The following is a 72,089-nucleotide window of genomic DNA, read 5'->3' as shown; positions in this document are numbered from 1 at the left end:
GATATGGGCATACCATGAATTTATATAGAGGCAATGATATTTTCTGTCTTATTATCTATCCCTTTCTTAATGATTCCCAAGATTCTGTTAAAAGAAGAACAGGAGTACTTGTGGCACCTTAGAGACTAACAAATTTATTAGAGCATAAGCTTTCGTGGACTACAGCCCACTTCTTTGGATGCAAGATTCTGTTGGATTTTTTGATTGCTGCTGCACATTGAATGGATGTTTTCAGAGAACTATCCACAATGACTCCAAGATCTCTTTCTTGAGTGGTAAGAGCTAATTTAGAACCCATCATTTTATATGTATAGTTGGAATTACGTTTTCCAATGTGCATTGCTTTGCATTTATCAACAATGAATTTCATCTGCCATTTTGTTGCCCAGTCACCCAGTTTTGAGAGATCCTTTTGTTGCTCTTCATAGTCTGCCTGGGACTTAACTAACTTCAGTAGTTTTGTATCATCTGCAAATTTTGCCACCTCGCTGTTTCCCCTTTTTCCAGATCATTTATGAATATGTTGAATAAGACTGGATCCAGCACAGACCCCTGGGGGACTCCACTACTTACCTCTCTTCATTCTGAAAACTGACCATTTATTCCTACCTTTTGTTTCCTATCTTTTAACCAGTTACCAATCCATGAGAGGACCTTCCCTCTTATCCCATGTCTGCTTACTTTGCTTAATAGCCTTTGGTGAGGGACCTTGTCAAATGGTTTCTGAACATCTAAATACACTATATCCACTGTTTAGTTTATCAATTTGTTCCAAAACCTCCTCTAATGACACCACAATCTGGGACAGTTCCTCAGATTTGTCACATAAAAAGAATGGCTCAGGTTTGGGAATTTCCCAACTTTCAAAAGATGAGCCTGGGAGCTTAAATTCATTGTTCTGCTAGATATGACCAGAGATACAGGATTTATGGCTTATTACAACAAGCTGTAATTCACTGACCCGCTCTTTTTGTCCTATGACTGCAGAGGTGTTAACGGGCCACTCTACCTTGAATTGTCCCTTACAATATGTACTAACTACTTGTGCTAAATAGTCTGTCTTGCATTTTGCTGTGAGGCTGGGAGTTCCTTTCCCAGACCTGAAGAAGACCTCTGTGTGGCTCAAAAGCTTGTCTCTCTTACCAACAGAAGTTAATCAAATAAATGATACCACAGCCCTAAAAGTACATGTTTTAAAATATGGTATCTAAGAAATTTTCTTTAAATTTCAAACATAGGTTGGTTACATATCTAGAGCATGGAGTAGACAATTGAGTTATGCAATACATTTTGACTTGAATTACAGACAAATTTCAGATTACCCATTTTTCACAGTAGCTTGCATTTGTGAACCAGCACGAGTAAATTAGAATCTTTATATGAACACAAAACCTTCTTCTTCAAATTATCCCTGCTACCTCAGTGGTTTAAGCATTGGCCTGCTAAATACAGGGTTGTGAGTTCAATCCTTGAGGGGGGCCACTTAGGGATCTGGGGCAAAATGAGTACTTGGTCCTGCTAGTGAAGGCAGGGGGCTGGACTTGATGACCTTCTGGGGTTCCTTCTAGTTCTATGAGCTAGGTATATCTCCATATTTAAAAAAAAATATTTTGAGTTTGAACAATGTTACTTGGGATAGATCATGTGGGACAAGTCATGGTATTTCACCAATGCCCCATTGGTTGACCCTATATCATGTGATCAGCTGCACAGATGCCCTCTTCATTTGATCTGTGATTTGTAGAGGCAGCATTTAAATTGAGTTCTCTGATTCAGCTGGAAAAGTCAGAAAAAAAAATAAACCATTTTCCTTCTAGCCACTGTACCTGACTGATAAACTGTGGTCTAATTATGTTATCACTTGCTGTAATTCCCTTTGTTAGTCTGAAATGCCTTATTTTACATTTTGGACCAAATAAATAGATGCCAATTTTACAAAGGGAAAATGTCCTGTGCTGAGATGAAGAGTTCTATTTTCACATCAGAGCAGATGTCTAATCTATGTATTCTTGCCAGGAGCTTGCACTGATACCTCCTGGAATTCCCCTCTGTGATAGACCACTGTGTCATTATTTTATATGTAGCCCCACATTAGATCCTAGGTTTAAAAGTGACATGATTTCTGCTTGAAACTTCCTTTCGTTCCCTATTTAATTTTGTTGTGGACAGTACAGCTAGAAATGTTGCCACTCTCTGGAATATCAAGAGGTGATGGGAGGAGGATGGTGAAGGCAGGTTCTATGTCGCTATCTCTGCCCTGACAGGGGTGTGGTAATGTAGAGCAGTAAGAGGATCAAATCACTGTTTCAGGGATCTCTTGCTCTCATTCTATTTCAGCTCTTCTCCCTTCCAGTATCCCACTGTGAGCTTGCACAAGCCTGCGTGCACCAGAATCTTGCTGATAGGTTTTAGCAAGACTCAGAACACAGGAAAACCGGGTAGGGTAGGAATCTGAACCCCTTCAAATTTCAAGGCTAGGAAAATGTGCTCTCTCCCCAGCTATTAGAAAGAGAACTCATGGCAAGTGTTTGCAGCTGGAAGAGCGGGAATTGCAGCAAGCACTTGCCAGCTATAATACAGCCTCATTAGGGCAGCAGTTGGCTTTGCTATATTTAAAGGGCCAGTCCCAAAAAGTCATAATGGTAAGAAGGATATGTCTACACTAAAATTAGATACCTGCGGCTGGCCCGTGCCAGCTGACTCAGGCTTGCAGGTATTAGACTAAGGGACTGTTTAATAGGGGTGTAGATACTTGGGCTTGGGCTGCAGTTTGAGCTCTGGGACCCTCCCACCTCCGAACATCAACACTGCAATAAAACAGCTCCTTAGCTGGAGAACTGTGAGCCCGAGTCAGCTGGCGTGGGTTTTTAATTTCAGTGTAGACTGACATACCCTAACAGGGCAACTGTGCATGGAGGGCAGGGCCGGCTCCAGGCACCAGCTGAGCAAGCTGGTGCTTGGAGCGGCAGATTGTTCGAGGCGGCATTTTGCCCAATCTTAGGGTGGCACGGCCGCTTTTTTTTGTTGTTGTTGTTCCACTCCGGCCGCCCTGTAGGGGGCGGCGGCGCGGAGAACCAGAGCGCTCTGCAGGGCAGTCCTCTTCCTTCCCTCCCTGCTGACCGGAGCGGAGCCCTTGCGGCAGGAGGCGGCGCAGCGGGAGAGGCCGCGTGGCAGCACCCCTGCTGTAGCCCTGTCCGCCCCCTTCTCTCTCTCTCCCACCCGTTCCCTCCTCCTCCCCCGCCCAGCCAGTCCCTCTGCACCCGCGCTCCCGCCGCAGGTTTTTTTTTTTGCTTTGGGCGGCCAAAAAGCCAGAGCCGGCCCTGATGGAGGGGAAGAGTTATTAGTGACTGAGCAGTCAGCTCGTCGGCAGTGCTGCTTTTGTGTGTTGCATATCGGAGAGGCCTTGAGGATCTGTACTGATCAGTTTTGTGCGATTAAAACGTAATTACAGAAGGGCCTTAACAGAGTTTAAATCTGGATCCAAACTTCCCAAAAATTGGAAGTGAATCAGATCTGATGTTCTCAATGAGGCCCATATTTAATTTTGCTATGGGGAAAAAGTGCTAACTCATTGCAACAAACCCAGCTTTGGGTCACCTACTGCTGGAGGCCTAGAAACATAAAGGAGAATCTCTGAGTGGGGGTGGGTTTGTTCATTGCCCCCTTCCTTTAAAGTAGTAATAAATTAAGCCCCTTTGGTATTCTAAAGCCAGCCCCATACAGAGTATGGCGTATGTGATCACGCTACACAAGAGATGGTTACAGTTACAGAAGGCTGAGAAATTGCTCGTGGGCCAACCCCTCAACTGCCAAGGTCAATTCTGCAAAAGAAATATATCTGAAATAGAAGATACCCTCCTGATAAGGCCTGATAATTTCCTCTGTTGAACCAGGGAAATGTTTACTAGAAACACCCCCTAAAATACCATCCCCCCCGGACATATTGCTGGCTGATGGGTGCTCGGTCTTACTCTAAATTTTTAAAATCAGCTTTCTAGTTCAAGGAAAATTAATATAGTCTTTCAACTACTTCATATAACCAATGCCAAATATGACAGCTGGTATTAATATAATAAATTACATAATTATATTAAAGATAAATTGTATAGCTTTATAAAAATAAATATTAGAAACTGTTTAGAACTCAAATCAGCTATCCTGTGTGAGTAGACTTAACAATCACAAATGAATACAATTTTAAAAGTAAAACTATTTACTTACTTATCATGACCCAGTTTGTATAAACTCAGTACCAAAGTTGAGGCCAACCTGTCAATCTGCACTCCCTGCACCACAGCATTGTAGGGAGCCATTGTGGGTGTCCTCAGCATCTGTAGGGAGACTGGAACTCAAGACATAGGGTACAGTTAGGGCTGGCTGGTAAACAAGAATTCTATTTCACAAAAAATGCTGAGGTGTCAACATTTGTTTGCATGCTGCATTGGCATGAAAATGAGATCTTTTGACATTTGTTGTGAAAATTTAAAAGTAAGAACCCAGAATAGCTGGGTCGTTACAGCCCCCACATGAGATGTGGGAGACTTTGGCTATGGCTACATTAGAGAGTTTACAGCGGTACCCCCATGAGCGGCAGTAACTATGTTGGCAGGAGAAGCTCTTCCGCCAACATAGTGCTGTCCACACCGGCACTTAAATCGATGTAATTTACATTGCTCGGGGGGTGGGAGGGTGGGCTAATTTACACTCCTGAGTGACATAACTTACGTTAAATTAAGCTGTAGTGTAGCCATATCCTTGGATTCAAATCTCCACTCCACCTGATCTGGAGTAGGAACTTGAACCTGACTCTCCCACATCCCACTTAAGTGCTTTAACCACTAGCCTTTTTTGGGGGGTAAATCTCTCTCTCTTCCTGCCCCCCTTCTGAAATTCCATCCTGCGCCTCAGAAACCAATACATGTCATCAGAAAAATTTCAGTCAGTAGCAGTTACAATCCAGCAATCCCAATTTACTGGAGTAGTTGCATTGAAGTCAATAGGATTACTTCCACCAAAAAAAGTTACAAGAGCTGTCTTTGGCAGGTGCTATAAATGAAAAATGATTTTCAGATTATTTGGTTTAGAACAGAACGGTTTAATTATGGCTCCAAAGAGGTTGAGCCACATGGATCAGGATCATCAGCATCAGCTGGCTGCCAGTGCCAGGAGTCATTATAAAGCACAATTGAAAGATGCTAGAGGAAGCACTCTGGACAGTGAGGCCTTGACACAAAGGTGCCCTTAGCAACTCCCACAGCAAAATTCTGAAGGGTGCAAAGGAGTGGAGCTAAATTAGGGCTCATGCCTGCATGGAATGAGGTTGGAAAGACTTCCTAAACACTTCCCTTTCTAGTGCTCTCCTGCATGACCACACATAATCTGGCTTTGTCTGTACTAGTGAGTGTTAGATAAGCACCTGAATCTATTACAGATTTGGGGTCTTAAACAAGTAAAACAAAATGTACGAGGGCTTCTCAGCTCATATGTATGGAACCAGTTTAAAGGAAAACAAGCAGTTTTAATCACTCCTCAATGGCAAGTGAGGTTCTGTATGCTTTCAAATCCATCAGAAGGCCAAATTCTGTTGTAAATTACCCCCACACACTCAATTTGCAATACAAGTTTACTTTTTTGTTTGTTTGTTTTATGCAGAGCAGTGATAACTTAGACCTCAGTGGCTCAGGAGTCAAATTATCAATCAACATTACCCAAAAGAGCCACAATGGTGTGAATTCATTGTTTCTACAATGGTTAATAACATAGTAAAAGCATCCTGACAATAATGACTTAGACTGGTTAACAGTTAAATCACACAGTATTTTTATATCATGTGCTGCAAAGAGCTGCAGGAGACACATTAAAGAGCCACTTGCAGCTGATGATCCTTAGTCTGAGTATCACTGATATAGAGTATACGCCACTTAATTGAGAGGCCTAGTGATATGCCAGCTCCTATAAAGATTTCACACACATGATCACTCATTAAAACCAATACAATTACTCACATGAGTAAGGACTGCTGTCATTGGATCCATTGTGGAATGTAGCCTTTAAAGAAATGATTTAGCTGAATAATAGTGAATACTGATACCTGTTATTTATTAGGAGAGTGTTTGCAAAAATGCCACTTATGCATTCAGCCTGTGGCCAAAATCAAAACATTTTGAGGATGCACTTGGCCAATGCTAAGGATTAAGTGGTGCTTAAGCAAGTGTTCAATAGACTTAAAAGTTAACTTCTGATATCTTCATACAGACTTCATAAAGGCTACGGACCTGATCCTGTACAGATATGAGGATGCTCATCACCTCGCAGAAGATGCTCAATACCATACAGGATCAGGCCTCCTGTGAAGAAGAAATAAAGATGAGATATAGTGAATACGAGTCTGGTCTTGCACTCATTGACTACAAGGACAAGCTTCCATTCACGTCAATGAGACCCTGACTGGGTCTTATATTTACTGTTGTTACTCAGTAACAGCAGTCCACCATTTTAAATAGTTTCTAACTGTTTTAGAAAATGGCCTATTCTTAGAGGCAAATCATGAAAGGGTGCACAGTGGGGAGGATTCCATCCACTACCTAGGCCATAAAGCAGCTGCCTGACTGCTCTACAGACTCCATTGCAGGTCAACAACTGGAATAGTCTCCATCAGCTCATTAGAACACGCTCCAGTACAAGGTCATGTAGCAGTGGAGCTTGAGGCCATCCTAGACCCAACCTCACTTGCTCCTGTATGTTTCTGCCCAGGGAATTTGCACAGGGCTGTTCAAGGAATACATGTGCATTTCTATTCCCCTATCACCCCACCACCACCCCATCCCACACACTTTTCATGTGCAGTGGGTTTTGAACGTGTTATTTAACCATGTGTCTAAAAAAACCTAAGGTAAGGTTTAGTTGTATTTAAATCAATATTTTTACCACAGTTACTGTAAAAACGCCTAATGCTGTAAGCAAAATGTCTAATACCATTTTAAATACTTCTAAAAATAATATGCATAAATCTGCCCCTCCTCCCCCTTCCACCAAGGTAGTCTGGGTGTGTCATACAAGCATTTAATAACTAGTCATAGTACAGTGTAATTAAAATGCAATTAAGGAGGGTAGGCTCAGGATATTGGTAAGGGAACACAGAGCATTTCACCCTTAGGTCACTCTTGGAATCCAGCCCAGGTATTGAATGTTTATACCATTCAATGGTGGATGCTGGATTGCTCATTTGAAGTGAGTTGGTGGTCTCAGACCAGTTCCAAGTGAACACGTATCTAAACTAAAGCACATCCTCAAACCTGGCACAGTTCCTGCACATTTAGCAGAGGCGCAAAACGCAGGAGAAATGGGCATGGAGACTAGACTACCCTCCTCCCACTGTTGACGATCCATTCAGTTCAGGGAATTAATCACATTGGTGGGGCACTGTGAGAGCATTGCTCCTTCCCATGCTGTACTATAGGGGACTTCATTTACAAATCCACCTGTCTGACACCTTTAACAAGTGCTAAGGGCCTGATTCAAAGCCCACTAAAGCCCAGACTCCAATATGACTTCAGTGGACTTTGGATCAGGACCTAAAACAATTAACACAAGGCAAAAATCCTACCTTAGGAATTATTAAAAGCAAATGTCAAAATTAGCCATGCTGAACAGAGTTTGTTCTCTTCAGCCCCTTTCTTTCTCACCTCTCTTTGTAACTTAATTTCTGCATCTCAGGGTCTGGAGCTCTTCCCATCTGTGTTCATCACAGGAAACCATACTAGCTCAAGAATCTAAAATCTAATGGTACAGTATAAAAATATACACAAATTGAATTCATCTCAGTAACCGCAATTACACAATTGAATTCTTATATATTTATAGGATCAGACTCCAGAATGTCCAAGCTGAAGCAGCAGTGACAACAGCCAAGATGGCCTTTCTAACTGTGAATTGTCTTTTTTCTATGTCATTTATGAGTCTGCCAACATTGGTTTTACGGTAAGCACAGAGGCCGCTACTTCCATAGGATGCTGAAAAGAGGCATCTACTCTTAAAAGAAATATAGCAATGTATATTTATGGACTACTTTTTATTATTTTACTGCCTGCTATATATGTTACCATGCATGTTAAAAATTCATTAAGAAAATGGTACTATTTGAGGATGTACATTTCACAGAAACAATCTGGGGATTTTGGTTGCGAAACACCAACCACTTCTGCTCTCCTACTTAGTAGCATCAGCAGCACTCCTTGAGGAAAATATAGGTGTCAGTTTCTTTGTTACAAAATTCAAGCTAGATGTTTATAAAATGGGAACTCTTATCCACTAGCCACCTTGAGCCACCCAGGTCCCTGTGAAGGAGAGGTAGATGCAGGGACTGTGCAATAAATTAGTGATGTGTGGCATATATATTTATAAAACAGTAATGTCTGATTTCTGTGTACTGCATCTTTAAATTGTAAGAATACTGCCTGTGTGCAGAAGCAACAGATATTTTGTTCTACAGTTACTGCAACTTGTTATACAAGACATGCATTAAAATGGCGAGTCCAGTGGCACCTTAAAGACTGCAGGGCTACAATTCATTTGCAAACTTAACACCATCAATTTGGGCTTGAATAGGGACCGGGAGTGGCCGGCTCACTACAAAAGCAATTTTCCTGCTCTTGGTATTGACATCTCCTCATCAATGATTGAGAGTGGACCACATCCACCCTGACTGAATTGGCCTTCAACACTGGTTCTCCACTTGTAAGGTCACTCCCTTCTCTTCATGTGCTAATATATATTTATGCCTATAACTGTAATTTTCACTCCATGCATCTGAAGAAGTGGGTTTTTTTCCCCATGAAAGCTTATGACCAAATAAATCTGTTAGTCTTTAATGTGCCACCGGACTCTTTGTTGTTTTTGTGGATACAGACTAACACAGCTACCCCTCTGATTCTTGGAGATATGCATTGTGATCTCTCAAAGACATTATCTGAGTTCTTTTTTGGTATTGTTTTCCTTTCTAGAATCCTGAAAACATATGATTGATCTCTGTATATGGAAAAGTGGATTTAATAGTTTTGCCCACTTTTTCTTCATCTTTTTCTCTGTCTGTTAACAAGCTCTGGAATGAAACATAAATATGACATTGCTGTGTTGTTCCTATTATGGCACTTCTGTTCTTATTATGGTTAGGAGCCCCAGTCATAGGTCAGGACTCCACAGTGCTAGGTGATGTACAAAGACAGAGAGCTTGTATTTAACAACATCTTTATTTTTATTTAAGCATTCTATAACTAACACAACAGCCATCAGAGCCTGCTGCTGAGTGCAGCCTGTATCCCCCTGCAGTCCAAAATACCACCTTACAAGAGGGAGGGTGACCTCTGACTTCTGAAGCCACATCCCAGATACTAAGGGCACGTCTTCACTACCCGCCGGATCGATGGGGGTGCAGCAGCAGTTGACTCGCCGCTGTCCTCACAGCCAGGTAAGTTGACCTAAAATATGCAACTTCAGCTACGCTATTCACATAGCTGAAGTTGTGTATCTTAGGTCGACCCCTCCCAGTAGTGTTGACCTAGCATAAGCAATTGCAACTGCACCACACACTACCCATATATCCAGCCAAACAAGCAGGGGCCTGAACTATGTAAAACCATTTCATACCATATGATTCTAATATCAAGATGTACGAATCATATACACGATATGGGGACTAGCAAGTAGAGACAGATACAGTGTTTCTGACCTTTACATTTCAGTGGCTGAACCAAAAAAAATAAATTATATACTTTAGTTAAAGTTTCAATTGACCCAAAATGGATTTTTTTCCTCTTACTGAAATGGAAAAAAAAAAATTGGGATCAAATCAAATGTTTTATTTGCCCCCAAACAATGTGTTTTTTACCCTTTTTCTTCTTAAACAAATCTAGCTAAATTTCACAATGAAACATCATTTCAAAATAAGAAGTCTAAGCATTTTATTTCAAAGTGTTGAAATGAAATGTGACTTTTCAAAATGTTTACTTTTTTTCCTGTCCAAAACTGTGGTTTTTTGTCAAATAAACCCCTAGTCGAAAAATTTTCTCCCAGCTCTCACGGCAGGCAAATCACTTAAGGATATGCTTAGACTTTAAACATGTTACTAACCCCACTGACTGCAGTGGGAATACTCACACACAAAGTTAAATCATGAACGCTTTGCTAGATCAGCGCCTGTTGTAGTGTTAATATCACTTGGCCTACCTAATTTTACATCGTCTATTTTAAAAGTTAAAAGGCTTGATTCCTCTCTCAGATATAACCACTTATCTTGTAAAATCAGCAGCTGCATCAAATCACAACAAACATAGCTGTCGATTTAAAAGATATGTGGCAACATGAGCCTATAGTGAGTATCTGAGAACAAGATCAAGCTCTGAATATTTTCAGCTGGATTAATGGATACATATTGATCCTCAAATTCCTAAAATCAGGCGTCTTGTTTGACTAACAGGAAGACCCAGAGCTCCTAAAGCATGTCCCAATCTAAGACGACACCTTCCTGCAGAACACCCATGGAGCATGCATTTTGCTAGCAATTAATTTGCCACTAGAGAACAGAATGCTAGAGACTTCAGAACATTTCTTTAGCATACACTCTATTCTCTCTTCACTGCAGTATTTTAGATTGAAGCCAAGAACACCCACCCGGAATTATTTTTAAGTAAAGTGTTAAAAGTCTCTGAACATTGATTGAGCTTTAGGGCCTGATCCTGTCAGATCTTAAGAATATTGCATAAATTGCTGGGCATTCTCAATGGCTCTAGAAGGCAAGAGGGGTTAAGGATTCTCAGCACCTTGCAGGATTAGACCCTAAGTCACTTCACATACTTGTTTAAACTGTACTGTAATTCTTCATCTGCCTAAAAGACAAGAAAATTATTCATTTGCCTAACATTAAACAAAACAATCGTACTTGTTTTTCAAAGAATCACTAAATACATTTAGATTAATTTATGTCAGAGCAATTTTAAAAGACCATTCTGATGTAATTTACTTTAAAAAAACTTAAAAAAACATGAAAAGCTGAATTTTTAGAAGAGCAAATTGCATTGAAGTATAAATAACTATTTACGTTTGCGTTCCTGTGTCTCTGGGAATTTATGTTCTTTGGAGACATAATAAGAATGCACATAACCAATAACCAACTGTGACCCTAAGAGCATCCCAGTGCCAAAGGGCAAGGGACTCACTGCTATTAGATAAGGAGTTTCAGCTGCCGTAACCACTTCAGTATACCTCAACTCACTATAATTGTAATCTGTATCTAAAAGATGTCATGTAATATGTCACTGGAAAACTAACAACTCACTGATCATTAATATTCTTGTGTGATGTACGTACATAGTGTATACTAAGAGTTATAGATACATGCTGGAATGATGAATAAAACATGTTTAAACCAGGCATGTCCTGGGGAGTGAGTCAACAGGTCTGCCTTATTGCTGGTCTACACTGGAGGGGGTGGGATCGATCCAAGATACGCAACTTCAGTTACGCGAATAGTGTAGCTGAAGTCAAAGTACCTTGGATCGAATTACCTGGGGTCCACATGGCGCAGGATTGACGGCCGCGGCTCCCCCTTTGACTGTGCTACCGCCGCTCGCTCTGGTGGAGTTCCAGAGTCGATGGTGAGCGCGTTCGGGGATCGATATATTGCGTCTTAACGAGATGCGATATATCGATCCCGGATAAATCGATCGCAACCCGCCAATACGGCGGGTAGTGAAGACATACCCTTAGATAAAGGAATGTATTTGCTTCTCTGACCAGCTGAGTCCTCCTGCAGAGACAATGAAGGTACATTTATATATCAGGTAAACAAAGCTATTAAGCTAACAAGTGAGGGAGGAGAAAGCATGGCATCTGTACCCCAGCAGGAAAGAGAGAAGCTTCATCTGGGTTTTAATTTTCAAAGAATACAGTGCAAAGGTTTACTGGTCTATAAAGACAGGGACAGAAGCCATCTTTGGCATCCATCACTAGACAGATACAAGGGAACAGAGCTCTTGCAAGCTGAGGAAGATGGGTCCTTCAACTAGGGTGAGAGATGAAGTCTCTGGAAACTGCATATAAGATGAGAAACCTGCTTAGGCAAAGATCTTTCACCTACGAAGACAGGGGAAACCAGCCTCTTGTACTTCTATGGAAGGTCATTACTGAGGGAAAGTCAACCAAGGCTGGTGGAAGTCAGAGTGGGGCTGTAGACAGGCTAGTAGGGTCAGAGATGCTGAACCAGGCATGCAGACCAGCACTTCTGTGACCCACATACTTGTTGCTGATAGTGAGTGTCCCAGACAGAGAGCTACAGTAGCAAAGCATTGTAACGCTGAGTGCCTTACAGAGTAAGGGATAACACAAGCCTGGATTGCACCCCATAACTGTGACACCAATCATGGAATTTCAGTGTGGAATTTCTTGTACTCTTAGGTTCAATAATGCTAATTGCTTTCCTCATTCTTCTCTTGCTCTTACAAAATCTAAATGGAAGGAAGTGAATGATTTGTATTTGCAAAATCAGCTTTGGGGGAAAAACAACAAGTTTTAGCTTTACCCAGTAATATATTACTTTTAAAGGTTCAGTTCTTTTCCATTGTTCATTGTCTGCAAAAAATAGTGACATACAGCAAAGTAGGGCACAGTTCAGAAAATCGTTGGGCTTTAGCCATTGGCATACAGGGAGTTTATTCATTTTGACTTCTTTTTAATTAGATAATGATTTTAATGAGTTTCAGCATTTATATACTGTTCAGGTCTGTCTCACTTTAATCCAACTTTCAGACACTGAGGAGAAATGCATTTATAACAAGAATGTGGTAAATCATGGTTGTCAAACACTAGTGCTGACCTTGACTCCTTGTTTTATAAAAAAAAAGAGCTAATGCTGAAGAAAGATGCTGGATTGAGAGCACTGGAAGTTAAATACCTTCATTAACCTGCCAGAGCAAGTGTAGAGAGCATCGGCATTATTTACAAGAACTACCTAAAAACCCACAGTGGCTTCAACCCTAGACTTCAAACCACCTTTGTGTAGAATTTCCATGTTCCTTCAGTCTGTTGTCTCTCTGCTGGAACCACGGCCGGCTCTAGGTTTTTTGCCGCCACAAGCAAAAAAAATTTTGGCTGCCCCCCCGTCCCAGCCCTGGGCTCCTCGCCGCACCCCCCTGCTGCCCCAGCCCTGGGCTCTCCCCCTCCATCCCCATCCCCACCCCCTGCCGCCCCAGCTCTGGGCTCCCTCATTCCTCCCCACCATTGCCCCACACACACACCTCCTGCCACCCCAGTCCTGGGCTCTCTCCCCTCCCCACCTGCACCTTCCTTCCGCCACAGCCCTGGGTCACTGGTAACTCGCTCCCACGGCAGGTCATTCAGCAGGAATTTTAGATGTGCACAGAACACAGACAGGATTGGTTCCCATATGGTTACAGAACTGCAGTAAAGTGGAACAATTTTCAGCTTGTGTGATTGGAGGATGTCTGGATGCATATTATAAGACTGTCCTACATAAATGAGGAAAAGTTGAGGTGCCTTTATTGTTCCTTTGTTCCACTCTTTCTTTCTATGGGGAATTTGCCAATGCAATATCACTGTCTTCCTTTTACACAAACAAACAAACAAAAAAAGGCAATGGCTGTTGAAAATAGCAATTCCAGTCCTAATAACCACTGGGAAGCATTTCTTGCTCAATTTTACCCTACTTTTTTTACAGCAAGTTACAGTGGAGCTGTATATTTGATTTGGGAGAAATGAAGTAACAGCTGCCCAAACTGAGCGTGAGCACTCCTGAATTTTGAGGTGTTCAAATCTGGAAGACAGGTGCGGGGGGGGGGAGGGGGCTGTGGCTCTGCAGGGGAGCACGCAGCATGTATGCAGCAGTGTGTCTGGCGCTGCGCGGAGCCAGACACGCTGGTCTGAGTGGCACAGTAAGGGGGTTGGGGGGTTGGATGGGGCAGAGATTCAGGGGGGCAGGGAGAAGGGGGGGTTATATGGGTCAGGGGATTGGGGGGGCAGTCAGGGGACAGGCAGCGGTTGGATAGGCATGGGCGTCCCGGGGGTTTGTCGGGGACAGGTAGGGGGTGGGGTCCTAGGGTGGAAGTTGGGGAGGTGTCTCAGGAGGGTGTAGTTGGGGACAAGGACAAGGGAGGCTTAGATGGGGTCCCAAGGGGCAGGGGTCCCGGGAGGGGGTGATCAGGGGACAGGGAGCAGCGGTGCTTAAATAGGGGGTGGAGTCCTGGGGGGGCAGTTAGGGGCAGGGGTGATCAGGGGACGGGGTGGTTGGATGGCTTGGGGTTTCTGTGGGGGGCAGTCAGAGGGAGTGGATGGTGGCAGAGTGGGGCTACCCTACCTCCCTGTGGAGTGTCCTATTTTTTTAATGTTAAAATATGGAATCCCTACTTACAGTGCAGCTCTCCATTCACGGCAGGCTGCAGCATGAGGTCTCAGCTACCTCACTCCCTCCCCCTCTTTCCTGTTGGTATTGGCCAAGGGAATGCTGGGAAATGTAGTTCTTTCCCTGCTCCAGGGCTGGCTCTATAGGCAGGGAGCTAACCAAGGAACTACCACTCCCAGGGCCCCCTGTTGGTTCTCAGTTCCCATGCTGGATCCCTGCTGTGCCTGCAAATGGGCTGCCCCAAGCACGTGCTTGCTTTGCTAGTGCCTAGAGCCGCCCCTGGCTGCTACTCTGAAACCTTTCATTAGTACATGACTAGTCATTCCCCCTGAGGAAAAACAACAGTAGCAGGGGCAAAACCTATGATGTGTCATCTACAATCTTTGAAGGATAGATCTAGGTTTGGCTGACATTTATAAATAGGTTTTAAAAGTCACTGGCTTCACACTGTGGATTTATTCTGGGCTTTGCAGCTGGGCTTAGGCATCCAACTCCCATTGGCTTGTAAGGAAGACATGCACCTAAGTTCCTGAGACCCCTTTAAAATCCTAGTCTTCAAAGGACTGAGGAGCCAGAATTCACTTGTTGGACATTTACCTTAAAAGCAGCCCTGATTCTTCTGGTTTTGAAAATACTTCTTCACTGGTAGAAATGTGTTTGGTGGTGGGGAAATAAAGGGAGATTGGTATTTGATAAAAATATAACACTGAATGTCCTAATTAGTGACAGGTTTAACTACAAGCTGTCAAGAGCCTTACTGGAATATCAGGCTGGTCATCTAGTAGTTCATTTTCTTAGTAAGCATTTTGAGTGGAGGTTATTGATTAATAGTTTGAAGCAAGTGGTGAAGAGCTTCTTCATCAAAAGCCTGTAATTACAGTAACAAGGCTATTGCCCTTGACAGCTTGTTCTGTCAAAGTGCTGCAGCCAGCTGTAGAAACCACAGCCACTCCTGCACATTTTGGCTGCTGAGACTGGGGTGCAGTTTTGGGAAGTGTTCTTGAAGATGCTGAATTTATAGGTACACTCATTCTGAGCGACCTGTAGTGATCCTTCTCAGCACTGCTGACAAGTGGTTATTGGCAATGTGCTAGGGTCGCCAACCCTCCAGGATTGGCCTCGAGTCTCCAGGAATTAAAGATTAATCTTTAAAGATTGTCATGTGATTAAAGAAAATGTCCAGGAATACGTCCAACCAAAATTGGCAACCCTAACAAGGAAAATTTGATGCAGGAAACCTGCAGTGCACAGCCCACTGAGTTTATGACCTTAGTGTTTCTAGTTTATTCAGAAGCAGAATACATCTGGCTTTCAAGGTAGAGGACTGAGTTTACTGATGCTTTGCCACAGGGGTGTGATGGGCCTATTTGTGGACTTGTGATTGGCTTTTCCACTCCTCATCCTTCTGAACAACAACTGTTGCTGCTCAGAGGGAGTGTGTCCTGGAGGACAAACAGGTGAGGATTCTCTAGGGGAATCCTATGGTGAGATTTAATACCATCTGTGTGATTTTTTGTTTTGGTATTTCTTCCTTACAAGGTGTAGGCAATGATCAGAACATTGGACAAATTAAAGCCAGTTGGTTCTGGCTCACTGCCTATTGTTTCCTTTAATACAATTTTCGAGATTCCATGATTTTTTATTTCCTGCTGTTTATCCTGGGATCCCTCCTTACTGCTCCTGAAGCATTGCTAAGTAGCATTGATTCCCAAAACTGAGGGACAGCTTGACAGCCACCTGAACCCAGGTCTCATGCTGCTAAGCTTAACTTTGTCATATGCAAATATTCTTGAGAAACCTTCTGAAGTTTGCTCTTTAGTATATGGTCTGAAGGGAATCAGGTGCTTAAAATACATGATACCATTTGTGGTCAGGACTAGGTATCGTTGCTCTTATTTGAGTGCCTATAGGCACATTCTGCATCTACATGAGATTTACCTAGTTACTCCCCATATCTCCACCACTCTGATCAATGCATGTCTGTGTGAGGGAGAAGGAGAGTTCTATTTGTTCTTTTATCAAGACATGTACCTTTTCTGCTTTGGAGCATTGTGGCACAGCCCACTCACCCTCAGAGTACCCTCTTGCATCAGTGTGATATGTTGCCATACTCTTTGGCTCTAGCACCTCCTGCCCAGCCACCTGCTAACCCTCAGGTGCAGGTCTTCTGTAGCTAGGCCCTTCAGCCAAATCACCTATGCTCAGACCCCTTCTGGGTATCATGAACAAGTCCAAACACATCTGAATAGTTCTCCTATTCTTTTTAACTACTGAAGTCTTTTCCTCTCTACTTACAAACTGTATCTCAGGAATTCTTTTGCACAAGCTTACACTATCCCTGTTGTACACTGTTGCTATTACCTCTGCCTGCATGCCCTAACGCTAGACTTCCCTCAGCCAGTGAGACCTGTCTTCTCAGCTGACTACCTTCAGTCTACTTATTATGGTTTAGCTCCACCTGCTCTGGCCAGGAGCCAATTAGCTACTCACCTCCCAGGTACAAAGCTTGACTAATTGGGTGCCTTCGCTAGCCTTGCTGGTGAGGGGGGCTCAGGCTCATCAAATGCATTTTTTCTTTTCTTGGCCACTACTCTATTTGCCTGAAAACCAGTCAGATATTTTCTCTGTGTATTTAATTAAGTAGCATCATAAAGGTCAATAACATTATGGGCCCAATCCTCTTTTCTCTGCAAGATTAAAACACCCACTGACTGCGTGGGTGCAATAGATCATGTCTTGTATCATAGAAAGAAACACTGGTTAAAATAGCAGGGAGAAAATGTAAGGTCCCAGTACTAGTTCTGTTGGAGACAGTGAGAGATTTGTCATTGACTTCAGTGAGAGCAGGATGGGGTTCTAAATTAGGATTTCTTTTGGTTTTTTTTAAAACAAATTTACATGGTTAATCTAGATCTTTTTTTTTTAGTTAATCTCCATTCACTGCTACACTGGCTGTGTTAAAATGTAACTTTTATATGTACTGTAGGCTGTCCTATCATCTCCCCTTACCAAAGCCATAGGAGTAGTGGGGAAAACAAACATTTTGTAAAACACTGCTTCCAGCGAGTAGTCACAAACACCCAATTAATTTACTAATTATGATTAATTCACTGACTTGTGACAACACAAATGTGAGCTAATAGTGACTCCCTTATTCTAGATGGCACTGAAAAACAAAGCTGTGAAACTAATACAATGAATATGTAGTAATTCAAGAACATTTCCCAAACATGCAGCACTAGTTTGAGTCGGCATAATTTGTACTTGCAGTTGAACTGCAGATGCTAGGTAATTGCTCCTCTAACTATTCGATGCAGATCAGGTAGTTAAAAGGGCAAGTAGTCCAATGTATACCCACTATCCACCATTTCAGGCACAAAAGGCTCAAGACCTGTGGGCACAAACTATACCTGCAACAGTGAGGCTGGACCTCTCCCAGGTCCAGATATTCTACTATATAAAGAAGAAAATGGAGGGGCGGAAAAAAAAAAAAAAGGCTCATGAGGCACAAAGTAATCCCTAATTTAGGGAGCAACGCATAGGCCATCATTTAATGTTCGCTTTCATTATCTAACATGCCCATAGATTTTAAACACCAGGGAAGAATTTCCAGACTTTGCAGATCATTTAAAAGCTTAAGGGATTATCAAACCAGTCATTTAAAATGACATTTTCACTGTGCAAATATTTGTCTATTAAATAGGCTGCATGGCATAGGACCTGATCAGCCTTGGCAGTGTTACAGGTTCTTCATGCACTCCAAACCCCACTGTTTCCTCATAAAGCTGTCAAGTCTCGGTTTAATGAAACATATATAAACTCAATGATGTTAGCCATGTCTCTGCAAGCTAATTCGTTTTGGCTTTTTTCCTGTTGAGTTCCCCTATTAGGACTTTTATCAATTTATCCTTTTAGGAACTCCCCAGTAGGTCTGCTGCTGGCACTGCGATGCGAAATCTAAGAACGTGTTTAATTTTCAAACAACCAAAACATTTACATATACAAAAAAAAAGTCTCTTGTTCAAATGTGATTATGTTAACTCACAGAAGGCAGACTATTTGTTTTTTATTAGAAAAGATCGGGTAAAGTCAACAAACAAACAACAGCCTAGTTCTTTTTATTCTCCTCCGAATTCTTTTCACCTATTGCAACTGTTCACTCTGAGCTATATTTCAGTGACTTCCCCTTATAATTACACAAAATGGAATCTATTATTCATAGCCAGGGCCACATAGAAACATTTTTCCGTGTTAAGTGCATATTTGTTTTCAAAGAGATTCTGCACAGTTTCACCAATTTTGCCATTTCACTAAAAACCTGGGGTTTCATTCTGAGTTTGGGAAAGATGAATAGAGGCTTTTCATTGTGTTTTGCCTTCTGTCAGAATATGCAGCCCTAACAGGCTAGGCAGAACAGTTGGTTAATTCAGTAGCATTTTGCCTCTCGAGAATTGGCTTCAAACCCTATTTAGGTATAAGTTTTGTTTTGTTTTGTTTTTATAGTTAGTTTTATGGTTGTAGAATAGTTCTTAGGGGATGTATGTCCATATCCCAAGACCCCCTCATATTTCCCAGAATAAATACTACCATTGGTAGTCAGTGTTCAAGAGAGGAGACGTACATAAATAGCAAAGGTAATGCAAGGTATGGAGGTATGCAAGATGACTTACATTGTTCATAAAACTCAAAGAACAAACATTTGTAATTACACCAATAACCAATTTCCACAAATGAAAAACAAAACCAACAAAAGGTGTTTTCACTCCCAAAGTACTACATTTCTAACTTGGCACAAACTCACTGTTGTGCCTAGGAGCTGGTGGGTCACCAAAGCCAGTTGTAGATGGCAAAATTTCACCCTGGATCAAATTCACAAATACTCATGGCAGAGTGAATACTCCAGAAACAAGGTATGTAAGTTTAATTTCAACACAAAACTAGTCAAAGTCCAGAGATTGAGTCATATATGCCAATTCAGGTCATTTTCAGTCAACTTATGTGCAACAAGTTACTGGTCTGAAAGTCTATTTTCTAGTGGATAAGTACGGTAAATTGTCAGTCTAAGAACCAACCAACCAAATAAATAAATAAATAAATAAAAACAACAACAACAAAAACCCAAAACAAGAAACAACCAGCCTACCAAATTTGGCACTACTAGTGTCAGTTACAGCAGAAGGGCTAAGGGGGTCTGAACAAATCACATGATCAGAAACAAGACACATTGTTGGAAAGCTGATGCCACTACTACCTAAGCAGCACAGTTCTGAAGACAGACAACTGCAATCTCTATTTTTTCAGACTGCCATATTCAGAAACATTCAATTTACTGATTTTAAAAACTTGGGGAAATCCAACACCCCCAAGCCGCACCCAGCCAACCACCACCACCACCAACAAAGCTAATCTATTCTCAGGAAAAACTTGAACAGCTCTATTGAATATGCTTTTTTCCTCCTCCTCCTTCTTCTTTGTAATTATTTTCTGGGATGTTTACTTTCTAGTTTTGAATCTCCACAGATTATGAGGTGGGGTTACTTTTGAGTAGTTTTGTCAATGAAGAAATTTCTGACTTTTGCTATCCGCTATTGCTTTTCTTAAAAAAGAACAAAACAAAATCCTCTTAGAGTATGTATGATGAGAGCAGAGACAATAACTCAAATAACATGCTGTGAACCTTTACTTAAATTTTTGAATGAACTTATTTTGACTGTGTTTTTGTCCCTGTACATTTGCACTCTACGAATATCCTAGCAAACAATTTATCCGGCACAAATATTTCCTGAAAAGAGCCAATTTTAAGTGAATATTGCAGAATAGTGACAGAAAGTGAATTGTACTGGAAAATTTTCAGTCAAGGAACAGAAATACAGCATCACTTCTATAAATACTAAAACATAAATTGAATTTTTGAATATTGAATACTTGGAATGAGCTAATAAACAAATCACAGTTCAAGGCTGTTTTGCTGAACATTTCTGAACAAATAAATTTGAGGAAAATCAGTCTGTTCCCAGAAAATTTGAAAAAACAAAAGGGGGTGGGGGGAAGGAGGAAACATTGCATCAATAAATTCTTCATGATGAATCATGTGTCCAGCCTTATTTATGATCCTAGTTGAGGTTAATTAAGTCTGCAGAGAATTTTAAAGTAAGGGAAGAAAGTTATGACAGCATGAAAAAACACATGCTTGCAATTAATCTGGCTTTTCTCTGGTGGATCTCACCCACGATCTATCCTATCCTAAGTAAAGCAAAATAAGCACATGTACCTTGGAGTGGCAAACAGCTGTGTGTATATGCACCATACTTCCTAGCAATAGGAAAGAGGGATCAAATATAGATTGAGAGGTTCAGAGAGACAGCCACTATTACTAATCTTCTTCTTCCGCAACAGGCACAGTACTAGAGCCAAAAACAGTGCTACAATAGTAGTAATCCTTCCTTTGCTGTTGTTGGCTCTGGGGAGATGATTTTGATGGCAGTTAGACAGCCACCTGCAGAGGCTCTTTAGTTCTTGCTAGTGTTCTGTGTAAGTCTTCTCACAGCATGTTGACTGACAGGGTAGGTGGGTGGGTGGGTTTAAATGCTTTTCATCACTAGTGCTGCTGATTTTCTCAAGTTCACAAAAAGCAGTTTGTTCGCTTCTGAATGTTGCCAAAGCATTTAGGATCTAAGAAGGGTTCTAGGCTTCTGCCTACCTGCTATTTTATAGCACAGACCTCTAGGCAATGAGTTCCACGTATCAAATGCCAATTTTTGAAAGCTATTATTAGTTGAAACTGCTCTTTCTTCAAGTAACTGTGTTTGCAGTGTTGTAGGTTTAATTGGATTTTTATATTTCATTTGAAAATTATAGAAGAGAGCAATTGTTTGTCCCTTTTGGACTACCCCCCATAGTCAATTGTTATACAACAGCAGCAGAGGCAGCACTCTGGCCCTATAACACAAGTGCAGAGCCTACAGGGCACTAGACTGGGACTCAGGAGACCTAGGTTCTGTTTCTGACTACAGCTGACCTACTGGTATGATCTTGGACAAGTCACTTGTCACTCTGTACCTCTGCCTCCCTTCCTACCCTTTGTGTGTTTATTTAGTCTAAGTTCTTAAGACCAGAAAGTGTCTCTTACTATGTGTATATCCAGTGCACACACTGGGGCTTTGCTCCAGGCTGGGGTCTCTGGGTGCTATTGTAATACAAATAATAATCATTTGCATTTATATAGCACTGTTTAACTAAGGATCTGAAAGCAATGAGCCTATTATCCTCCCAAATTTTATTCAAAGGGAAACTAATGCACGTGGATAGCTTCAGTAATTGGAAACCACGTAATTTGTGAGGTAGTGACAGAGCCATAAATAGAACCCAGGTGTCCGGATTCCTAGTCCCCTTCTCTTACTGCTAGATCTCACTGCCTCCTATGATATTTGTAACGGCAGCAACTCTCAATTCTTTCCTCCCCTTTTTGTTTTATGGATGCCACTGAGCTTTGTTTCCAATTCAAAATCTAAAGTGCTTCTCCTGTATCCTTCCTATCTGGTCACAAATATACTCAGACAAAATGAATCTCTTGAAAACTATCATTACAGAATGCCACTTTGCTTTTTTCCTCTGTGTGAGAGCTGTGCTCCCTTTAGCAGTTTTCAAAATTGTGAAGAAAAAATAAAGCTTGACTCTCTCTCATCTGCTCTTCAAGAAGGGAGGGAGAAAGAAGAGATCCCACTTAGTATAACCTCATCAAGGCTTCTCATTTCTCACTCCTCTTGAGCTGTCTTTGTAGTAGGTAACAAGTTACTCTAAAATGATCTTTTGGAGTTGCCCCAGATCCTTCATGGCTACACAGTAAAGTAGAGCTGGAGCGTATCTGGATCGCTCTGCTCTTCCTGCCCCAATCCCACTACATTGTTGTTACCTATTTTGGAATGTTTCCACGCTATGTATCGTACATATGTAACAGCAACTTCCAGCTGGGAAAGGCTTATCACATCTCCTACCGACACAGCTAGCGGCAGGCTTTCCTGTAGCAAACCTTTATAGAAACCTTGTCTGCAGACCCCCAGGATCTCAGTTAAAGCCTTAGCTACTGATAGTCTGCAGGTTGCACATGCAGTTAGTTCTGGTAATGCTAAGTCTACTCACAGCATCCAGCCACCATGTGTCAGACACAAGCTTTATCATAGTGTGTTATCCTTCAGCAGCTCCACTGGCTCCTATGCTGAGAAGGGTTTGGATCCCTTGGTGACATAGTAGTAGAGTTTGACTTTTGTCCTTAGATGGGATTTAGAAGATAATGTTGTAAACATACCAGAGATCCTAAGCACTTGTTCATCAGAGTTCACAGGTCACAGCTACATCTATCACTCTGCTGCAGCTCTTCTTTCATTTAGAGTCTCTCAGAGCACCTGAATATTAGTCATCTTAAAACTCCAAGGCAGAAACAACTAGAATTGCAGATTTCAGCAATATTCTGAACATAATAATCTAAAAAGCTTTATGTATTTCCTGAAGGATCTTCAGACCAAGGTTTCCATTCTTCCATTACTTGATGTTAAGCCTCATGCTGTGTTTTCTGACAGAGGTAGGGATAAATATGATCAGGAAGATCCATATTGCTAGTCAACCCTTCCACCCTTCAATTTATGGTCTTGAAATAAAGGCATTTTGTGATAAATATATTGTCACCATTTTTTATATTAATACAAAGAAAAAATTACACTAGAGTTCAAGGACCCCCTATGGATCTACACTGATTTCACACACATTTTCCACACATCTCTATTGGCTCTGCTTGAAATCACATATTAAAACCCACCAATCTTCCCAGTACAGACTGATGAAAGCCTCAGCAGAAACAGCTGCACTTCACATGTGGTTTAAGTTAATATCTTATCCTGAATGTTTAACTCTAGTTGGCCATGCTGCTTTTATAATATTCACAAACCTCTTTTGTTTCACATTAAGAGAAGGCTGCTCCTCCACTCAACAGTGTTGGAGAACACAATGAAGCTGGTAGCACTTCATTTCTACAGTGTCCAAAATTACTTTCTTTTATGGCATGTAACGTGAGGAGTGAAACATGTTTGATATCCTGTAAGCACATAAAACAGTTACACAGCTACAGGATAACCAAACACTAATCTGTTTGCATAGCAACATTTCCTTCCACCAAAAATGGAGCATTAGCAACAATAAGTCTCGTAGAACATTTCAGCTGAAAATGTTTTTTAAAAACACTGCAATATGAGAAACACAAATTAATCTATATTTTCTTTCGTTCTCTAGATGGCCCTGAAATAAATCTCAACTATCTACTAGGAGTTGCATATTGCCTTTTAAATAGTGGCCCTGGGGTGGCACACTTGGGAGTGGGAGTAGAAGGCCCTTGCAAATGTGTAAGGAACACCGGATTCTGGCCTTAGGTAAGGGCGTTCAGTCAATTAAATGTATTTTTAATACCCACAACCGCATTTCAATGTCTCTCCTACACATGACTCAAATCAAGTTTCTTTGCAAACTCATTTCAGGCTTCAGGGGACTTTTTGCCAGGTTACTTAACAACAGGTTGTGATATCATCCTGCAGGTAGTAGATGAGGCCAATAATGTGGCCAACGTGTGTGGGAACGTGTTGCAGGTGTTGGCTTGACTGACATGCCAAGCAAATCAACAAGGGCACAGAGCCTTATTGAACATGCTAATTGTGATGGCCACTTCCAGGTTGTGGAGCAGACACCTATGGTGACATCCTGCCCCCACTGACTTCAATAGGGCCAGGATTTTTACTGTAGTTTCTTCCATCTCTATTGCAGTCTTAGTCCCTCTTCTTGTATTTAAACATGGTGAAATCTTCAACTACAGAAAATCTTACTTGCTTTCATTCATTTTCTTTTAAATCTAAAGTGCCATATCTATCTCTTGAGATGAGTTGTTCTCTTCTCAGTGACTAAATAAACCCAGTAAAGTTAACAGGAGATATGCACACATTCAGAGAGTGGCAAAAACATTCTCTCTTGCTTATAACACATAGTACACTATATACATCAAGATAGCAAGCAGATGAGACATATTCTACTGTGCCTTGTATCTGAGGATCTCAAAGCATTCCTCAAAGATTAGTTGATTAAACCTTACAACCCATCTTAAGATGGGGAGGGAACACTGTTGGGGATCATTTCACCCACCTTTTAGAGCAGTAGTGAACTCATTGTGAACTTAGATTAATTTTGTTTTATGAGAGTCTGTTTGATTCTGCAGCACTCTGGAAAGAATGATGCAGGAAAGCCTTAGGACTGGAACTCCTTCTGCCCTGACTATTATTATTTGTATTACAGTAGTCAGACCCATTATGTTAGGTGCTGTATAAAATCATAGGAAAAAGATAATATCTGCCTCAGAGTGCTTACAATTTAAGTAAGTATAATACGAACAGATGGGAGCTCAAGGTCAGGTCTACACTAGAAACTTTTACCAGTATAATAATGTCAGTTAGGGGTGTGATTTTTAAACCACCTCTACACCAGCCAAAGCCCTTCTGCAGATGCAGTTATACCAGCAACAACAACAAAAAAAGTGCTTTTTGTTGGTATCCCTTGTTTCATTCAAGGAACCGATATAAGCTATATCAGCAAAAGCCGTCCTTTGGTCGTATAAGCTACACCTAACACTAGGAGGGTTTGCCAGCATAGCTATACCAGCAAATCTTTTCCAGGGTAGAGCAGGCCCAAGGTAACAATGAGATGATTATGAGCAGTAGAGTAGTAAGCTGTGGATAGCCTACCAGTTTGCCTAGCTATTCTCAAGTTTCTGTCGGCACCAAGGCAGAGGGGAGTTTTAAGGAATGTTTTGAAGGATGCCTTTCAGTGCTTACATGGAACTCATCCCACGCACAAGGGAGAAATTGTAAATGTGTGCTATAGACCGTTTCTTTCCGCATTTTCTCCCTTTCCCTCCTTATTTTGCAGCATCTCTGTTCCTCTCTGCATTCTTCTTCCTTGTTTCCTTTTTGGTCTCTGTCTTTTCTCTCCTCCTTTTGAAATCTGTTCTTTGCAAGGGCAGAAGAGACTTGAAATGTTTGTTGAACTCTTAGTTCTCCCTCCTGAACTTCACTCACACCCCATTCCCAATCTCAACTTCCCCCCAGCATTGGACCCTTCAGAATCTTATCCACACCAGCCCTGCCACCCTCACCAAACTTCTTCCCAGTTCTCCATTCCCACAGAAATGCAGAGAGCAGTGAAAGGAGAATAGTGGAAGGGGAGGCCACAGTAATTGCAACAGCAGGATCTTGCAGCCAGAGGGCAAAACTGCATGGAAAACAGCTCCCTCCCCCCCGGCCCAATGAGAACACAGAGACCAAGATTTCCATTGGCCTCAGTGTTCAGGTGCAAAGTGGGGTAAGTAAAGCTCATTTTACCCTCCTCCCTTTTGCTTCCTGTAAACCTATGCAAGAGCCAGATGCAGTGATTCCCACAGAGCTCAGCAGAGTGAGTGCCATGAGTCCAATTCTGAGCTCTCACAGCCTTGTATAAAGCAAGACTAATTCCATTGAGCTCAGTAGAGTTACAGTAGGATAAAACCTGCATAACTGAGATCAGAATCGCCGTTCCCCCTCCCCCCTCCGTAAAATTCCATCAAAACATTTCTCTGGAAAGTATGAGTAGGAGGAAATCAAAGTTAGCTAAGTTGTCAAAGAAATATTTTATTACTTTTTCAGAGGAAAGAAAAGAGAAAAAGGAACAAGCAATGTGACTAAGCCCTCCCAGTGGAGCTTTACAAGCAAAAGAAGAAAGGCACAAACAGAAGAGAGGTTAAGGAAATACATGTAATTAACATAATCTATGTAGGAGAGGTGTCTGCAAATTAGAATGAAAGAACCCCGTGTCACCCACAATACAGGCCTTGGGCCATGCAGTGCAAGTTCACGGAAGTATGGAGTGCATGTTTATTAGAATAAAGAAAGCGAATTAAATGACAGGGACACAAGCCATGGATGAATGCCTGTGTGCCACAGGATCTAAGACATCATGTAATTGGATTTCAAAAGTTAACAGTCAGGCCGCAGCATTTTGCATAGTTTCATATTGCAAAGACGAATTCCAAGAAAATTCTAAGACTGCCTTTTCTCCCCTTTTCAATCTGAATAAGCCTTTTCCATGGGGATAATACTTACAGGGCTTGAGCCTGCTCCCACTGAACATCAGTGACAAAATTCCCATTCATTTCAATAAGAGCAGGACTGTGACCCATCTGTCCTTCAGCCATTCTGCCAGTAAAGGTTTAGTCTTAGCATTCTGCTTCAGGGCAGTGCTTGGCACCAAGGCAAGCTACTGTTCATGGGTAAATCACTTCCTATGCTTATTTTGTAGGAAGCAATTTTCAATATGAAAAAAATGCAATGCTTGGGATCAGGGAGAACATGGACTTTTTTCCCTTCTCATTCTGACCAATCTACTTAGACATGACAGACCGCTGTGATATATTTTTTGCTGCTCATACCACATCAGAGTCTCCTCTGTAAAACAATTATAAAACTTTACAAATGACTTCTGATGAATCCCTATTTCCAGACTTTATAGTGCATTGTCAAAAGTGTGTTTCCTTTTTCTGTGTCTTAAAAGGATCCCAGAAAAATTATTTATAGAGATCACTCTAGAATTCAGAGCTCATACTATCCTCATCGGTGAAAAGGTTTGCAGAGAAGAAAACGTACATATATTGTTCTTGTGAAATACCATTAGTGTCAGGACAGCTCTCTCCCATTGTTCTCTTGATTAGCAGGGAGAAGAAGCTTTGAAAAGAGGCAAAGGGGAAGACTGAGGTATTAGTGTTGGTAAGGGATTGCTGGGAAAACCTAGCCCAATCTCAAGGATCTCAACCAGACAAATGCAGACAATGTCCCTCTTATTATTATTTATCATATAAATTGTGCTAGACAAAAGACAAATACAAAGCCTCAAAGAGCTTACTATGGCCTTAGCATGTGATAAAAGACAACAGCAGATGCAGCAAAGAAATGAGGAGAGATGATATGACAAGGTAAACTTCGCATACAACAAGCTGCAGACACAGCATGGCAACAGCCTGACTTTATGGATTTCCCATAACAGTAAGAGTTGACTCTGGTGCCATGCTGCAACTGGCTTCCCACCATGGCTACCCACACACTATACCCCCTTCCACAGAGAGTTTAATGATGTTATGGAGGTCTTAAACAGGGGCTGAATGCTGGTTTTTAATCATTTTGCACATAGGATCTGCTCTTTCATACCCCAGTGCTTCTGGCCAGCCATGCCCTCCATTTTCACAACAGCACATGGTCCCCTATTATCCTCCTTCATATAGTGGCCTTCCTCCACAAAGCAAAAGGAGAGGGTGGGAACTTGCTCCATATTCTCTCAGGTAAAGTATCAAATACTCTTAGTAAGATAACATTGTGGGAAATATTTTACATTACAACAGTGGCTTTCCACACCTGGACCCCATTTTACATACTTGGACCTACTGGGAAATCTTCCTTCCAGCTACCTGCAATCTAGCCAGGATTTCCCTTTTATTTAGCAATATGGGAAGGGTAGGGCTGTCACGAGTGACCTCCTGATACCTGTTTGCAAACCCCAAGCAGTTCTCTGCATTACAGTGTAATATGCATCATGTTCTTTTCTCACCTGTGCAAAAAGCTGCTCACCTCACTCACGCACATAGTTCCATTGAAAACATTTAGATTACTCACCTAATAATGAGAGTAGGATTTGTCACATTAGGATATTGATATGGCTAACATTTTTATTGTGCCTTTCATCTAGAAGAATCCAAAATTTCTCCCAACTTGTAGGGGAATTTCTGTTCTCAGATCTGCACTTGCTCATCTTTGAAAAGGTTAAATCTGCAGCCACGTAGATGGTGATTTTACACCTTGCGGAGCAGCTCTTGAAAAAATAATTCCTTGGGTAATGAGGTCTATGATACGGACTGCTCCCTAATTACAGGATATTGTGACACAGAGCCCAGTCCCACAAAGAGATCTACAAGTGTGCACCATGCAGAGTACCATTAAACTCAAAGGGACATCACTCAGGAGTTGGGTCCTGCCCATGTGGATTCACTGATAAAATCAGAGACTTAAATACTTCTTCACAGACTGCAGATAATCCAATATTTTTCACTGCATATCTATATCCCTTCTTTCCGTTTCCCAGAATTGGAGATAGAGAGGACTTGGGAAGATTTAGTGGAAGGATACAAAACATTGCTTAGATATCAAAGCAACAGACACCTAAACAGATGGACACATCTAGATGGTTTATAAATATGCATTTTTACAGTCTAAATTCTAATCATATCTTAGCTCTTATACAGGTAGTTTGCACCCCTAATTCTTACAGCTTTATAACAAAGGAAAGTGTACATATAATTCTCGCTGCTTTATAGATGGGGACTCTGAACCAGAGTGTAGAAATGACTTGCTCAAGGCCTACAACAGGCCAACAGCAGAGCCAGGAAGGAACAGAAATCTGATTACCTGATGCCCAGTCTGGTACCCTGTCCAATGGACCACACAGCTTGTAATGGAATGCCTTACACTGTTATATTCTGTGATTTCACAGCCAAGTTGTAGGTGTTTCCATTTTATTATTTTTTTCAACGTATTTCACAAAAATATATAATTTCCAATGTTTAACATATTTTTGTTTTTATTTTTCATATTTTTTCTATTTCCAATTTGTTTTAAATCTTTTTTTTTAAATCTTTTTATTTTACAAACTTGTCTGTATCGGCTGTTTAATTCACAGTGCTGGTCCAAAGGAAATAAGTATAGCTAACCTTTAAATAGCAAGAAGCAGTTAGGGGCATATTTACATGTCACTGGTTTATTTATTTTATTTTATTGTATTTTAAACTTTTATGGTATCACATTCCTCGGTAAATCCTCTAGGGTGTAGAAGTAATAGGATGTTTTAGACCCCAATCCTGAAAAAGAGTTACACAGACAGTTAATTTTCCACAGTGTGAGTTGTCCAAATTTCCTAACATGGGAGCGTAAGGGTTGGATTTTCAAAAATAAGGCACAAGTCCCAATGAAAGTAATTGACGCTTGTGTCCTAAATCATTTTGATGGAACCCACCATAAACAAAAATATGCATGTATACAAGTTCAGGAGTTGCAGCACTATCAGCTTTGTGCTGGAGTTACTGCACAATTAAATGGATTAAATGTGCACCCCAAATCACCCTAATTAAGTGGTTCCTGGCTGAAAGAATTTTCATGATTTGGTCATTGTGCCAAACATACTTTTTTTGGCCCCAAACATTCCCTTTCCTCTGGTTCCTTACAAAGGCAAAAATCCTGTTAAAGAGTGTGCGTGTGTATGTATGCTAGAATTGCCAACTCTGACAGAAGGTATTCCAGGAGATTTTTTTCCCAACGTGATGTAATGTCATTTTCTTTAAAATATCCTATTAAAATCTCCCAGATTGCTTTCAATAGTCACCGGCAGATTGATGCCGATTCCAGGAGACTCCAGGCCATGTGTATATGCGTACACATGTGAAAGCACTTCACCCACCCACACAAATTTCATCAGCTCTGGAAGAGAAATGCAACAACTGCTCAGAACAACTTTACGCATATAGATAAGCAGTGACAATAGGCCTGATTCTCTACTGCCTGGCACATTGTGCAGTGATTTTTACTTGCGGAAAGTAAATGCAAAGTATGGGTAAAATGCTACCAAATCACAAACCTAGAGTTTTACAGAGAAGCAAATGACAACACAAAGTGTCATGCAGTGGAGAATCAGGCTCACTTTAACCCATTGAAAACAGGGGAGAATTCAAGACAGGAAGAATGCAATTAACCAAATTGGAATAAGATAAGAAATTATATGGGATCTTCATTGACCACAAATGGTCATGACCTCAACTGGATGTCTCAGATGCAAGACTGAATCTCCAAGAAGCACAGAGTTCCCTAATACCAAGGAATAGCTTTGATTTAGTACTCACTTGAATGAAAACAGCCACCATGCTGAGTCACTAAGCACCTGGCTTTTGGTTCAGTGTCTGAGACTAACCTCCCATTCATGTCTTTCCCAATGCTCTATTCTGAAGATTTCTTCTGCCTGATGGAATACAGAATACTAGAAATACAGGAAAAGACTGGCAAAATACTGGTATGTCGAGGCTCATGCCATGGCAGGAGCAGGGTCCTTCACTCAGGGGCAGTAGTGGAAGTGCTCCCTGTCTTCCTCCCTCCCACAATCATTCATGAAGTGTCACTGCTGTGTGCTCACACCTCCTAACTCAGAACTGGAAAAAAAAGGAGAATTGCATTGAGACCTGTAGCTCCTGCCTGGCATGTGCTACCAGTAATCATATATAGATTTTTTCATTTGGAAAAAAAAATCATGATTCAACTCAGCCATGTAGCAAGAGATTCTCAGCCATCAAAAGCTTTATTCTTTCCATTTTGTCATACCTCCTGCTCTGTTAAAAAGCAACAGAAATCAAACCCTGAACAGTCAGCATTAAACAGCTACAACGTTCCTTATTTTCAGATGTGGGTTTAGGATGGTTTGAAAAACAACTTTTTGTTTTCCTCCTACCGTCAGAGGGGCCTGGTAGGAGAGAGTAGGAAGGTTAGAGGAGAGTCAGGCTAATTATTAGCTTGACTTCTAAAACAAAGAAAATGTCTCTCCCGATGCAAAGGTTTTGAAATACAGTAAGTAACTGGAGACCCAGAGTTGCTTCCCCAGTCTATGTAGCAGCTTGTTCACAGCCTACAGATGCCACTTTTCCACTGCACAGCAAAGACAACAAACTGACAGCAAACAACTCCCTCCCACTTTGCATATTCCAATCTACCATTTCAAACAGACTCCTTTGCTTTTTATCCTAAAGTGGTACTTGTTAAAGGAGCTGTGACCACTCAGGCTATTTCCTTTGAGGATGATAACACTGCTGCAGCAGCTTCATTATTATGCTAATCGAGCACAGTCTGAGCAGCTTTCATAACTGCCACATTAAATCATCTACCAAGGGGAGGCCTCAAGAGCCATTTACATTGCACCGTATGCATATTAATGAAGCGGGTAGCTGCAGAGTTGTTTTGGAAGCAATAGTCAGGTTAAAAGAAAAAACCCACATAATTTCAAATTTGAATGTCTGAAAAACTTGAGGTGGTTAAACTTCAATAAGGTTTTGCAAGTTCAGTTCTGAGGAATGATTCTTTAGTCAGTAATTAGGACTAAGGAAAAAATCAAAGAGCAGAAATCTGGTTCTGAAAAGACATACCTCTGATCTTGTCCAATGGCTCAAAAATATCCATGCACCACAGCAACACACATGCTAGCTCCTGGTTTTGACTAGGTGAGTAGAAAGAATCCCCTTCGGTTCCCTGCCACACATTAGTTTCTGATTCACTTAATGAATCTAATGTATCTATAATATTTGGGTACTTGAGCATGCCTGCAGGATGGAAAAAAAATCATATAAGCTGCAAAGAGGAGCATGTTTATCAAATCTAAACCAAAAGGATAAAATCAAACAAGAGCGGCCGAGAACTGTCTAGGGTTGCAGCCCTTGTAAAATGCCAGGCTTGTCCCAAAGAAACAAAAGACAGGGCACGACAGGTGAATGAGACAAGCAGACCAGTCAGGGTGGAGAAACAAAATAGCAAAAGTGTTATTCTTACTCAATTAGGGATACTAATCGCCATTCCTCTCCTGCCTAGCCATTATCATGTTACAGTTTTTCATAGGCATTATGGGAAAGGTGAATTCTGAGGCAGGACTTGAACGAGAATAAGTTGGTCGTTTTACAGATTTTGACTGGGAGCTTTTTCCACTCATAAGGAGAGAGAGGTGTGTGAGAGTGCTCAATAGAGAATAAGATGAACAAGGCTGGCATCCCTAGCAAAACAAAGACAGCAGTTGACCTGCAAAAAGATAAGTAGAGCTGGGCATTAAAGAATAAATTAAATGCTGCATGGGGGAAGAGAATACATGCTGGGAAATGAGAGCATTCCATTCACTTTCAAAACCCAATTTCCAGAAAAATGTTGGGTTCAGGGTTTTCTCTTCCTCTGCTTTCACCACCTTTCACAACAGCTATCCAACTTCCTTCCCCGACTCCTGCTTCCAAGTCTCCTGGACCCAGGCAGCCCTTGATTGAAATCCATCATGTCCCTGGGGACTTCATAATCAGATCTGCCCCAGGTAGCATGGCACATTGGATGGAGAAAAAACAGAGTTACTAGTGCAAGAATTCACCTGGACCTATACAAAGGGGAGACTTGTCTTCTTTAAGAGTACAAAATGTCTATTCACAGTCCCACCTGAAATCCATGGATGTCAACATTATATTTTTGCAGAAATTAGACAATTACTGCAGGCTATTGCTATGGAAACACCACAGTAAGCCTAACGCCATTACAGATGTGCCAAAAAAGAATAAAGAGCAGGGATTCACACGACCTTCCATCTAGCCTTTACTGGAAATGGAGCTGCCTTTGCTTGCCAAAAAAAGGCAGCATTAAAACCAAATAGCAAAAAAGGTTGGAAGTAGAGCTCTTAAATTGTACAAAGAGAAAAGGATGAATTGGAGATGGAATGAGCATGCTGTCAAGATGCCTGTCTCCACATGCATAACCTACATAATAGGGAAAACTCTGGATTACCATTTTGCTGGAATTTATTTGCACAAAAAGAGAAGTTTCCTTGCAATGTGGCATACAGCAACATGGGGGATATTCTCTACCCACTCTATCTGTAATTTACTCTCAAAGATCCACAAAGTGTCCAATATACTTTCACAATCCTATTTCCCATTTGTTTCTAGGATCTATTTCCTGTCTGATTTATTTTTATATTGATGAATCCCATTCAGCAACCAATTCCCTTCTTCCCATAGCCTCCCCCACAACACTGAAGTTCCATCTTTCCCAATTTTGAAACTTTTCCCACCAAACACTACCTTTGCCATATTAGTTTTGTTGGCACCATTGAGAGGTACCGTATCTTCCCCTGCATTGGAAAGATCTAAGCTTAAATTGACCTCTCTTTAACATTTGAATTCTGGTTTTAATTTCAGGTCTGGATAATTTAAACTAAATAGTAGGGTATAAACCTAAATTAGAACAATTTGAGGTTCACCAGCCCCCAATCTGCTACAGATGCTTTTTTTTTAAGTTAATTAGGCATGTAAGCAAACACATATGGGTATTATAACACCCGTCATTCATGAATCACTTAAGGTAGTTTAAAAATATCAAATTCTTATGAGAATCTAGACTATACCACTCCTGGAAATGAAGACTGTATTTTGAAATGTGTCTTAACATTCAGTCTGTAACCAAATTTTCAGATATTGTATATGATAATAGAACAGTGTCATGCCATATTATATAGAGTGATAATATAACATAAGCTGTGAGACATAAAAAAGTCATGCATATGCAATCAGATATTTTTGTACCCAAATCTCATTCCAGTGAAACTTATAAAAATGGTTTGGGTTACTGCCAAAAGTCAAAGGCTTGGTTTAACAAATATAAAATGTGTCTCATTCAAAAGTAGCTAAATGATCTTAAATCATGTTTGCACAGTATATTTTGCTTTTTGCTGTAAAACTTTCCTGCATCTTTGCCTGGTATATCTATTTAGATTTGCAATGCCTCAGGCCAGGGACTGCATCTTCCTACATGTTTGTAGAACACCTACTGGTAGTACAGTGAGCCCACACCTAGCTAGGTCTTTGAGAGCTAATCCAGTGCTGTTACCACTGTTATTAAAAATCATGCATGTATGTTCAATGAAATACAAGGTGCTCTGTTATAGTGTGTGTATATACACACACACTTCAGTGCATTCTGGGGCATAATTCTAAGGCCAATTTCCTTTCATTGCTTACATAGTACAGGTATCCAGTAAAACTGAATTTCCTCACGTGAGTTATTGCTTTTATAAAATTATTGTTATGTTGTAAGCAAACTAATGAATGCTGACCTTTGTAACGTGAACAGATGGCAGAAGAAACAGATGTTGCATTAGCTAATAAGATAAAAGGTATGTTAAACAAGCTAAAAGAAGTTCATATTTAATATACACACAAACACATGTACACAGCCAAATCTTCAATTTGGTTTTGATTTATTCACATGTGCTGCAATTCTTAATGCTGCATTTTAATGAAAACCCAACACATTTGAAAAAAAGGCAAGTTTTGATTGTTTTCCTTTCCTCTGCTAATATTTTGCACTGCACATATGGATATCTCTAGGCTCCATCCGTTCAAGAGAAATATAATCTCAAACTCATAGCAATATATCTCTAGAGCACCTCACACAGATCTATGTTCATTGCTCCCTCAGATAGTCATACACAGTTTGCCTGGCTAATGTCGGTAGCTACCTAATGTAGCTGTGCGCCATTACCTTCCTTCCAGGGTTTTTGTTGCCATTAGGCCCACTCCAGATCTACCAAGACAAAATTGCCAGCCATAATTGCCAGAGAGTAACACCACATTGCCACTGTCATGAACTCATATTAGTAATCAAGGCATAAAGTAATGTGGAATAATGAAAGCTTGATGTTAGTCAATGCTGTCTGGCATCACTGCTGTGTGCAGATATGTAATACTAGGGAAATTTCCATCCATTGAAAACAATGGTCCAGCTTCACTGCTGACAGGAACTTTGTGAGACGTAACATAGATGAACCACTAACTGCCAATGTCATTTTGAGCACCATGTCGCCTTATCACCATTTGATGACTGTGAGTCACTGCCGCCTTCCTGGCTTCCCTCTGATGCCTGGGTGATTGCTATGCATGCTTCAGTAAAAGCCACTCACTTTTCCCTGTTGAGTTGGTGTGCCTCTTTTCTACTATACTTCCTTCCTAGGTGAGTTATTTTTACAGCAATTGAAGTGCAAGAGATCAATCTCTTATTGCAAGGTTGTGGACTACTCAGGATCTGGGTGTGCTAAGTGATATTTTGCATTCTGCCCACCTTTCCTATTGCAGGTATCTCTTGTGAATTCACCTTGTTGGGCGCATCTTTTTTATTTATTTATTTATCTATTTATTTGCTGGCTTGCCTGATTTTCTTGGTCTGTTAGGGGAATGATCCTGTAAAGGCATGAGTTTGTGTCCAAAGCAAACAAACATCTTCAGGTTCCCTTGATTCTATTACTTTCACAATCAAACAGATGCCATGGGTCAGACTATGCAACCCTCAATTACTTTGGTGACTATTTACCATCCAAGTGAGCCAGTGAAGTCAATGGAACTATCTGCACGTGTTCACTAACATGAATAAGGGTTGCCAAATCAGATTCTCTATGCACCGTGCCGGTTTCAAACACATAGCAAATATTAATTCAGCAGGCTCTGATTCAGATTGCTCTACGATAAAACTATTACTGACAGCTGTGTTCACATTACAAATGCAATAGGCCTTCTATCTCTACAGTTCCCAGTACTGCTGGATAGATCCTTTACATAAGGCGGTGGACTGATCATATTATTGTTCAAAATAACTACCTAGATTTTTTTTTCAAATTGTTCGCCTCTTTGGAAAACATTTTCTAATGTCCCCAATTCATCATGAATATAAGCTAGTCAGCTTCTAGTCTTCTTCAATGTCATGTGGATGCTGAGCTAACAAATTGGTGATGTTCAAAACAAAATCTATATTTATTAATAGACCTAGAAAACTAAATACCCAGGTTAAAGGAATACGTACATATGTAACAACATTTCTTAATTTTGTAAGGTGAGTTATTTCACTGAAGGGAAAACTTAATACAATAGAGTGCATATACCTGGATACTTGCCAGAACTTGTCTGTTCAGGAATGTCATCCTCATTAATAAACTGCTGGTCTCTGAATCTCAATTAACCAGACAAGCTGGTGCTATCATACAGAATTCAAAAAAGAGAAACAAGGTTTCCTAGATTCTTCATCTGTAGATCCTCTGTATAACAATGGAATTTTTGCAAGTATGACACATAAAATGGGATTTAAAATTGTAGGTAACACTCTTATCATTATGAATTACAGTGAAGGAATGAGAAGCTAGAGAAGAAACATTACCATAAGGGCCCAGAACAGGTGTTATTTGTCATGGATTATTTCAGTAATTGTCATCTGGTGAATTAGATCTATACAAGAAATAGTTCTATATAAGAGATCTGATGGAATCCAAAAATATACCAGAACAGTTAACTTTTCCTTATGACTTATGGGGGCCTCACATAGATGTAAGGATTCACCTGCCGAGATCTGATTACAGGATTGGGGCCCAGAGTTGTACAATGATAACTGTGAGTCACAGAATATAAACACAAGGGCTCAGATGACATCATAAATCATGAGAGCTAAACTGCCTTTATGTAAAAGTCATATGGGATTTAATGGGGATGGAACCAATAGATTTTTATAGAAATTATCCTAAAAACCCATAACATTTAATAGATAAGAGTAGTCTTTCCATCTGTGTTTCAAACATGTTATACATTCTGTAGTAGAAATATAATTCTCTATTAAATTTTTTAGGAAAGTTCAAATAACCTAGAGAAAGGTTATCATTTCGTATTAAATTCCATAAGTCTGGTCACACTTTCTCTGTCTTTTATGTAATACAATAAGGGACAAATCCTCTCCCCCCAATAACTGCTTGAGTAAAGAGAATTTGTGTTGGTGAGTCTGTACTGCGTAGACAAGAAGGAAAGTTAGTTTGGCCTTGGCCTATGCTTAATTTGCACCTTTTTTTGTGGCAATACTGAAGAATATGGCCCATTGTAACTGGATGGTCTACAATAGGGATCATCAACCTTTCAGACCTTTCAGAAGTGGTGTGCCGAGTCTTCATTTATTCACTCTAATTTAAGGTTTCGCGCGCCAGTAATACATTTTAACGTTTTTAGAATGTCTCTCTATATAAGTCTATATTAAACTATTGTTGTATGTAAAGTAAACAAGGTTTTTTAAAATGTTTAAGAAGCTTCATTTAAAATTAAATTAAAATGCAGATCTTATCAGTTTAGTGCAGTGGTTTTTAATCTGGGGTGCACGCTCCCCCTGGGGGTGCGAGACATGTGAGATTTTTTTAGAAGGTAAATCATTGAAAACACAAATTAAGCACAGGCACGTAAGTACAACTACTTTGTTTCATCAAACCTCTGTATTTATTTACATTATACATTTTTAACGTTTACTGTAATATACAAAGTTTTTAAGTTTTCAAGTTTTTAAGCTAATTGCAGTGTAATTTTTGATAACGGGTACGAGAACATATTTTGAGAACTCCAGACCATCAGTGGGCTGAACGGGGCTGGGTGTAGTGTATTAAATTGCTCCCCATAGGAATGTGCTACTTACGGTGTACTACTTACGGCTGCCAGTCCTGATGCTCTGAGTGGCATGCTAAGGGGACAGGGAAAAGGGGGGGTTGGATAGGCATGGGAGTTCCCGGGGAGCCTGTCGGGGTCGGGAGTGTGGCTAGGGGTCGGGGCAGTCAGGGGGCAGGGGGGAGGGGCCAGATAGGGGGCGGGCTGTTTGTGGAGGCACTACCCAGGGTGGATAGGGGTAGGGGGTTCCAGGAGGGGCGGTCAGGAGACAAGGAGCAGGGGACATTGGATGGGTGGAGGGTTCTAAGAGGGGCAGTCAGGGGGTAGGGGATCCTGGGAGGGGGCGGTCAGGATCCAAGGAGCGGGAGGGGTTGGATGGGTCAGTGGTTATGAGGGGGGCTGTCAGGAGGCAGGAAGTGGGAGGGGACAGATAGGGGGCAGGCTGTTTGTGGAGGCACTACCCAGATGTAGTGTATTAAATTTCTCCCCATAGGAATGTACTGCTTACGTTTGCCAGTCCTGGTGCTCCTCAAGTAGCACATTGCTACGGGGAGAAATTTAATACACTATACCGGCGGACAGAACCCCAGACCAGCAATGGGCTGAGTGGCTCAGCCCGCCGCAGGTCTGGGGTTCCGTCTGCCGGCTCCTGCCAGCCGGGGTCCTGGCTGCTGGCCCCGCTCAGCCCGCTGCTGGCCTGGGGTTCCGTTCACCCAGGCCGGCAGCAGCGTGCCAGTAAAAATCAACTTGCATGCCACCTTTGGCACGCGTGCCGCAGGTTGCCGACCCCTGGTCTACAAATACTTACCAATTTGATATGAGTTTTCATAATCAAATAAAGGTATCTGACTCATGCATGGTAGGACTGTTATCTGTGTCCCTGTTCCTCTTGCTCTGAAATACTTATTTGATGTGAGACAACAAAAAATACAGGAACATTAAAAGTGAGGACGAATTATTCGGCTAAAATAAAAGTCTCCTTCAAAACTTGAACCAAACATCAAACCAAATCGTGTCCTTTTTTGTGCACCCAGCAGGGTTTGATTTTGGGTGAGACAGGAAGTAGCAGCAATACAATAACATGAAAAGGCTGTTCCCTGGGACTAAGTCTACACTATGAGCTGGGGCAGGATTCCCAGTTCATGAGAGCTAGTGCAATAAAAACAGTAGCGTAGCCACAGAAGCACAGGCAAAAGCAGCGGTGGCATAGGCTAGCTACCCAAGTATGTATCCACAAGGTTCAAGCAGGTTTGTATTCATGGTGGCTAACCTGTGCTGCCTCTACAGCTCCTCATGCTACCATGGCTGCACTACCATTTTTAGTGTGATAGCTCTCACAAGCTGGGGACCATATCCCTAGCTTGTAGTATAGATGTAGCCTTATAGTGTTTAGAAACTGATATGTCACAAGGTAGCCTGTCTGTTTGAACTTTACAGTCTGATTTCTAGATCAAAGGATAAGTTAGTACAAACATCCAAACTTATGGTTGCTTATGGCTCATGATCTTGTTGTACCCATCTCATTTACCCAGCCTGCATTTCTACCTACTAATAGCATAGGTTATTCCACTTTGGTAAGTGTCTGACTAGCCCTTTTAAATACATATCTACTGGTACGTGGGTTCTTTTCTGCTGCCATGGCAGGGCATTCCATTTTAACAAAACTTTGTGTAAACAGATTCTGACTAAATTCTCCCCCCCCCCCCTTTTTTTAAACATGTATAAACTCCAAGATAAGTGTCCATATTCACTAACCTCTTTTGTATGTAACTACCATTTCTCTGTAGTAGATAAAGGGCCCATTTTTCATAGAATCATAGGACTGGATGGGACCTCAAGAGGTCATTTAGTCCAGTCTCCTGCACTCATGGCAGGACTAAGTATTATCTAGACCATCCCTGACAAGTGCGTGTGTAACCTGCTCTTCATACAATGATGGAGATTCAACAACCTCCCTGGACTATTTGTTCCAGTGCTTAACTACCCTGATAGGAAGTTTTTCCTAATGTCCAAGCTAAACCACCCTTGCTGCAATGTAAGACCATTGCTTTTTGGTCTATCCTCAGCACTGTAACAACCTTTTATGTAATGAAAAACTGTTATCATGTCCTCTCCCTGCCTTCTCTTCTCCAGCCTAAACAAAACCAGTTTTTTCAATCTTCCCTCATATATCATATTTTCTAGAACTTTAATAATTTTTGTTGCTCTTTGCTGGACTTTCTCCAATTTGTCCAGATCTCTCCTGAAATGTAACGCCCAGAACTGGACACAATACTCCAGTTCAGGCCTAATCAGTGTGGAGTAGAGCAGAAGAATGCCATTATCTAAATCTGATAAAAATATTAAATAGAACTGGACCCAGAACTGGGACTCCACTCAATATGCCCTTCCAGTATGACTTTGAACCACTGATAACTACTCTCTGGGAATGGTTTTCCAACCATTTATCCAGCCACCTTTCAGTAGCTCTATCTAGGTTGTATTTCCCTAGTTTGTTTATGAGAAGGTCATGTGAGACAGTATCAAAAGCCTTACTAAATTCAAGATATGCCTCATCTACTGCTTTCCTCCATCCACAAGGCTTGTTACCCTGTCTGTCTTTTTAATGTGGTTTTGGGATTTCTGGCAGAGTTAGGATTTAGCCTCACCTAACAGAGGCAGAGGGCTATTCTTGAACTCCCTAAATCATTCATTTGGCAGACTTCTCTTAGTACTTGTTTTAAAACCAGTTTGTAAGATACATTTCTTTCTATCCTCTTCCATTTTCTTTTCTATATTTCCACATTTACTTAGGTCTGGTGCCACTCTTACTTACCTAATCCCCCTAAATACAGTGATTCATCTTTATCTTTTCTCTAAAGGCCATCCCTGATTCAAAAGGTGTTGACTTAGTGTGCCAGTATAGCTGTGCTGCTGTTGCATTTTAGTGGAGATACTACTATGCCAACAGCAGAGCTTCTCCTGTCTGCGTAGTTAATCTACTTCTGTGAGAGGTGGTAGCTATGTTGACTGGAGAAGCTCTCCCCTTGACATAGCGCATCTACACTGGGGGTTAGGTCAGTATAACTACATTGCCCAGGGGTGTGGATTTTTCACACTAATGTAAGTTTGTAGTGTAGACCTGGCCTCAATCCTCACCATTCAGGGACTCATCTAGTTCATATTGAACTAAATTCTCAGGACAAAATAAAGCCTTATTAAAATGGCTTTGTTCAACACAAAATCACTGTTGAACTGAGGGAATGACTCTTCACTACCAGCCAGTCTGTACAGCCAGACCATGGCTACTACTAAAGGACAGGGAGAGGAGTAGGAGACATTGCTACTTCAGGGCTGGATTTACACCTTACGCACCCCTAGGCAGAGCCTCTTCAGCGCCTCCCTCCCCACCCCGCCTACAGCTGACCTTTGAGTTGCACACAATTTTAGAGATATAAGGCAGCCCTAGAATGACGGCGTCCCTAGGTACGTGCCTACTGTGCCTCATTGGAAATCCAGCCCCAGACTACCTGTTCACTTTTGGCACATTTTAGTCTAATAGATACCCTGTCCAGGCAATATACAGCTTTTTAGCTGCTAGATCCCTTCCACTGCTGATAGAACTGCAAATTTGTTAGTGCAGAGAGTGTCATCCTGACAGAATGTTGATGTCATATTTAAACAGACTTATCATCATCCAACCCTAACTAAAAACACCTTGTGGGCTAGTTTCTACTATACTCTCTAAGCCAAATTCTGTCCACTGGTACAAATGAAACCACCCTCTCCCCTCCGTATGCCTGGGGTGTGTTCATCTCACCGTGAACATTGCCATTACATTTCTCATTTTGCCTTGACTCTCTTGCAGCATAGCTAATTGATTCAAGAGGTGAAATATCTTGTCTACCAGATGTTCCAGCTAGCTGACATATCAGTCAAACAGATTGCTCCTGAATCCAGGGAGCAATATACTGTGCAGTGTACACAAACTAGCCCATCTGCATTGTCATAAGTAGTTATTGAATATCAATTCCTCTGTATTGCTCTTACAGATAACTATGTGAACATATACAACCAAAACATGAACTATCTGATAATGAAAAATTAAATGTAAAGATGACCAATTAGACAGTCTGAATAATTAGTGCCAAAAGTAATACGAATAAATCACAATATTTGCAGTTACCATATACAAAGAGGACTAAAGTATAGACCCTTTATTGTCCCACTTTGCTCTTACCCTAAACAAAAAAGGGTCTAATTCAAAGCCATTGAGGTCCTTCCATTGACTTCAGTGGGCTTTAGATCACTGAGTCAACAGCTTTGTTAAAAACATGTCTTCAATTACATGATCACACACTTCAATTTAAGTTTTCACAGGCTACTCCTGAGGACATTCTGTGCCAAAAATTTAAAAATTCTGCACACAATATTTTAAGATTCTGCAAATTTTATTTGTTAAATACACGTGGAGGTTCCAGCATGGCATTGGGGAGCACAGAACACTGGCTGCACAGAGGTGGGAGACCACTGTGCAGCTCCCATCTGGGACATGGACTCAGCAGTGAGGCTTCATCTAACCCTGATAGAGCCCAAGGACCAGGCCTGCCCCAGAAACATGCCAGGGTCCTTACCCTCCGTGCCAGGTGCACCAGGTGTGGGCAGACATACTCATCAAGGCAGGATCCAAGTTTGGAGGGGCTTAGTGTGGGGGGATACAGGTGAGGGTTGAGAGGGTTCTGTGTGGGGCAATCTGGGTATGGATGGCTCAGTGAGGGATCCAGGTGCAGGGGGATTTGGATGCACAGGGGCTTGTTGGGGGGGGGGTCTGGGTGCAACAGTAATGGGACTCTTCAGGAGGGTGCAGGTGGGGGGGGGATAGAGCTCAGCAGGAGGGTGTGGGGGGCTCAATGGAGGGTCCAGATGCTGGGGGAATGGGGCTCAGTGGGGTGGGGATCCAAGTGCAACTGGTTGGGGGTTGGCGGGGTGGGGATCTGGGTGCGGATGGCTCGTTGGGGTAGTTCTGGTGCAGGGGAAATGGGGCTCATCAGGAGGTTTCTGAGTGTGGGGGAGTGAGGCTTGGTGGGAGAGTCTGGGTATGAGGGGGTCTGTATGCACAGGGGTTGGGTGGGTGGAGGAGCAGCTCCCTGTACAGAGATTCCTCCTCCTGCAGCTGAGGAATGATGGGTGCAGGAAACGGTGGGGGTGGGGTGGGGGGTGGAACGGAGTTTGCAGAGCTTCCTGCAGCTAGGGGAGAAATCTGGGGGTGGGTCTGATCCAGCCTCAGATGCCATTCAAGGGAAGAGGAAGTTCCATTGTCCCCAGCCCACCTGAGACTAGCAACTGACCCTGGTGCAGAGTAGGAGCCATCAGTTGTGTCTTCTCCAGTCCTACCCCTGCTCCACCTAACGAAGAGAGGGAAGAGCATCTTCACCAGCAGGCTGGCTAACCTAGTGAGGAGGGCTTTAAACTAGGTTCACCGAGGGAAGGAGACCAAAGCCCTAAGGTAAGTGGGGAAATGGGATCCTGGGAGGAAGCACAAGCAGGAGAGTGCAAGAGGGGGGGACTCCTGTCTCATACTGAGAAAGACGAACGATCGATGAGTTATCTTAAGTGCCTATACACAAATGCAAGAAGCCTGGGAAACAAGCAGGGAGAACTGGAAGTCCTGGCACAGTCAGGGAACTATGATGCGATTGGAATAACAGAGACTTGGTGGGATAACTCAGATGACTGGAGTACTGTCATGGATGGATATAAACTGTTCAGGAAGGACAGGCAGGGCAGAAAAGGTGGGGGAGTTGCGTTGTATGTAAGAGAGGAGTATGACTGCTCAGAGCTCCAGTATGAAACTGAAGAAAAACCTGAGAGTCTCTGGATAAAGTTGAGAAGTGTGAGCAACAAGGGTGATGTCGTGATCGGAGTCTGCTATAGACCACCAGACCAGTGGGATGAGGTGGACGAGGCTTTCTTCTGGCAACTAGCAGAAGTTGCTAGATTGCAGGCCCTGGTTCTCATGGGAGACTTTAATCACCCTGATATCTGCTGGGAGAGCAATACAGCGGTGCACAGACAATCCAGGAAGTTTTTGGAAAGTGTAGGGGACAATTTCCTGGTGCAAGTGTTGGAGGAACAAACTAGGGGCAGAGCTTTTCTTGACCTGCTGCTCTCAAACAGGGAAGAATTAGTAGGGGAAGCAAAAGTGGATGGGAACCTGGGAGGCAGTGACCATGAGATGGTCGAGTTCAGGATCCTGACACAAGGAAGAAAGGAGAGCAGCAGAATACGGACCCTGGACTTCAGAAAAGCAGACTTTGATTCCCTCAGGGAACAGATGGGCAGGATCCCCTGGGAGAATAACATGAAGGGCAAAGGGGTCCAGGAGAGCTGGCTGTATTTTAAAAAATCCTTATTGCGGTTGCAGGAACAAACCATCCCGATGTGTAGAAAGAATAGTAAATATGGCAGGCAACCAGCTTGGCTAAACAGTGAAATCCTTGCTGATCTTAAACGCAAAAAAAGAAGCTTACAAGAAGTGGAAGATTGGACAAATGACCAGGGAGGAGTATAAAAATATTGCTCAGGCATGCAGGAGTGAAATCAGGAAGGCCAAATCACACTTGGAGTTGCAGCTAGCAAGAGATGTTAAGAGTAACAAGAAGGGTTTCTTCAGGTATGTTAGCAACAAGAAGAAAGTCAAGGAAAGTGTGGGTCCCTTACTGAATGAGGGAGGCAACCTAGTGACCGAGGATGTGGAAAAAGCTAATGTACTCAATGATTTTTTTGCCTCTGTCTTCACGAACAAGGTCAGCTCCCAGACTGCTGCACTGGGCAGCACAGTATGGGGAGAAGGTGACCAGCCCTCTGTGGAGAAAGAAGTGGTTTGGGACTATTTAGAAAAACTGGACGTGCACAAGTCCATTGGGCCTGATGCGCTGCATCCGAGGGTGCTAAAGGAGTTGGCGGATGAGATTGCAGAGCCATTAGCCATTATTTTTGAAAACTCATGGCGATCAGGGGAGGTCCCAGATCACTGGAAAAAGGCTAATGTGGTGCCCATCTTTAAAACAGGGAAGAAGGAGGATCCGGGGAACTACAGCCAGTCAGCCTCACCTCAGTCCCTGGAAAAATCATGGAGCAGGTCCTCAAGGAATCAATTATGAAACACTTAGAGGAGAGGAAAGTGATCAGGAACAGTCAGCATGGATTCACCAAGGGGAAGTCGTGCCTGACTAACCTAATTGACTTCTATGATGAGATAACTGGCTCTGTGGATGAGGGGAAAGCAGTGGATGTGTTATTCCTTGATTTTAGCAAAGCTTTTGATACGGTTTCGCACAGTATTCTTGCTGCCACGTTAAAGAAGTATGGGCTGGATGAATGGACTGTAAGGTGGATAGAAAGCTGGCTAGATCATCGGGCTCAACAAGTAGTGATCAATGGCTCCATGTCTAGTTGGCAGCCGGTTTCAAGCGGAGTGCCCCAAGGGTCAGTCCTGGGGCCAGTTTTGTTTAATATCTTTATTAATGATCTGGAGGATGGTGTGGACTGCACTCTCAGCAAGTTTGCAGATGACACTAAACTGGGAGGCGTGGTAGATACACTAGAGAGTAGGGATCGGATACAGAGGGACCTAGACAAATTAGAGGATTGGGCCAAAAAAAACCTGATGAGGTTCAACAAGGACAAGTGCAGAGTCCTGCACTTAGTATGGAAGAATCCCATGCACTGCTACAGACTAGGGACCAAATGACTAGGTAGCAGTTCTGCAGAAAAGGACCTAGGGATCACAGTGGACGAGAAGCTGGATATGAGTCAACAGTGTGCTCTTGTTGCCAAGAAGGCTAACGGCATTTTGGACTGTATAAGTAGGAGCATTGCCAGCAGATCAAGGGACATGATCATTCCCCTCTATTCGACATTGGTGAGGCCTCATCTGGAGTACTGTGTCCAGTTTTGGGCCCCACACTACAAGAAGGATGTGGAAAAATTGGAAAGAGTCCAGCAGAGGGCAACAAAAATGATTAGGGGGCTGGAGCACATGACTTATGAGGCGAGGCTGAGGGAACTGGGTTTGTTTAGTCTCCAGAAGAGAAGAATGAGGGGGGATTTGATAGCTGCTTTCAACTACCTGAAAGGGGGTTCCAAAGAGGATGGAGCTCGGCTGTTCTCAGTGGTGGCAGATGACAGAACAAGGAGCAATGGTCTCAAGTTGCAGTGGGGGAGGTCTAGGTTGGATATTACGAAACACTATTTCACTAGGAGGGTGGTGAAGCACTGTACTGCGTTACCTAGGGAGGTGGTGGAGTCTCCTTCCTTGGAGGTTTTTAAGGCCCGGCTTGACAAAGCCCTGGCTGGGATGATTTAGTTGGGAATTGGTCCTGCTTTGAGAAGGGGGTTGGACTAGATGACCTCCTGAGGTCCCTTCGAACCCTGATATTCTATGATTCTATGATTCTATAGTGATTTACCTCTCTGCCGGCTGCCATGGGCATCCAGAACATACTGCTGGGGAGGGTTGCATGACCACTCTTGTGGCTTCCCTTTGCTTCCCTGTCAGAAAGTCATTTTTCTGGATGGAAGCAAAGAAATATGTAAGGGACATAAATTCTGTGCATGCGCAGTGGTGCAGAATTCCCCCAGGAGTAATGGGCTTAAGCATTTTTAAAATGTTTATCTGTTTACATTTTCATAGTTGTGTGAAATTATGGAGGGGGGGAATTAGAAAATTAATTAATGACAGTAGATGTAGACGCTGAGATTCAAAAAGTTAAAGCTTTCTAATCATTAAAGCATGTCAACTGTTAAAAAACTGTTAAAGTCAACATCATATGTTGAAATATACAAAGTAAATTAGCCTTAAATTAAACTCTAATAAGATCTCAAGCAACATTTTCTTACTTTGCCTATCTGTACGTTTTGATTACTGTTGATGGAAATATGTGTTATGTGTATGGTCAAATTGACGTTTACTGACATTTATTTACTGATACAAATCTAAACCTTCCAAGCATAATCAGTATACATACACACAGGCAACTTTAATTCTGATATTTTCTAACTTTTGAGTGCTTGATTTTTCAACCTTAATCATGTTTTTAAGATAAGCGTTTTTTTATGTGGAATTTCCTAGGTTTTTAAAAAAGTAAACTGAAAAAAACAAATTCCATCATGTGGCATCATTTTGACCCCCACATGGGTCATAAGCAGAGTTGAAATCTTTAGAGCCATGGTACAAACCTCTGCCACTTGAACTAATGGAGTAACTGATAGCATAGTAGGAAGCGATTCTCTATGCACTAGAGGGGGATGAGACACACACATTGCCACTTTAGTGGGTATGTGCTGACGACAAGAGAAAATGGTGAGACTCAGGGATCTTGGGTTCCTCTCCAGTGTATGGAGAGGAGAGTATGTTAGTTGGCAGACCCTTCTATCATTCCCTCCAAACTTGACCCTTTTTTCCCTGCACCCTTCACTCTGGCCAAGTCTTATGTCTTTCCCACCCCTGGCTCCTCATCCCAGTTCCATTCTCCTTGTATAGCCACTCCCAGTCACCATGCCTCAGGCTTCTGATCCCAGTCCCAGTCTCCTTGCACAGCCAGTCCCAATCTTCCGCCAGCTCCTAGTCCCAGTTCCATCCCCTGACCTCATGAGACCTGTTGTTCCAGTCCACTCCCCCAAGGTCTGGCTCTTATGCCCTCTGAATTTGAATCAGACAGCCTCCTACTCCATGCTGCCTTGGCCCAGCAGAGAGGGGTCACAAATCACAGGGGAAACAGTATCTCTGCTTTTCATTCAGGTGCCTGGACCCAGATCTGATACAGTCGACAACTACAACTGAAGGGACAGTCCAGCCTGGGGCTGGAGCATGCCCCATATGCACAGAATCTTTGGGGAATTTAGCTATTAAAAATCTAAGACCTCACTACATAGCATGCAAACTGCAATTTTTCTACAGCTAACAACATAGCCAAATTTGGGAAGATTTTCATGGGGATAGCAAAAGGCATTCCCAGTCACAAAGGCCACCCCTTGCCTGCCAAATTTCAATTTTTGATTCCAAAGTACAGGGGTGCTAGCACTGTTCAGAGAAAAGACCTTTTTTTTTTTTTTTTAACATGGGCAAACCAATGTATTTTTCCCTAGCCTTGTGTCATGCTGTCTGGAGTGGTTCATGACCGTGAATGCCAACCACAGAGCAGACTGTCAAAAAGTAGGTCAGATGCCCCAAATTGGTGGTGTGTTCTATAATTAGAGGTAACACATGTGAACTCCTGGATCACTGTAACAGTCTTACCAGGGAGTCACAGACCCTTGGGCACCCCAGCCTATCTTGCAACCCAGGCAAGCTAAACTTAGTGATAAATGGTCACTTACACCAAAAATCACAAAATATTCAGGTTTCTTCCAGTCCCAAGAGTCCAGTCACTTACTCCAGATCAGTTTGTACCTTAGATCTCACACCAAAGACAATGCTGGTAGCCAATCCTATAGTAACCTAATTAAGGATTTATTAACTAGGAAAAAGAAATAACAGAGTTATTTACAGGTTAATGCAGGCAACATATAAGCAAAAATGAGTTACAGTTTATGGTTTCAAAAGATGTAGTAATCTGTCACTGAATGTCTTTTAGGTCTAACCCACGTCTTTTAGGTCCTTTAGGTCTGGGGGACTCGGCTTTTGTTTCTTAGCTCCACCCTTGTGAGAGTCCAAAAATATACCAATTTCCTGTGAGCATCTTTATATGCTCTTCATCCAGAGCTGAAACCAATGGGACAGGTGTTCCCGCAAGTAGCTTCTTGATGGGTGGGTGGAGTAATCAACAAGGTTTTGTCCTACAATGGCCTATTTAATTTTGATAGTCCTTCCTGGTGTGTGGGAGAACCACTCTTCCTGCCTCGGTTCACAAGTTCAGAGCAGGTATTTTCACAATTATAAACCAAAACATTCATATTACCTTATAGCATGGGATACAGACATTACAAAGAAGATTAATACATGCAGCAATTTATAAACATTTTATAAAGTCTAAACACTGAACACATTCTTACAAGTCTAGCACCTATCTTGATATATAGGTGAGCTGGTCTGGTTTCCAGCTATGAATTTGTCAGTGCTCAGCTGATGCCTACAGAGTTGGCAAGAGCTGGCATGTGATCTGCCAGCATCACACCTCCTGTTTGGAAATGGCTAAATTGTTTGGCTGAAACTTTCACATAGCATGGAAAAATTCAGCTCAAACAGTTAAAAATTAGCAAACTTATAAAAACTGCAAACAAGGTCTTATAATGTGAAATATAAAAAAATATGTGGCCACAGTCTTTTTAAACAAAAGATGAACTTCATGAAAAAAGAAGGTTTTTTTTTTATAATATCAGTGAAAAGGGATATTATACAAGTTCCTTATTTGTTGATTTTTTTTTCATTTTGACCCAAGTCTGTATTGTTTTAGTCTTTCTCCTCTTTTCTCTGTGGATGCACCAGCTGCATGGAAACTGGGATTATAAATGTCCAACCAGCATTGGTGCAATTCTCAGAGTAACAGAAGAATCATGAGTTCCCCCATCCTCTGCTTTACATTGAACTGTGAACTATTTAGCACTAATAAAACCCCTGTCAGCATTGGTACAGTTTGGCTGTATATTTCTTACAGTCACCCCAATGGAGATTTGCCACATTAGATTATCATGCTCAATGACATGACATAACCTGATTCACGCTGTAAATCTTTGCTGGGTAGGCCGAGGTCAGGGTATAATAAATTGCATCAGTGTATTTGTGTGATCAATTGATTGCGGGGTCAAGTATGGCTTAAATCCAAGAGGATATTGGAATGTTCCAGATGCAGGACATTTCCTTGAAATCAATGACTGCTTGAAAGGTTTGATAACTGGAGGCTTTGGGCCATTAACACCAGCTGGTCATTAAGTCCCCAGGAACTGTTATAGCTTTTATAACCTTTCTTATCTAAAGCAAACAATTAAACATTTTAATTACATTATAGGGATGACAGGAGATAATTGGAGTTATCAGGAAGTAATGTGGCTGCATTAATGTGAGTTACTGTGTCATTCCATTGTTTACCTGTGGAACTGTAGTTAGCACAGACAAGAGTTATTGCACAGTAACAATACAGATAGGCCCAAATTCAGTCTGCCTCATCTATGATAGAGTATAATGGCCAAGTGAGAGATTGCTATTGCACCCCACAGAGTTGATATTGCAATAGCCCTCCATGACTGGAGCCAGAGAGGGCTCAATCTGATTAAAGCCTGGGTTTAGGGCGCTGGTTTTAGCACATATGGAACCCAAATCACCCTTCTCACTCTTATTGAGAAGCCTGTAGAAGTGTAATGGGAAAGGATAACTTTTCTATAGGGTTTGTGAACCATCTGATATATTTTTTTCAGTTAAATTATCACTGCTATAGGATAGTTCACAAAACCTATCAGAATGCTGTCAGTCTCTATTCAATTCTAGAGGTTTTATAATAATTGGTATAGAAGCCTATTGCATTCCACGGGTCTCTCCTGTAATGGTGCATGTGCTTGCTCTTGCTTCTATTAAACCATGGAAGTTTTGCAATTTACTTCAGTGAGACGGGGCAGGACCCATGATTTGTTGTTTTCTCCATGAGAATTAACCTGTGCAGGGGCTCTGCATAGGGCTGTACCTAGGTCCAGCATGGATGCTGGTTTGCAGTGTTACTGTACACCGGCCTCCATGGCAATAGAGTGGGGCTGGAATTTGCTCCTTACCTTCTGTTACTGGTGTTCTTTTCTTACATAAGTGTCACAGGCAGGTTGAGTCTTAAGGTTCAAGAACTGTTTAATTAAAGCCTAGGCAGTGAATGATCAATTACAGTTTTGTGAATATGAAGAACATGCAGGAAACTATTAACAGACAATCATTAATGGGTAAGTTGTGCCCTCATCTCCCTGTACACAGGGGGAAATGAGGTCCCCCACTCATTGTGCAGCCACATAAGAATGGTGCCAGACATGGGTGGTGCTCCATGACTGATGGTCCCCAAGGGACTAGGTGAATAGAGAGCGGGGCAGGGAGTAGGTGAAGCCAGGGCTCTGCCCCCTACATGCCAGTCAAGCAGAGCTGGTTTTGTGGAATGGAGGCAGCATGAAGGGCTGTAGTAGACTACTCCCCAGCCAGCACAAAAAGGGAGCATGGCAGACTACATGTCGTAGAGGGGTTTCTCCAAGGCACAGTGCCTCCCACGCTTCTTACTGGGTAGGGCAGTTTATGCACCACCCCTTGCTCATGGCTGTGTGTACTGCCATAATCCAGTGCTAAGGCAATGGAAGAAAAACGGTTTCTTTTTAGCTAAGACTCAATGATACTCATAATGTTTGCTCCCTATCTCTATCAATTAAATACCATTGACAATATTAGCCCGACATTTCTAGGAAATGGGACTTGAAAATTATAGCCTGGAATTTATCATATTTTACCTTTGATTGATGTGACTTTTTTTTCCAAGTTAGCTAGCTCAGTTAACCTATATACCATTATGTAATATATTTTTGGCTGATTCCAGAGGATTTTTTCTACATTTTTATCAAACAATAACAAAATGATCTGTCAATCCGTTGAAATCTCATGTAAATGGCATGTTACTAAGTCCACTAAATAAGTATCTTTGGGTAAACCATAGTTTCAGATCATATTAATTTTGGTTTATTCTCTCATTCTAGATGCAGTGACAATTGAGATGGTGGAGTATATTCAAATCAAAGTTGGTATTTGAGATTTAATTTCCAGGTTCTTTCTTTGTGTCCATTTTAGCTTAATTTGTCCTCTGTATCCAAGTTCATTGGCCCGCAGCAGCGAACCGCGGCCACTGGGAGCTGCGATCGTCCGAACCTGCGGACGCGGCAGGTAAACAAACCGGCCCAGCTCGCCAGGGGCTTTCCCTGCACAAGTGGCGGAACAAGTTTGGGAACCACTGCTTTAGGTGAAAGTTCAGCTTTGCCCTCAAACTTACAGAATGTTGGCACATGGATTGAAACCTGTCTCAGAGAATCTGCTATTGCCTTGTCATGGGGTTCCCACTTTCCGCTAATGCACCTATTAGTGTCCAGATCTGGGAAAGTGGCTCTTGCTGCATCTGGTGTCCCTTTCTGCCTTTGTTTGCTCTGTGATAGTCTCCCTTTTGGTAACTTGGCTCTCTGGCCAGGTCACCATTTAGTCCATCCCTTCCAGGGTCACAAAGTCCGACAGGACCACTGTCCAAATGCCTTCTCTGGGCAGTGCCCAACCCCAGCTTGGGGTTCTATGCCACTACATCAATGTCTGGCAGTGGATATCTGGCCTGCCTGGTACACAAGGTTCCAGTCTAGGGACCCTATCACCAGCAATCCAGGTCAGTTCAGTCCCCATCTCTGTTGCTGTTTCTCTGTGTTTCTTCCTACCAACGCTCTCGGTCTTCTCTTGCCTGGTTCTGGGTTTACCATGGGAGCCTGCTCTATTCACTGTGGCTACTTCACTATCTTCTAGCTTCAAGTCGCGAGACTTCTTATATCAAAACAGGCTCTTCAGGCTTACTTCCTCCTTGTCCCTGATGGCCTGATTCCTTCCCTTGGAGCCACATTTCTGCTTTAAGCTTGCTGGCTGTAGAGTACTGTCCCAGCCCTTCCCCAGCTGGGCTTCAAGCTCAGTTAATCCTGACCCTCCCTCTCTCAGCTGATGCCAGGTAACCAAACTGGCGTCTCAGGCCCTCATTAATGCTATCAGAGCTGATGTGGGGTGCACCCCTATCACATGCCTATACTTGCAATACAACTTTTTTTTGGATTATCCAGAAATTTACATACACTGGTCTGCAGTCTCTTACGCTGCCTGAGCAGCGACATCAAGGGATTTGCCCCTGATTTGCACCAGTATAATCAAGGTCAGAATCAGACCCAAAGAGGTTTAATTTACTTGTTTTTCTAATGAGCTTAATGGGGTTGTATGTGCAAAGTAAACACTGCGGTAGCACTTCTGTGCACAATAACTGAATAACTTACGCTATCCTGGGTCTCCAAAAGTTTTTACACCAGAAATACACAAATGCAGACAAGTGCTCCTTTGGATAGCAAGAGGAGCCAAAGGTGTGGCCTTAAATCCACACCTTTATTCTCCTCTGTTAATTCCCTTGTCTCTGCAGGAGCAGTTCATGGGCGTATCATAATCTCTGAATTGATAGTCCTGTCCCTGCTGCTAGGGGAATTTGGAGAGCAGCACAAGGGTAAGAAGGATCTCTGATGTCTGTATGTGAAAATAGGCACAAGCTGTTCCTAAGGCTGAATAAATCTTCAGAGGAAAAAATCCTCTCTGCATAAATTCTCACTCCAGTATCAGAGCCACTGTAAAGTTCATCTGAATTTATATTCATGCAATACTCACACATTAGCCTGGAAAGACCCCCGCCCACTCCTGAGAAGTAATGGCTGGATCTTGAGTTGCCCCTCGCCCTGATAATCTGCTAAACTGCTTTGTCACCACTTCCTCTCGCCTATATCCCCTTCTGCACATGTCTTCTGGGATTTTTACATGTGCAAATGTGTTCTGTAAAGGCAACCCATCCTCTTAAACAAAGGCTAACAGCTTGTGGTTCCCACGGGCCAAGCAATAACCCAGAACAAATATGGAGTATGGGGAAGGGGAACATGAACATGAAAAGATACATATCTCACTATGAACGGCAGAAGGTAACACACCAAATGTGGTGTCCATAGATGTTCTGAGAAAGTGGGACCCCCCTCCCAGATTTGGCACCTTCTGATTACAGCAGCCTCATGGCTGCTCTATCTTAAACCATCCACTTAAAACAACTTTATCCAGATGCTTAGACAGAGAATAAAGGAAGTTTAGACTTTTGCAACTACATGGCTTTCTGAGTAAGCCACACCTCTTCTGGAATTCACACCAGGGCTTAGAAAACCAACCAGCATAACTACAGTTTTGCATAGGGGCTAATCACGGTGGTAATATTTAAACACCAACTTTACACACTTTACTCCATAAAGGTCCTGAATCACTTTCCATTTAAACTAATAGAAAGACTCACATTGAGCCCAGTGGGCTTTGGATAAGGGTCGAAACTGCAGACCCTTGGAGAATGAAGCCCTGTACCCTACAATATGCATAAGGGACCATTCTGCTCTCAACTCCACCAATGCAAACTCAGAATTTGGCTGTGAAACTTTTATCTGAAAAAGATACTTTTTCCATTTTTCAGATGAAAAAGCCCCTGCATGCAGCGCATCTGCTGCAAGGAAAGCTTTAAAAGGTGCTGAAAGATTGGTCATGAACTGAAATAACAGTGAACTGAAGCTGTCAACTGGACAGCTCTAATTGTATGTGAGCCAATATGTGAATCAGCAGTATTTCCCACTTCAAAGATTCTTAAAAGAGCCACACTTTCAGACATCCTTATTTTTATGATGCATCCAAGGGAAATATGTGATTTTTGTGAATTAATGGTTATTATAGCTGTGCTGTTTCCTCCACTAGTTTGTGAGCTTTCATTGTGAACCTCTTTGTACAGCGATACATAACTTAACCATAAAATTTTGCCTAGGGCTGGAACCTGGCATAAAAGCTAACCTAGATGCACTTTTTAAAAAAATTCAGTTTGAAAACAAAAGATGGGACATTGTAAAGTTAGACAAACACAAACTGAGTAAATGGAATCTTGTTTTAAGCACTGTGTTGTATCAGATTCAACTTACAAAGGGCTAAAATAGATAGAATGTAATAAATAATATCACCTACCCTCTTGTGATCCTTTGAGGCTTTAAGACATTGAGCCAAATCACCCTTGGTGTAAGTAGGTGCATCTCAGTTGATTTAGATTTAGATTAGATACTTATATGGCCCCCATCACAATCCCTAACATATTTATCCTTACAACACTCCTGAGAGGCAGGAAAGGGGTGCAGGAAGCGGGGGAAGCTTTCTGTAAATAGGGGATTAGGGGTGGAGAGTGAGGACAGCTACTGAGCCAGTGGGGGGTTGGGGGGAGGGAATCAACTGACTTCATGCTGGGAAGGGGCATCTTGGCATTTCTCACTGCCATTCCTCGGTGACTGGTGCCTTGTATGTTGACACCCTCACCTCCCACCCAGGTGCCAGTGCCTGTCCCCCACCACACCCTGGCAGCTGGTCCATGTACTCCTGCCCCTTCCCCAAGCCAGATGTCTGTGCTGGGACCCGAGGTGGCAGGAAGAGGAAAGTTGTTTGTACCAGCTCCCCAGTGGATGGCCTGATCATGCCTGCCATGGCAGCTGCTCCAACCCCTCCTCTCGTTCCTGTTCTCACCCTTGCCAAATACTGTGGGGGCAGAAACATACATCAGCCCTCCCAAAAATTTCCATGGCACAGACGCTAGCCTCTCTCTTCCCCCCGGGTTCCCCACCAGTGTAGGAAAGTGCTATTATCCCCATTTTACAGATGGGAACTGAAGCACAGAGAGACTCAGTAACTTGCCTGAGGTTAAACAGGAAGCCAGCGGCAGAACAGGGAATGGAACCTGGGTTTCCCAAGTACCAGCCTAGTTCCCTTGCCAATGGGATTTCAATGGAGTTTTGCCATGTTAGCCAGAAGTGAATTTAGCCCACTCAATTTCTAAATGTATTCTAACTATGTTTTAAAACAGAATGTACTTTGATGCCTCGCTCTTACAGTGATACAGAACATGACCAATGACTAAGCAAACAACAGACCAAGAAGCTAACTCAACCACAAGTTATTGATTTGATTCAGGAAATATAGGTGAAATGTGGTGGCATGTGTTATGCAGATGATCACAGCAGTCCTTTCCAACCATAAAAATCTATGACTCTACAAACCTAATCATTCCTTATCTCATATGTTCTTGAAAGCTGAACACACCTGTGATATTTGCTAAGCCACCAGATTTAACTACAAACTCTTATCTGATGGAGGCAGGGAACTTGAGTTTAACATGGTGATCCACACATTTGTAATCTCCAGGCTGTATTATTGTAAGTCTCTAGAAATAGTGATCCTTAAAACACTACAACTTATGCATAACACAACAGCCTCTGACCTCAGCAATACAGGTCACTAAGAGCACATCAGTATATTGCTCTGCTCTCTTCCCTGACTCCTGACTGAATATAGAATCAAATTCAAGATTGCAATCTTCATCTTCAAAGCTTGCCCAAAATTACATAGGCGACCACCCCATTCCACAGAACCACAATCTCCCTCCATAATTACACTCCACTAGAGCAATAGCTGTTGGCCTCTGAACTCAGGCTCATATGTGCAGAAGAAAGTTTTCTTAATGACTAGCCCATGAATCTGGAACGGACTCTCAGAAGAGATCAGGTTGACTATGAGCCCCTTAGACAAAAAAAAATTGTCCCTGGAGGGAAAAGTGAGCAATTGAGATACTGTATTTTTATGTGCACACTTCATATATTTGTAAAGTGCTCAGAGGATGAGTGCCATAAGAACCTATATAGGAATACTTTAATTAGAGATATGTACATGTATCAGAGGGCAGCATTTGTCCTTGTATCATTTCTAAATGGTAGATTGCTCTGTATGACTTCCTTTCTGCTTTGCTTTTATCCTTAGGACAAAAGCCTTAGAGAGAAAATATATAAACACTGACCATTGCAATGTTTATTGTAATTGTTTATCCTGAAGAGAAATAAGTTTGCTGGGATCTAATTCCACAATATTCAGACACTGGAGGATCAGAACAAACTCACTTTTTTCTGCAAGCAGAAATACCAGTTTCTCATTAAGAGTAAGCATTTATGTTTCTGAATTTGGCTCCAAACAGTGCTGCTAATAGCCGTTCCCACACAGATCCTCTTTGTTTTGGTAACCAATCACTGTTGTGCTTGGGCTGTCCACACTGAGCCTTCCTTGCATGGAGCAGCAGTGGTGGGAGTAAGAGCCTTGCCTTTGATTATTATCAAAGATAAGCTCTGATCAATGCCTGCAGGCTCACCGCTCTCCTACCGCTCTTGCCCTAGTCTCTTCTTGACAGATTATCTCTTGTTAAATCACTACAGTTTGCAGTAGGTCGTTCATCTTCCTTGCTGCTTCAGACAACCTCCAGCGCATCAAACCCCAATAAACGTTGGTATTGCAATAGTGCCATACAACTGTCAAATTCTGAGGAGTTCAGTAATTACTACAAATTGACTACATCAGGAAAACAATTTGTTTCAGGTTGCATTCCACCATCTAGTTTCCTTGGAGTGGTTTGATTGCCAACCTGTCCTACAGAAGCTGGGCTAATATTCTGGTGTTAATTTTACAGCTCCTCATGGAAGACTGGTTTGGGGCTGCCTACCAGATACATAGCACTGAATTATCTTAGTCAAAACGGATTCTGATTACCAATCAACAGCCTCTGTGTGTAGTAAACCCAGAGTTCAAGCAAACCCAGAGCCCCTTGCAAAACCATTTAATTGGGAGCATCCTACCTCCAAAGTCAGAGCATCCAACATGTAACCAGCTACAAACCCCTGACACTGGTCTACCAGCCAGCAAAGTGAGGCAGAGTTTAGAGTGTGGGAGCGAAGTGGGGGAAAGGTAATGTGTCCAGAATTGAAGAACTGGTCATTGTCAGGAAGAGTTAAGGGGACAGTGGATCAATATTTCCTATGAAACAGGAGAAGAGAATCTGCTTGGTAGTCCTGGAGGATAACATAGCAAGAGGCATTTCCTCAAAGTTTTCTGTCCGGACCAAACCTTAGAACTGGCCTATTTCTATGTCATGTGGTTCTCTTGTATACAGGTATCAACGTGTAAGCAGGTTCTGAATGAGCTCTCCCCAGATGCCTAGTGATGAACAGAGAAAATGACTTCAGGAGCAGACCATATTTGCATAGAAACACCTGCTCTACCTAGGTGCTCAGCAGATGGAGCTGCTTTGCAAAGTGATCCATTTTGGCTGGTTTAGTATTGATACAGGGGTAATGGGATGATATTATGAGTCAAGGGCAGCAGAAATGTACTTAGTATGCCCTGATTGAAGGGGGGGTCATGCTAAACTGAACCTTACTTGCTCATCATGGATTGGGCTGTCAAATCCCAGTGAAAGAGAGAGAACACATGGACTCTGTTTAAAAAGTCCTGGACACCATTTGACCCTTCCTTTCTCTCTCCTCGACCGTATTTAAAGACAGAGTTGATTAGACTCAATGGAGAGTCCTTATTTCTGTTCCATGATTACTAGAGCTGAATCAGCGATGAGCAGGTCAAGGTGTAGGGACAGTGTTGCAGTAAAAGATCCACAGAGAGGCTGTACTAGCCGTGAGGTTCACGGCTACCCAGTGAAATCATGAATTGCTGAGCTAAACAGTGGAACCTCAGAACACAGCATCTCAGAAGTGACAGTGAGCAGCAAGCAGCAGTGAGAACAGAGAGAACAGCGGCAGCAAACGGCAGGCAGCGGCAGAGAAAACAGCGGCAGCAGTGGCAAACAGTGGCAGAGATAACAGCAACAGCGACCCAGAGGTGTGCAGCAGAGATATTGCTTAATGCCCCACCCTTCAGGGGTGGGAGGTGCTCCTCTGAACTCTGGGTCTTTACTGACCAAGGACAACCAATTGTGAGTTCTGTTTTGTATTGTTAAGAGGAACACCTAGATATTGAACCCGGCCCTTGTTGCTGCCACCACCACCTGACAGACGGGTTACAAACACAAACTTTTGGAGAGTTAATGTATCCATCTAATTAACCTGTTCTCTTGATAGGATTTAACATTATAGCATTCGGGATCTGAAAGTGCAATTGTTGAAACAGGCTTCAGTTATTTTAGAGCAACCTGCTACCAGCACCACATCTGGACCTGGGTGAACACGGGGAAAAATAACATTTTCACAAATTCTGAATGGCTTTTCTTTGTGGCCATTTGACTTCCATTTCTGTCTGGTTTTCCATGAACATTGATATGAGACAGGTTGTTTTTTTTTTCACGTGGATGCTGGGGAATAGCTGCTTATTTGCACCGCCCCTATTCCCTCTTCACTATTCCCACTGGAAGTCTTCACTTCATGTTTATGAGGTTTAAGACTACCAATCACAGAGCTGAAACAGTACCACGAGACTAGGGTGATCAATAATGCATAGTCAAAGGCGTAACTGAGTAATAATAATGCATAGTCAAAGGCATAATTGAAGCAAATCATTTGAGAACAAACTATTGGCTAAACTATACTTACATAAAGAGTTCAAAGAGTTACAAATAAGTTGATAAACATCAAAATCTATTTGCAGATCATTTGTCAGATAAATTGTTCGCTACACATGGTTTACAAAATTCTAAGAACAGTGCAGCTAATGTAGGTTTCTAAAAATATTTTTTCTATGAATCACCAACCTTTTTGACCCTCTGATCTCCAGTCATCAAGACCTCCCAAATGCTAGAACTATGCACATGCCACTGGTGGGGATTTCCCCATCAAAGCACTGAATGTCCCATACTGGGAATATCCCAAATCTCAGGGATAAGCTGGTAACTAGTTTTCCATGTATTCTCACCAAAGGAGAAGAAAGAGGCATGAGGTCATTTTTTAAAAACAGTACAGTCTTCTTCTTCAGTTGTTGAATTGTGGCTTTATAAGCATCTAGTAAGGTGCTCTCAAATAATTCCCAATTATCATTTCCACTTTGATGATTAAATTCTTCTTCCCAGCTGATTAGATTCATAATTTTTCAGCTTGTGAAATTGGCCCTACTAAAGCACCAAATATATATATACATATACATACACACACACACTCACACACCTCTACTCTGATATAATGCTGTCCTCGGGAGCCAAAAAATCTTACCATGTTATAGGTGAAACTGCGTTATATCGAACTTGCTTTGATCCGCCGGAGTGTGCAGACCCCCCCCCCCCCCCCGGAGCACTGCTTTACCGCATTATATCCGAATTCGTGTTATATCGGGTCGCGTTATATCGGGGTAGAGGTGTGTGTGTGTGTATATATATATATACTGTGTGTATATATATATATATTACTGGTCTTGACTTTATGTTGCCTGTGTATTATAAAAGTGATCAAGTCAAGACTGAAGCATGAATTAGCTGAATTTGGGCAGAACTTAAAAGGTTTCTGTGCTGCCAATCACATGGAAACTAAAGGCTTGGAGTCAGATGTTCCAAGTCTCACCTGCAAACAGCATGGATTCTTAACAGAGTGGAGAATTCAAGTTAGAAGAAGCTGTGAACTACAGAAAAAAGAGTGGCCACAATTGTCAAACCTGATGCCTGAAGTTTAAGCATCGAAATCATATTTACGTACTTAAATAAAAAATGGCCTGATTTCCAGAGATGCTGATTTCTCAATTATTTTACTGAGTGTAGTGGATGTTTGGCACCTTTCAAATACCAGACTCTTTCTTTAGGTATCCAAGTATGAATTTAGATGCTTAACTTCAGAGAAGAACGTTTGAAAACTTCAACCTCAGTTTTTAGTGACAGTGGCTGAATTCATGCAATGGACAGAGGATCTAGAAAAGATTGAAAACAGTTTGCACTGAGAATAGGAATGATGAAGTTCAAAAAGAGTTAAGATTTTCCTTGCTGTTTTTCCATTTCATGCATCCCTGCATTACCTGGTTCTGAGGGAGCCAGAAGCAAAAAAAAAAAGTTGATACTGCCTGGAGGGTTTTCTTCACTATATTCTCAGCTTGACCAGAATTCCAAACACCAGAATTTGCATGAGGAAAACTCTGTTCTTGAGTTTTCCAGTTATATATTTTTTTCAGATTCGAGAGGATCAAATAGGGTGTTTTTGTTTTGTTGTGGATCTTTTGCTTAACTGAACCAAACCAGAAAACGTACTGGGTATTGTTCCGCCATCAGTTGGTATGTAGAAGCTTGACATTTGGGAATGGATAAGGTACCATTGTGAGCAGAGTTCAATGTTTCATGGCCACTTGATCTTTTTGGATACAGTTTCAAGGTAATGAACAGATTAAACCAACTGCTTATACAGATCCAGCTTTTGGTTAACTTCTTGGTGTTTGACAGGTGCAAGATTCCTGCTATTAAACACTTTCCTTTTAGCCTGGACAGATATCCTCTGGATTTTCTGGTGCCAATATGTTGAGGGATGAAAGCATGATTCAGGGTTTCCCATGTACTACTGTACTTTGGAAGTGCTCTTATTTCAGCCTTTGGGATGAGAAAAAAATGGTTGGCTATTAGCTCTTACACTGTCTATTGAACTGTGTGCTCTTTGGAGGCATCCACATGAGTCATCCACATGAAGCACAAAGACTCTCTCACTCATCTTCCAGCACTAATCTGCAGTTAGAGTAGACCTACAAATAGCTCCCATAAACTAGTTTTTGCCAACAGTTGCACTAGTGCAGCCACACTAAAGTCAGCAGTGCACTGGTAGAGAAGGGAACTTCATCTATTTTTTGCCATTGACACCAATGGGACTATATTGGTATAAGTGAGAGGAAAATTTGATTGTGTGCGCACACATGTAGAGAGGAAGAAACAGGAATGAAAAAGCACTTCTCAAAAGCATTTTCAAACATTGTTTTCAGATTAGCTGTTTAACAAAATTATCACATCTACCAGTGCCACACTGTATTTATCGATGTAAGCCACATGTCAGGTAAGATGCTATCAGTTGATGCTGCAAATCAGTAGGCAAGGAAATAATTACTGTTCTTGGCAAAATTTACGCACCTGGTCACTAGTTTCCATAAATGCAAATGACTTGTGGGTCACAGATCTCGCTCTCCCAAAGGTCATTTATTTAACTGCTTAATGGATATTCTTGTCACAACATGCCATGAAGAGCCACATTAAAAAAAACCTGGCTACATTACATGATCCGTTGTATATTGTGCAAAATTTGACACACGTTGTGATGTGTCATTAAACGTCATGACAGGATGCAAGATAATCAATCAAAAAGATCTTTGGGGATCAAACGGACTTGAATAGCAGCCATTAGTTCAGGGGAGCAAGGATGGAAAATGTCGTTTGCTGAACAACTGTTCAGAGTTGTTTTTAATTATTTTGCCCTATCTTTCTCTCCTCATAAAGGTTGCCTAATTGTTTGGGCCTCATATTAAGGCTCCAATGTCCGGATCTCCTTGTGGGTCTTGGAAGGCCATAAAGTAGGGAGAAATTTGCTGCTTGAAAAGCTGGTCATGCTGGTCAGACCTTTTGGCCTTGGGCTTGTGTTCATTATATTTAGCAGTGAAAACCTGTAACAGAAGGGGGTAGGGGTCTTCCAGGCTTAATTACTTCCCTCCTATTTATGCTAGACCAATCTGTGGTCCCTCTTCAAGCTGTGAGCATCCAAACTTGAAGCAGGATGTGAATGTTACTGAAAACCCACTCTACAAAAAAAAAAAAAAAAAAAAAGAGAGAGAGAGAGACATTGCTGCTTGGTCCAAAATGACAGAAAATTGTTCTGATAGGTATAAATAATCACCAGCAAAATGGGTTTGGTGATCCTGTATATCAAAACCAGCATGTCTCAACTTGGCAGATTTAGCTCAGAAACAGTCCAGGTTGGAAGAAGTATGTCTCTGTTGCACACATAACAAGTATTTCTGCTCCAGACTGAAATAATTTATGAATATCGAGAGGGCTGGATTCTACAACAGAGACTCTGGAAAAGACATATTAAAAATATGTTTTATAGCTTCTTAAATTCTTTTATTTCTTTTGTCTTGCATGCCTCACTTTGGTCATTTTTCACACATTTTACCAGCCTGCATGGCTAATCCCAGAGCAAACCTTCCACATCAAAGAGGCAGCTTCTGAATGGGAAAGCCAGCAACCAGTTAAAGAAGCACCTCTGCACCCTACTGAATGCAGTAGTTCAAAAAAAAAAAAAAAACCCAGCTCAGGTTATGCTATTATGTAAAATCACTGACAAGAAATCTGCACAGAACCATAATGCAGAAAAGCACTTCTCCAAAGCCTCTTATATTAAATCTTTATTCCAAAGAAGCTTGCTTGGTGTGGACTCTCACAGGTATATTTTAATATTGACATTACAGATTGGATGTTGAACTCGCACCATCGTGAAACCAATTGTACATCTAACCTTCATGCACAGACAGGAATAGCATTCTAAAGCAAAGAAAATTAACACCTTTCCTTTAATCCCCTTGCACTGGCAAGGACAAAGGGTGTGATTTTCAGAAGACCCTTAGTGGCTTAGGAGCATAAGTCCCATTGAGAAAGTTAATGGGACTTTGTGTGGCTGCATGACTTAGGTGCTTTTGAAAACCCCCATCCCAAGGGCTGCCAGATTGACAGATCAGTACAAGGGAAGGGTCAGAGTGGAACTCTAATGAGGGTCCAGAAATAATCCTGTTGGAAGTAGTAAATACACACTGCAATGCACTTAGCGCTGTTCCAAAGAGAAGAGTGCGATCCTCCCATGACCTTCTGATGAACTATACTGCTTTTAGCATCTAAAGCACTGGGCTAGGATTCTGCTTGGATGTTATGTGAGTGAGATTCTTGTATCATCCTTCTCTCATGGCATGTGTGTTAAAAGAAGATAGCTTTGCCCTTACTAACTGACTCCACTGATGACAGAACACGTGTATATGTTTATGTATCATGTTACACAATAGTATGTCATCTTCCTAAATACATAGGAAGAACCATGTACTTGCTCCAGGCCAAATCCTGAAGTTCCTAGTTTCTGTTATATCCAGAACTTAATCAAAACTTCTGTCTCAGGAAGTTAAGAGTAATGATGCCTCCCATAAAATTCCTGAATAAAAGCATATTTATGAAATGTATTTATAAGTAACAGCCAGACCAGTGTTTTGAGTGCTAGAAGGGCATCTTGAAAACATGCCCAGTGGTAACTTCCCATCCTGACAGGTTCTTATTTTCCTCCTTCTCAGCTTCATTCCAAAAATATGAGGGTCACTCATACAGCCTAAGTGGGAAAAGGGAGCTCAAAGGAGAATTCTCCAGCACCGGTCATACTATCCAAAGCTATTAAAGATTTCCCCCTGGGGAGGCAAAGGCATAAAGGGGACCCTCCCTCTTTGAAGTGTAGCTCCCCACAGTTTAACCTCCATTAAAAAGGAAAACACATGCTCTAGCAATCCTATGCTCAAACATACACTTCCAGACTCTCGATCAGATTCCTGTAAGGAAACTAATTAGCCAAACGACCCTCTGGTTTTTTCCCCACAAAAGGTAGCAACCCTAACGGAAGTTAGAGGTTTTATTGCAAACAAAACCAGACCAAAGGACACCTGTTTTCCTTTCCACAGTATTAATAAATATATAAATAAATAAAAGGGAGAGAGAATTCACCTTAACCAGACTGCATAGCCTATCCAGTGAGCAGGGTTCAGGCAAATTCACTGATGGCACGTGGGTAAAAAGCAGTTGATTCCAGTTTCAAGCAAGACATTTTTATTCATTCACACAGGTGTTGGAAGAGAGAAAACCACAGTATTTTGCCTCCTGCAGGATTGTCAGCAGCTGCCAGGAGCTGGGACAGGACAATAGGGAATAGATTACTCAAAATTCCTCTTTTCTGTTCATTCCTCTGAAGCATCTGGCACTGGTCACACTGGCAAAGACAGGACAGTGGGCTAGACAAATCATTGGTGTGACCCAGTATGGCCGTTCTTATAGTTCTAGTACACTGCATGCACTTGACTATGAAAAGAAAAAGGTAGGAGGGACAGAGTGTTGTGTAGCCAAGAGTAAATGGAAGACATTTGCCATGAGCAAAATAGTCAAAGGTGTAGATAAGCGTGTAAAAGATATTATGGTGAGGCATTGCAAAATAATAATTGGCTGCTACAAGAGACTTGCGCTAGACACTATGCTATAAAATACTTCACTGAATGAATTTAGTATACAATTGACAAAGGAAGGAAAGAATCTAGCCCCCATCCCACCCCAAATTGTACTACTGAATTATGATGATGCTGACATTTCCATAGACTAGAGAAACACACCACATGTGTTAGAGAGACTGACTGTATTCTGTCACAGGAACATATGTCTCTATATAGCCCAAAAGAATACATTCTGTTCTAGTCTGTTAACATAAGCATAGATGGTACTACTGACCACACCGTGACCATTGTTCCGATGTGCAGTGGAGCCCGGGTATAGTAAACTGGATGGTTTAATGATTAAAACCTTCACTGTATGTAAAATTTCATTATGACATTGGAGAACCTGGCAACTCCTCCTCTACCCCCAATGTGCCTTCCTTCCTTTACATCATAGGAGCATGTGGCAGGGCTGTAAAGGTATTTCTACTATGTAAGCTCTTTGGGGCAGGAGCCTTCATACACGATATGTTTGTACAGAATCGAGCAGAGTAAGGCCCCAACCTGGCTGCAAGCCTCTAGGAGCTAGTTATCACAATATAAATACTGAAAAACAGTAAATGAAAGCTGCAGAGCCGGGGTGTCTGGAAAGTCAGACTTTAACACCCAGTGGTGACTAGCCATAGCACAACCACCCAGCAACTTTTTAGTTCTCACTGGGTAACCGTATGAGGATCAGGCTCAGGCCCTATACATTTTTTTTTTTAATGAGACACACAGTATATTTACCTGGAGATCTTGGGTCTGATTCTGCAAAATGCTGAGCACTTCCTGATATCTGGGAGTGGAGGATGAGGTGACTAATTGCTAGATAGCATGTCATAGGGGAATTTTAACACCTTGCAGAAATTGGCCTCTTGTGACCTCATTGCACCTGTGCTGAATAGCCCCCATTGCTTAATAAACATGGGTTTGATCCTGCAGTACTCTATTCATGATGCATGATCAGTCCTTACACACACAAGTAGCCCACTAAAATCAATGTGACTTCCTGCATGAGGAAGGGTATGCAGGCACAAGACCCAAGAGCTCCAGCACTGGAGATCTTGGTTGAACTTAATATTACAAAAACCTGAATTTTATTTTTAGCAATTTGCACAATATTATCCTTATTGCACTGCAATGCACATTTGCATTAGAAAAAACATCTGCTTTTTAAAGCTTAGATTGATTCTCCGAAGTGTGAGAATATGACTGTTGTAGTATAATTCAAGATTGCTAGGCATAGTTCCATTATCTTAATTTACATTTTATTGGGGTTTTTTGCTTTGGTAAAGAAACAAACACTATAGCTAATCACAGTTCTAATTACCAGCCAATTCTGCATTTTATTACTGTTAAAATTTCTATTAGGGGAGTGAAAGCAACTAATGTGATCATTAGAAGATTAATATGACATGTTGCTTATATTACAAAGTGGCACTGTGTAAACTTTAACTCAGGAGAAGGGATCAAAAGACAGTGCTTGGAAACAGAGAAGAATGTATTCACTCCATTCTACAAAAGCATGCTGTTGTAAACCACATGAACTTATTTTAAAGTCATCACAAGAGAGAATTCAGTTTGTACCTTTTTTTCATTCCCATTCCTCTTGGTCATAACATTTGATTTAATCTATGGTTATGCCCTTTCCATCTCACTATTATCTTGCTTGTTTCAAATCTGGATACATTTGGTGGGATGTGTTATTAAGATTAGATCATTTTTAATACTAAAATCTAGACAAAGGACTACGCTCCTGAATATGCAGGAGGATATGGCAAACGTTACAGTCTGATAACCCCATGGCCAACGGTCTGATCCTGAAGTCTTTAATGGGGCGTACAAGGGTTGGGGACAAGCTCCCTGCATCCCCCAGTCCATTTGCACAAGGACCAAGCAAAATCTTCAGACGAAGGAAACAATTCCACTCCTGCTTTAATCTTAGTGTAATGTACACATTGGCAGGGCTGGAAGGAAGCATCATTTGCATCAGTTTTGTAGCTGAGCTGCCCAGAGGGTAAGATCAGTAAAGACCTGGCACTGAGAGACTCTCTGGTGAGTCTCCACAGTTCACCAGAAAGCAGGGAACTGGGGCAGGCTGGTGGTGGTGGTGGTGGTGAGGGTGAGGGAGGTGTAGCAGGAGCATGTGCGCACAAAGGGCCAAATCCCTCATAAGAGAGGCACATCTATTACACAGACATACCCCATTGGGGGTGGGGCTGGGGTGGCTTAGCTACAAAGACAGCAAAGTAGGATGGAACTGCAGACCAAATCACCTAACACCACAGTGTTTCATGCCAACCAGAGCCCATTTAGCCTGATTTTGCTCAGCTTCCCAGGCTTTGGCTCCAAATTAGATTGGAGTGTATCTTGAGTAAGGACTATGGGTAAGATTCTGTGGTGCATCTACAGGAGGTGCTGCTCAGAAAGGTGCAGCCCATGTGGAAAGGCCAAATGGAATCCAATCATACCCTCTTCTTGCTCCTATATTTTCCAGCAATTTCTCATCATCAAGATAATACAGATAAGTAACCAGCCAGTAGGTTCATTTCACAGTGCAGCATTGCAATATTAAATAGCCACATCTCCCCATTCCCAACTTCCACTTCTAAGTGGGAGGAGGGGGCTGGACAAAATGGAGACAGAAATAAAGAAAGACAAAAAGGCATTCTAGTCATCTTGATGTCTTTCCTCTCTGCAGTTCCCTGCTGCTTTGGGTAGAAATTGAAGCTAGATGTGCTCTCCTTTGTAATCAGATTATTAAAGTAAAAACACTAGAGAACTGCAGTAAAATAGCAATTCCCTTTGGAGTTAAAGACTGAACAAACACAGTCACACTTCAGATGCTGTCCAATATATATATATATATATATATATATATACTAGTGGGTTGTGAGAGATTTTTCAAAAAGGTCCTGGTATATAATGAAAGAGGCTGGAACTAGGAACAACATTGCCAGGGTGGAAAAAAAAACAGAAACCCCTTTCTACAGCTATTTCTGCTACTGGGTATACTGGGATCTACTGCTATGTTGAAATAAAGAAAGGATTAAAGGATGCCGCAGTCTAGCTCTCATAGTTTGCAAACACACATCAAGCGGGGTCTGCATCATGCAACTTGATTTCAAGTGGGTGGAAATTGATATGTGAGCGGCATGTAACATTCTATTAGAGAAAATTCAACAGAGACTACTTTCAATCAGGCACAGTGAGCTATGAAAACTCACAAGCAGAGCCCTTTGCAGTGGACGCTGGATCAATATTTTAAAGCCAAACACCTTTGCTGAGTAAAAAAAAAAAATCAAAAGCCCAGAAAACAAATGAAATGAATGTTCTGAGTAAACAGGTCACACACTGCACACAGCACATAGCAGATGAGGTTGAAATCAAAACAGACAAAAACAATGAAATTCACAAGATAAGGCATAAACTGAATTCTGAGATGGAAATAAGAAAATATTCAGATAACAAATGTATCCAATTGAAAATCTAGAACAAAGTGAAATCTGCAAACATTGGCTTGTTTTGTTTTGTCTTTTTTGTTTGGTTTTAAAAGAAGGTCAACTATTCTGAAGTGTAGCATCTATGTAGCATTGGTATTGTCAGCATTATTGTTCATTGCAGTTGATTTTGTTTTGCTTCAATGTGACTGCATGAATGAATACCATAATTTAAGCAGTTTGTTTATACTGAAAATATCACCTTTTTAAAAAAAATTGTCACGACTATACACTAAGAGCAAGGTAAACTGCAATTTTAATTCCTAAAAGGACTGTTGCCTTTCTCTACCTGAATACAGGCCAACCTGAAAAGCAATTCTCGAAATTATTCTGTGCAGTAAATGGATGTGGAAGGAATAGTTTTTACAAAGCTTTGAGTAGAGTCTTACTGATGGGGATTTTTACATCATATTTAAAGAAGAGACACAAACACTGTTTTTTGATTGCAGATTATCAAGTAGACTAAGTATAATATAGAGAGTCAATTAAGAGAAATCAGAGGCTAATTAAACTGAAGCCAGTTAAGACCGTCATTAGGAATCCTGATACATTGGAGAATATGGAGAAAATTGAACTGAGTTTACTCCTTATAGCATTAAAATAAAAGCATCTTTTTTGTCCACTTACAAAATCTGAAAATTGATCAAGAATGTTTTATCTGTCGAATTATATACTTTGTTTTTCCTCATTTCCCAAAGGACACTCCATGGCTCAAACATATGTTGAAGGCAGCACAGTGGGGCACATTTTATAGCTATTTCTCAGGGTTTTCATCAAAGAAGCAGTGTTATAAGCAGGATCCAGGCGTGGCAATAAGGCATCAGCAGGTGTGAATGCAATTCAGCAAAGTCTGCTCTGAAACCATTTGTTACTGTTGTTTATGTTTACTGTTCACATACAGAATCTGTTTCTCCTGACATTGCCCTCTGTTTACAAGAGCAGAGCAAATTATTGGCTTCTGTGTGTAACTCTGAGACATCTGTTTTCTTCTTTTGTCACTATATATTTTTTTTCTTTGCAGAACTCAGTTGCCTGGAAGCAAGCCAAGATCTGGTATCAATCAAGCCCATGGATTAATTTATTCCGATTGTAATCTTAAAATCTTTTTTTTTAATTCTGTGAAATGTACCATTTCAGGCAACACCCTTCTCTAGGGTTAAAGTGATATTGCTCATATGTTAACATTTTATAGTTGTCTGAATATTGTTGTTGTAAATCAGTGGTCTTCTAGAAACAAAGAAGTCACTGTACATGTGTGCCAAATGAACTGTTAAAATGATGACAATGATTTCACTCCAGTTTCTGTATATTTTGCTTTTGTGCTGGCATCTGTTGGATCACCTTGTCAGTCTCTTAATAGCTATAAATCACACACTTGAAAGTACTACTTTATGACCAGAAGTTAAAAAATTCTTCCCCATCTGCTTTCAGCTTTTGTGTCTTTTAGCAGGGTTACCTCTATTCTTGTTTTCTGTTTCATGTCTGGATTATTACTGGATTTCCTCTGATGCACTGGCTTTCATCCATTGTCTGTCATTTTTTCCCCACATCTAGTCATATACGTGATATGGTAACAAAAGCTCCTAGGTACAGATGTGGTGCCAAATTCTCTACCAATGTAAATTGGCAGTTACAGCAGTAGAGAATTTGGCTTATGGGATGTAACTACTGAAATTTCATTTCATGCTGTATTCTATTGGTCCCAGATTTCCTTGGACAAGGTGGAAGTGTGGTATAAAAGGGCTATTGCATTGTGAACTGAGATTCTGACTGGAATTATAGTGGCTAGGATTCATTCAAACTAAAGAAGGTAACATGTTAGTTTGCATTTATGGGGGATGCTTTCTGGTTTTGGGTTTCAAGAGTTCCTGTATATGTTGACTACAAAGACAATATTTTTACAAGGAAATGTTTCATTATTGTACTGGGTAATTCAGTTTAAATATATAATTCTTGTAGGTTGAATATTTTATACAATTTCAGTGATTCACAATGCAACAGCTTAAACAAAGATCAGATTAGCTTAATAAACTGAGCACTAATAAAAGTAAAGCTTTACTTTAATATCTTACATTTATAACGGTAAAAGAAAGAGCGAGAATTTTATTTTCCCCCTCACCACCGCCACTGACTTGCTGTGTGACCTTTGACCAGCTGCCTGTTATAGACTGATTTTCACTAATGTTGGCACCTATCCAGGACCTCTGAAAAATTAGACTATTAATCTCACTAGGCCTCATTTTATCCACTTGTAAAATGGGTTTAGTAACTCTACCTACTTCACAAGGCTTCTCTGAGACTTGTTTGTAGAGTGTTCTGAGATCCTCAGATGAGAAGCACTATCGTACAAAGTCCAGATCATTGTACTAGAAGAAACAGTTGCACACTTCGGAAGTGCAGCCACTCTGGGGTGTAGCACACTATTGAACTGTAGGCAACCCACCCCCACTAGGCAACAGTTGAGGGCAGAAAGTGGAAGAAGATACTGTGTCTATTACTGACTGCATTTTAAAGACTAGATTGTGGTGGCTCTTGTGCAGCAGTGCAGGGAGTGGGGAGAGAAGTGTAAATCCAGCTGTGCTGTGATCCCTACATGATGCTTGACAATGGTTAAGCAGCAGTCACTGCCCACCAGCTGCCTATTACATGAATCAGAACTGTTTCATTGTGTAATCTTGTGCTCCCCATGTCAACTCATTATAGCCACCTGTTTTCTCTTGTTTTAAATTTAGATTGTAAGCTCTTTGGAACAGGCATCATCTCTACATTGTGTGTATAAAGCGCTTAGTACAAGGTTGGCCCCTGAACATTGATTAGTGGCCTCCAGAGGCTACTATGTTACTTGTAAATAATTCATAAGGACAGCCTCTCTTTTTGGTCTGACTGTGCAAGGGCATCCCACAGTAGCTGCCCTATGCTGTTTGCTCATTCCTGGTTCAGCCCAGGGAGCAAGCTGCCAAAATGGAGCACAGAGAGGCAGGGAGGAGATGGGATCATGGCCCATCCTCCTCCCCTCTCTGAACCAATCAGGGCTAGCACATGAAGGTGAGCAGTGAATAAAGCAGATCGCACTCCAAGGACCTGCCTCACGAGAGGCTGCCTACCTGAGGCACATCTTCTCTTGTGCTTCTCCAGTTGCAGGGAAGCTCCATATCAACCCCTAGAGAAGGTTGAGGGATAAAAACCACAATTTAGCCCTAACAGTATATAAGAGTACCCGGAGCTTTACAACAGAGAGTAAGTTCTAAAACAAGCATAGACTCTTGGCAAGGACATTGGTCTAATCAGTCTTCTCAGTTTTGACTTCTATGAAAACTATTGTCCCAAAAAGTTCACAAGCTAAAAAGAGGTGAGTTTTAGATGAATAGAATATAATTACCCAACTTGAAATTTAACCAAGACATCAAGGCTACCTGTTAGAGGGCTTTCCCTTCACCCTCTCCCCTGGTTCTTGTCACGTGGACAGAAAGCAGAAGACCAGAAGTCCGAAGTGTAGACAATGTGATGTTTATTGGGGTTAGTTTCCAGAAAACATGTATTCTATAATCTGATGCGGCAGAGCCTTGTTTCCCAGTGTCTCGTCCCATCCGTCCATCCGTCCCCCCAGAAGGCATAATTATACATGAAATGCATGCCCACAGTCCCACCCCTTACACCTTAGGGTCATGTTCCATTTTGGGTCGGGGGTCTTCATCCCACCTCTTTTGTATCCCATGGGAGGGGTAAGGAGTGAGGTTTTGCTCCCGTCAGGGATGGGCATTTCTTTGGTCATTTTGTGTTTTATACCTCCTCCCCAAGCCCCTTTGACCCTCCCAACTGGTTGCTTGATTTTGCCTTGAGATAGGGGTTGAGGCAATCTTAATAGGGTGCTCTGAGTAACACTTTAACTGCTCTAATCTATTCCCATTGTACTAACAAATGTATCTGACTAGGCAGAAGAAACATCACAGCGTCTTTGTCCTTTGTTTCCACATATTAGTATAAGAGTATCAAAAAGCCAAACCCAAAATTCTA

Source organism: Trachemys scripta, chromosome 9 (assembly GCF_013100865.1).
Source record: "Trachemys scripta elegans isolate TJP31775 chromosome 9, CAS_Tse_1.0, whole genome shotgun sequence".
Taxonomy (NCBI): Eukaryota; Metazoa; Chordata; order Testudines; family Emydidae; genus Trachemys; species Trachemys scripta.
This window is presented reverse-complemented; position numbering follows the sequence as displayed.